This window comes from Seriola aureovittata, chromosome 3 (genome assembly GCF_021018895.1).
Source record: "Seriola aureovittata isolate HTS-2021-v1 ecotype China chromosome 3, ASM2101889v1, whole genome shotgun sequence".
Taxonomy (NCBI): Eukaryota; Metazoa; Chordata; class Actinopteri; order Carangiformes; family Carangidae; genus Seriola; species Seriola aureovittata.
This window is the reverse complement of record NC_079366.1, coordinates 11,359,084-11,420,031: the sequence shown is the minus strand read 5'-3', so window position 1 is coordinate 11,420,031 and position 60,948 is coordinate 11,359,084. Positions and strand designations below refer to the sequence as shown.

Genomic DNA, 60,948 nt, shown 5'->3' with positions numbered 1-60,948 from the left:
AGTAATTAGTAGTTTTTGGAAATCTCTTTTTTTCCAGTGAAGAAATTATTTCTGATCCTTACACTGTGTTGACTCTTACCACCAGGTCTGTGCTTGTCAATCTGAAAGTGCAAACCTGAAAAGGTCTGCGTTACGCACCAAAAACATCTCAGTCAAGTAGATGACGGGACCTGTCGTAAAATAGCCAATAACACGTGTTTCAAATTGGCCATTGGTTATAGATTGGTTTACAAGGCAGGCTGGTTATCGGCCCAGTGGCATTTCCCTGTGTTGATAAAGCACCAGGGAGTTGTGGGTCAATTACTTTGCCACAGCAGAAATTCCTGCAGACAGCCAATTAAAGCTCTTGGCCTGTAGTCATGAAGCGCGCTCTTCCTGTTGACGGCTCATGCAGTTATTCTGAGCCGCCGGCAGCTCCTCACTCTGCCGGTGTAAAACCTTATTCTAAGTCCTGTGTTATTATGAGAGCACTTTAGGAGGTCTCCATAGTTAGCTGAAATTACTTTGAAAAAAGTCAAAGCATGTGTATTTGTGAGCAGCTTGCACACGGGTTGTTCGGTGCAATGCAGTGATTGAGTTTCTTATTCTGAGCTTCTAAGTCATTGGAAAGCATATGCAAAAAGATAAACACAACATAAAGAGGAATAAACAAAATCAAAAAGGGTTAAAATGAGTTCATGTGTTCAAAGGAGCAGTCTGTGCAGGGATGATTGGGGTGTAGGCCAAAGTGGTGCCGAGTGTAGACAAAAGACGACAGGAGATGATTGCAGGGAATCAGTTTTCCATTCTGCTCTGCCTGCCTTGTCACAATGGCCTCCGAGAGCAGACCTATCTTCTGCAACGCGGAGGATAAACTTTTATCTTTTTCCCTGTGCTGTGAGTCAAAAAGGAAAAAAAAAAAAAAAAAGTGCATGCTGTCACAAGCTTTTAATATGAAGTCTTTTATTCACGTGCGGCTGCAAATTGTTGTTTTTGTGACGTGACGCAAACGGAGCATAACAGTAAACACTGGTCCATTGTGGGATGTCGACAGAGGTTTGGAGATCACCAGACTCTTTGTGAGGGGCAGGAGGAGCAGCAGCTGAGTCATAAGCTAACGAGTGTGTGTTTGTGCATGTGTGTATGTATGACAGTAAACTGTACAAGTAAGCACTAAGCTCTTGTTCTGTAATTTTTGCTTTAATCATAAAGCATACAAATAACCCTCACACTCATTTAACTGTGTATTTTTTAATGTGAGGTCAACATTTTGATCAAAAATACAATCACCACCGCGATCATCTCGATCATCTATTGTGCAGAAAGCGTAACATTTTGGCGATGAACCTGCACTTAGTCACAACCATATAATTTGATCAGATTCAGTCACACTCCTACGAGGGGCCTGTCTGTGTCTGTCTGTGCGCCAGGGGCCACAAATAAAAAGAGAGTTGGTTCCTGGGATCACTATCGTCCCCGCAGCTACGACTACATGCATAACCACTTATGATCACTTACAACAAGTCTAGAGACACTGCGGGCGTCAGCTGATCCATGCCGACAGGCACAAGAAGCAGCACCCCGGGAGAATCCCCCTTTAAAACCCAATTATCCCGTGGAGCCGGTGTCGTTTCAAAGGCCAACAGTAGAAGATGTTGGCCCCCGATAAGGGACACATGTGTTCCATCACAGTTAATTGAAGCAGGGTTTCCAGAAAAAAAAAAAAAGCACAACCCTGGAGCAATATGACAAAACAAACAGTTTTAGGGACATAACAACTGTATTTGTCATAGGAACGTTTTTCATGGTGCATGGAAATTGCTTTTTGTGGGGCATATTTCTTTTTAAAAAAAGAAGCTTTTCTCATAGAGTAGCACTGCGTGGTGAATGTGTGCGAGGCTATTTCTTCCTTTTTTTTTTTTTTTTTACTGGACATCATTCTATCTTGGAGAGCGCACCATGACGATAGGTTTCCAAACCTTCCCAAATTTGATTACAGGTCTGCAAAAACCTCAAACAATGCCGTGGCAAGCATGTCACTTACGGTCACAAGCCAAAGTCCGTCTGTGTGTGTGTGTGTGTGTGTGTGTGTTTTTTTTTTCCTTTTTCTCTCTTTCTTTTCATCCTTATGGTCTGAAGTTAAGAATAAAGACATAAGTCATGTGTTTTAAGAGGAAACACGCAGAACAAATTTACAGTAAAAAAAAAACAAAACAACTGAGCTGCATGGAGGAAAAACATTGATCCTGAATTGTGTAATGTAAACAAAAAAGCAGAATATAGGGGCTTTAATTTTGGGTAGCGTTAGTGAAATCCCTACTCAGCAATTACGTCATCTTTCATGTTTAGATACACATTTAAATGTTCAGATTTAGAAATCATTTGACGGAAAGAAAGTGAGAAAGGACTGAGAAATGTTGAGTCAATGCTGATTACAGTTAGCCTATTCTCTTAATTTTATGAAAAAAAATAACAGAAGCCTTCTGGATGTGGATTCAAAGAGCTGCTCCCAGTCTATTCCCATGATCTGAAGGATGTATTTAGCATTTACAATTTCTCATTTACGGGGATATTATTACCTCTCTGGCACCGAGCCCCGTTTTTGGAATCCCTCCCTTTAATGTTAAATCATGTGGACATTAAAGTCTTTCCTTGACTTACAAGACATGACATCTCTGGAAACATACAACCCAGGTCAAAGATGGAGCTCGTTAAAGGATTGCACACAACCACAAATTCACAGAGAGAAAAGGGGATAAAGAGAAAAAATGTTTAGTTAACTCAGACTTCAGTCGTCGCTTGGAAGCTCGGCTTTGTAACCGGCCGCTGGAGATGAGACACAAAGACAGTTTTGTGCAGACTGCTCAATAAGGCTCTCCTGTCTTACTCAGTTTATCGCAGGAAAATTGTGTTTGTTATCGACAATGGCTTTTAACAAGCACCACAAGCAACAAGGGGATATGACTGTAAGAAGATAAAACATCAGAATAACACACACTACTTTTCTCCCTCTGATGTTAAATTAAGACCACGTTTTTAAAAAGGTCAGATATGATTAAAAGCTGCTGCTGCTTTATGATCACAAACTGTTTTCCCCTGTTTTCAGTGGCACCAAACTGATGCAAGATTGGCTCTTCTCTCGTTTTTTAATCAAGCATATCATCTGTTTTTTTCCTCATCGCTTAGGTATTCATGGTCCACCTTCAATTATCATTAAACACAGTAATCTAAAACACACATAAAGCACATCAATCAGCCAGTGATTCTCACCTTCAGAGTACAAAGAAATTTCAAATTGAGTTGTTTAGTCTTCACAGCGTCCTCGGCCAACAGTCAGTCAGGCATAACTACAGCTAACTATTTGTCTCATTAACTGCAGTTTGTATCTCATTAAACCAAGCCAGGGAGATACTTAATGACCCCACAGACGAGCAAATTACAGAGTTAATACTGCAATCTTTAATTAGACTTTACTAGCTGCCTTCAGATTTGGAAGAGTTATTTTAAAGTCCTATTTTTCCAAAGAAATCCAATAGACCTGGATGTAGCTCCATGAGACAAGTTTACACATCCCATAACTGGTCAATAATCCCATTCGCTTCATTTGGAGCGCCTTTTTTTCTCTCTCTCTGCTAAATTGCCCAACATCATGATGCAATTTGGGTTTTTTAATCACCGTTTTAGCAGTTACAGTGCGGCTGTCCGATTTCCTGCAACAAAAGTGTGTAGCGCCATTAGTGCGAGTAATTCCACACAGCAGGCCTCCAGTTGTGCATGTGATCAGATGAGAAGAAAACAACAAGCTTCACAATGGAAAACCTGAGCTAATGTCCTTGATCGTCCCACCTTGTTGTGGTTGTTTTCTGGGGCAATTACATTCTTTCGACGTTATGGGAGAGAAATGCCCGCAGATGGGATAAAATCCCTCGGCTCTGCTGCCCTGTGGAGTGTGTGTGTGTTTATGCAGGCTCACACAGAATTTCAGGTGTGTTTAGCGTTATAGCAGCTCATATGGAATACTGAAACGTGTGACAGTCCCTTAAGATTTCCTAAATGGGTCTGGAGGAGTGCTGGAAAGTTACTGCAAGGTCAGCGTTGAGTCACGGAGCTGATGGCAGCCCGCTGGGGAGCAGTGCTGGGATAGTTTGCTACTGTGTCATCGTTACATTAAGAGATGTCAAGGTTGAGCTTTTTAAGTGCTTCCACAAAGAATCGCCTATTCTCTCTGTGCTGGTGTGCACAAGTCATTTTGTGGACAACCACGCACCTATAGTAAAGTGTATTTTTACATGTACCCAGTGCCATATGACTGACAACATGGAGGCTAACCTCACCGTTTTGGCCCGCTCCCCATTTCAGTCCAGTGCAGAAGTCAAACAAGCAAAGCCACACAGCGGGTCAGATATTGAAAATGGTGCACTTATAGAGTGAAAAGCAAAACAGAGAGAATTCTTGTCCTGTTTTAAACTTTGTCTTATATAAACGTAGCCAGGGCCGGGGTGATATCTGATAAAATAGATCAAAATTACATTATTGGCTTTTATAGCCCACTGAAAACATAGCCCAAAGGTATGCTATTTGGCAGAGAGCAGCTCGTAATATGTCTAAGAATTGTTACCATCTGGCTTGACTGCAGGGAATGCTACTCTCTTAAAAACCTCAAAGTCAAAATGATACAAGTAAAACGCAGCATTCATAAGCAGGTTGGCTTTTTATGGACGCCTGTCCACATCGATTTGGCTCCACAGTGTCTTGAAGATAACTTGGGCTCTTTAGAAGTAATCTTTTTTCCTTCTAAAAGGTAGGTTTCACTAACCCGCTCTGACACTACAGCGTCCAAACACAGTGTTATATGTGTTCTTTGTGAAATTTGTTATTTTTGCTCTAAAACAACAATCCTTTTAGTTACTGAATACCATAGAGATGAGGTAGGAAGCAGAACTCCGGTATCATTTGTCCAGTTGGTTTCATCAATGCAACCTCCCAAAAACACAAACACACAATATGCAATCCCCTCTGTCTGACATGAAAATGTTATCCCCTGACATTTTAACCCCTTTTTTCTGAGCTACACCCTTCTAATCGCACTCCTGTACACAGTTTCAGCCTCCATTACCTTATTATGAGATTACAATGCCAACGTGCTCAGAATTGTGACAATTACAGTAAGTGGTGGAGTGATTTTCAGCATTAAATGGGGTCTTTGTGTACAATGTTGCTGTATATTTCCATGGCCTGTCATAGGTTGAAAGAGGGAATTCTGGCAACAAGTCAAATACATTCTTGTGTGTACAATAAGATAAGCAGGTATACAGATACATGTGTATATAGTACACACATATACAGTGCTAACACACTGACAGAATGCCATGGAGCAGGGATCATCCCTGTGTGTGTGTGTATGTGTGTGTGTGTGGTGTGTGTGTGTGTGTGTGTGTGTGTGTGTGTGTGTGTGTGTGAGCACTGAGGCCTGTGGCATATGAAACATGAGTCCCTGTTTAGCAGTGTGAACCGTGGGGGAGAGGGAACGGGAGGGGGGGGGCTGTTTTCTCAATGCCTCCTTGACCTGTCACTATTGATGATGTGTGTGTGTGTGTGTGTGTGTGTGTGTGTGTGTTTGCATGTGCATGTGAGTGTGTGAGAATCCAGCAGACATCTACAGGGGGACAGCCACCCCCTCCACCCCTGCTGCCGATATCCTCTCATGCCACCACCACCACCCCCCTCCCTCCCCACCTCTCTGCCTCCTCTCCTCCCCTCTCCTGGCGCCCTGGTATGAGAGAGAAAGCTGTTGTTAATAAAAAGTTTTCAAAGAATGGGATGAAAAGGGAGGTGAAATTGAGCGGCCCTGGCCATATTATTTCTTCTCCGTATGGGAGCTGGCCTCTCGCGGTCTCTCCGACGCTCTCGGACCAGGAGGGGGTCGCTGGCTCGGTGACCATTACTGCCCCGGGGCCAAAGCAAATGATTTGCCTCTCTGAGGCTTCAAAGGGGAGCAATTACACTTAAGTAACCAAATGAATAGATAGCCCAGCTTGGCAGCAGTTTGGGGGAAACAGTGGAGGCCTTTGAGGGAAGAGGCACCACACCTCAGAAGTAATATGTAACAGCTCGCATCACAGAGAAAAAAAAGAGAAGAAGAAAATAAACAAGAGAGTATTCTGCCACTGAGTTCAGAAGAAAAAAGGTGCTGAAACATGCCCAAACCAAAACAACAACATCATTTAGAGTGGTTTACCAATCCAGCCGATAGCTTTTAAAGTAACTGTGGCCTTTATAGAAACACAGACTCAACCACTGGCTAGCGTATCATATAAACACATACTGTATACAACATTATATCGTGGCAATTTTGAAAGAAATTAGATAAGAAACTTGTGTTGTTGACTTGTGTTCTTCAAATGTGTTACACTGTATTTCAGCAGATTTGTTCTTGTTCATTGTTTATCTGCGATAAGCCTCAGAAAAGGTCCAATCTCTGCCACAACAACAACACGTCTGTTTCTGTGATGCTTGTGTTTGTTTGTGGATGTTGCAGTTACTGTAGACACACATAATTTGTCTTTCAAAAAGACAAATTATGTGAACATCTTGCATCCAAGCGAGCTGAAACAAGATATAAATCACCCTGATGTTGAATTCAACTGCATGTGTAACACAATGAATAACATTAATTGCAATCTTGAGGACCATGAATTGCACTTCTGTGAGTGGCACACATAAAGTCAGCCTCTCCCCACTGATAAAAGACTTGAGAAAGGCCCTATTGAGTGAAGTGGAGACTGGGAGTTTGGTAGGGGAGCTCACCTGTGGAGAGGAGTCTATAGCCGCATAGAAGGCCCAACAGCTGCCAGGGTTGTAAGTCTAGGCACCTAGCAGAGTCGCAGAATGGGAAATGCAAGGCGCTCTTTCAGTGCACTGCCACTTAGTAACAGAAGGCATGTGCCAAACTTGCAGAATGAGAATGAAAACTCCCCCTTCGGAGTTCACTAAATATCAGCAGCGACTCTCTTTTTATCCCCTCCCCTCTCCTGCCCCCTCCTCTCTTTCTCTTTTCTCCCTGTCCTTTAGTCTATTATAATTCCTCCATAAAAGAACAATGGTTGACTGAAAGACCCCCAAACCACAGAGATATACCAACAATCGGCAGGGAGAAGGAAAAAGGGGGGACTCGGCTGAAGTGTGGAAGCCATCAATTACTGAGGGCCTAAAGTTAACATCCCAGCAGGATATGTGCATTAGAATGCAGATATGGGCAGGCTATGGGCAGCAGATGCCTAGCGGAGCGGTCAAAAGAGCACCTCCAGCTCCTGAGAGGACATATGCAATGTGGGAGACTCTCGCCTCTGCTGCCTCGCCTTGGAACCAACAGAAGAATAGAAAATTAAATTGAATGATGATTGTAGTAGCGGCTCAAAAGAACCATTGTGTGGAACTGGCTGAAATTATGGGTTTGAAATGTGACAAACAACTGACATCTCACATAATGGATGCCAGAACTCATGGCTGTGGTGCAGTCTCAATAAATCTCACACATCAGCAGTGAGATTGCCATGGATGTGGGCTTCGCCGCTGCAACAAGTGTCCCTGTCGGCTCCAGTCGGGTCGAAAATGCACCGTGATTCCTCCGCATGCACTGCCCTAACAGGATTTTCCCCTCTCCCCACACCTCTCTATTCTGGCCGCTCAGCAAGACTCAACCCTCTGGGCTTCCTTGCGCTGCTAATTTACACTAGCCTGCAGGCTACCTTCACAGTCAGAACACTGCAATTGTATTTTCAGGCTCATTAAGCAATAGCACAAAAAAGGGGAGCTCTTACCCCCCATCTACTTTCCCGTCCACGCTCTGTTCAGCAGGAGAGAAAGGCGAGCACAGAAGAGATAAAAGCTAGGATAAAGAAATGGAGCAAAGTGCTAAATTACAGTTGTGAGGCTCTATCAGGTTGTCCGTGTTTACTACATCAGTTTGTTTGGGAACCGGTGGAGGAGGAGGAGGAGAGACTGCTCGCTCCCTGCTCTCGATCTTCTGAGAACCAATCCGGCTGCTCGGTAGCAGCCCTATTCAGGATCAACCCATGCTTGTTTATTTGAAAGAGACCCCGCTTTTTTAACTTCCCACCCTCTCTATTGTTCGACTTCTCATGGGGAGGACTTTGAAATTGTAATCTCAGGACATTCAAACACGCACATTTGTTCTGACCTTTGATGCATGCAATAACATTATTACTATCAGACAAGCATTGCCAATTTGGATCTGTGGTGCTTTCATCCACTTACAACAGATTTATATGATGAGTTCGATGAAGAAATGAGGGCTGCAACTAATAATTAGAGGAAGTTATGGTCTGAGTAAATTTAAAAAATGCAAGTCCTGCAACAAATAACATGATTTAAATTTTATGAAAGAGTTGGTATTCAGAGCTTCAGAACTGGAACCAATTCTCTAAAGAAAACAATACTTACTGTGCCACATTTAGGCATGTGATATCAAGACTTCTCCTTGTAAAAAATATATTAAGTGGAACTTGTGCTTGTCATTATTGTGATAATGATTCTTGTTTTCATTTATTTTCTGCAACAAAGGGTTACATCTGCAAATTATTAATTTTAAGGAATTTGACAATGTGAGTACTGTGAATTTCCCCGCATTCAACCATGAAGATCATCTCAGTTACAGTCTCATTAAATCTAATGATGAAATGAAACAAAATAAGAAAATTCCTTGCAACAAATTTTCTATTTTTCCTCACATAGTTTAAATACCAGCTAATATATTTTTATGACGTGAAAAAGACAAGATTTCATATAATGTGTACCAAATTGCTGTAATTTATACAATAGTTACTGGTTTTGGCGTCACTGCGATTTGAAGCCAGCAGTAAAAGAGAAAATTGATGCTGCTGCCTTGGGTTTTTTTTTTTCTTTTTTTTTTTTTTTTTCTCAAATACACTGCATCACAGTTTTGGCTGCTAAGAGCGTATGAGATTGTGGCGACATTCTTCGGTTTGTGAATGAGACCACAGAGTAGCCACACAGAGTTCCTCATCTCCAGTCCTCAACCTAACTCGCCCACTCGCATTGTCTCTAGACTTTCCTCAAGAATGTGGATTTCTATGGCCGACGGCAAGCCAGACGAAATTGCCAACTGCATTGTCACCTCTTGTGGTTTTTCTTCTGAACAATTTCTATTGGCAGCAGAGCTCAGGAGGAACCCTCTCAACGAAAACATCTGCTTTTGAAGACACCAGAAAGGGGAACAGCATTAAAGATGTTATTTAAAAATGTAGCCATCAGTAGCAAACATTAATTTCAGCTTGAGTTCAAAATGTAAATTCCACCACCACAGACAAATGAAATAAACCCTGTTGCGTTTAGGTTTGAGTCAAAAACAGCAGCTATGACGCCGCAGGACACTCCATCCTTTGATTGCTTTTTTACAGTCCAAAAGAAAAGCCATGATGAAGGCAATTTGCTTCATTCGCTTCAGCATGGCAAGAATATTTCCCTCATTACCCAACATTCAAACACAGAGCACTCTGATGCCACAAGAGGAAGTGGCTTTGGCAGAAAATGTCAAACCAGCGTTTAAGTGCAGGCTTGAAGCCAGTCTGATGTGGATTGGATCAACTTGTTAAGTCAAATGAAAGGTCAAAGATATTTTTCCACAGCACTGAGCAACCCAAAGAGCTGCTATTTAAACTGCTGTTAAATGAAGAGTGCCATGCTGGTCACCTTATGTGAGGGAAGCGAGCGAGTCAAGGTGTTGACAGAGACCAAATGAAAATAATACACAGTAAGATAGATCGTTAACTGCTTCTAAATTTTCCTGCAGATGTGTTAACGTCTTGAGCAACTCTTCCACAACGTTTGAGCCTCCTGCCGATTTCAGAAAAAAAAAAAAAGTGAGGGCAAAGTGATGCCGGGATGTTGCTGAGAACACTCACTTGTCCCTATCTTCCGTGCACTCATGTCGTGTCAGCAAAGTGTCCTTCTCGTTGAGGCCTGTAGCTACAGGTCTTTGTGCCGCTGTCGACACATCTCACAGGGATTGGGTTCCACAGCTCGCTCACTCCCCTAAATGATCTGTTTGTTTGTCAGTGGGCCTCACTACAGCGGAGAATTCACACATTGTTGATGGAGGATGGACACCAGCTCACCTGGACTCCCACAAAGTCTGAGTTCATCAACTGCTGCTCAGTCTCTACATCATTTAGAGATTGACTGGATCATCCTCAGGCCAGGGAAACAAATGTGTGACATGAGAATCAACTTAAAAGCATATTAAATTGTTTTCTCACGTAGCTTGTCGTGTCGCCACTTGGCCCGCGCACTTTATGAACTGCCTAAGTGGTTTCATCGATGCATGAGAGTATTGGCCCCCGCACATACATGTGAAAAAGTTTTCATTTCTGGTGCCAGCTGAGGGGAAAGTGCTTCCCATGGCGCTTGCACCGACCTTGAAAGGACAGATCTGCTTTCAAACTCAGTAACACCTTCTGACACAGTTCACTCGCCTGCATGCTGTTACAGAAATGTCTTTTGGGGTAGGGGAGAGGGGGCCCAAAGCTAAATACACTGGACCGAACACCAGGGGAGGAGAGGTAACTGTACTTCTTGTGTAGATCTATCTCTGGGTGTACCTGTATCGGATGAATGTCCGTATGAGTCTGTGCACTCCACAGGGCCGACTCTCATCCCTTTTTTGCACGACACTATGGAGATGAGATAGAGGGAAGGGGTACACCATCGCTGGGATTTAAACCCAAACCAGCTGGGTGACGAGAGGCCCCCGCTGTGTGAGGAGACAGAGGGCTGGCTTTGTCAGATAGGAAATGAAGGAACAGACCCAACATCAGGATTTACTCAAACTAAATTATCAGGCAAAAGTCGTGCCTCTCACTTGATGAGGGGTAAATTATTCTTTGCACCTGAGGGCTGTCAAGAGGCCAACCATCAGTGATCTCAAATGAGTATTTCATCAGTCAAACAATTGTGTTTTTTTTTTTGTCGTTTAACTATCTCAGTTGCGTGACTGTCATGTGCTGAGTGATGGGGCTGTAAAACATAACCAATTACTTGTGGTTACTGAGCAAGGCAAGTCTGATTAGGTTAATTATTCATTGTTTCATCCAATAAAGCAAATAAGCACGAAGGGGGCTAATAAAGTCATTTGGTGGCATAAAAGAAGGTGGAAAAGTGGTGATCTGGATAGAGTTGATGATTGTGGAGCTCTCAGTGGGGTCTTGCGTTGGGTTGGACTGATGAAGTCCAGGAGGCCGAACCTTGCTGCCCGAACATGTTGAAAGGGAAGAATTTAGATTATGAATCATGAAGTTTGGGGGAGTTTATGTCTCCCATTGCAAAGTGATAAGCCTCTCGGAGGGAAATAATTATTATGAGAAAAAGAAGTGGGCTACAGACAGTGGTGGAAAAGTGCAAATTTCATTTTCTCAGTACAGTACAATTTTTAGGGTATTTTTCTTTTCTTGTATATTTCATTTCTATGTAACATTATACTTCAACCTCACTGCACCTGACAGGTAAGTATTGTACTTATTACTCCATTACATGTGTCTTAGTTACTGGGTGCTTTGCAGATTAAGTGCAAAACAGATTATTTACAAAACATGATCAGCTGCTAAAATATGATTATAGACTTAACAGTATATAGAGTAGGTAACATTAGTTTGAGGGCTAGGGGCACAATAATTATGCATTAATGTAATAAATATGACAATGTAACACTGAATGTGGCCATTATGCATAAAGAGCACTTTTACCTTTGATACTTTGAGTACATGTTGCTGAGGGGCATAGGCCTACTCCTCTACCTACTACTATAGTGAAATTTTGAATGCAGGACTTTTCTCCGTAGGAGACTTTTACACTGTGGTTTTGATAAGTAATTATCATTGTAAGTAAGCTGTAGAAATTACGGCAGATGATATACTGTTAATGCTAATTGCTGAGCACAATAATAATAAAGAAAAAGAAATCCCACTATTAATTCAAACATATTCACATTTATCTCGACTGAATTGTTTCCGGACTTATTTTTCTCCTGTTGCCATGGGACCGTGATGATGTTAGAAATATTAAATTATTGATCATTTTAATAAAATATGTCAAAATTAAATTAAACGGGCTGTCACCGACCTCAGACTAGACATGAAACAGTTAACTGTCAGCGCCTGCTTCCTAGCAGCTCCATGCAGTGGACTATGAAATATTTGGAGGACAATTGGTTAAGTGGAGTTAACCGTTGCCTTTTCTCCCCGAGGTATCTTCCTTTTTGATCCTGCCGAGCCTGGCGCCTTGCAAAACACAACTTGTCTGGCTTATTAAATAGTATGACCTGGAGAAAGAAAACGCCTGTTGCTTCTCAACTGAGGCCATTGTGAAGCGAGAAGAGCTCATGACAGGCCTTAAATTGCAGTAATGCTGTGTGACCAACACTCACGGGCTACCTAACCAATTTCTACCCTGGCTGCGCGTTTCCTTATTTGCGGTCATTTTCATTATTTTACTCCTTTATTGGATGCACCCTGTTTATTTCCTAATGTAAATTCTAATGTTAGATTTTAATATGGGTTTGAAATATCTGAACGTTTTCACTGTATCTTTTCTGTCTGCTTTGATAAAGGTATCACTTTGATATTGACATGACTCCATAGTTCCTTCTCAGCTTTACAGTAGGAGAATAATTCTGCGGATAGTACCGATAGAGTGGCCGGTTATTGGATGTAAATGGTCAAGAGAGTCCTCCCCACTGGTTAATTGCGCTAAAATTGGTCTAAGCTACTTTGTGAGAGCCATCAATAGCCGCGCGCCGCATGGGGTCTGTATGATTAACTTCTCCTTCCTTTCAAAGGCCTCTTGATGTTCCCTTCAAAGGCAGCTGCCCAATCAAAACCGCACTCGCAGACGTCACGAGGCCAGCTTGACGAGCTGATTGGTGGGAGCGGGAAGGGGGGACAGCCCCTGTCCTTTTATAGACGACCCCGTCCAGCGCGTACAAGCTACTGGGCACCGCTGACACAGAGCACAGACGCATATTGGACACTGTACACCTCGGCAACTCCATTCCTCTGAACGGGCCACACAGAGGTGCATGGCCCCATCCCCTTGTATCGTGATGAATCCTGTGCAGGGGTCGCCGTCCCAAGACGCCAAACAGCTTCATCAAAAAGAGGAGACGGACACGGAGGGAGAGGAACTTCAGCCGAAAGACATGACCACTGAGAAAGGATACAAACTGCAGCGGAGCAGCCTCCCGTTTAGCGTTGAGTCGTTGATTTCCAAGAAGACCACCTGTCGGACTTCTTATTCCCCCTCAGATTTAGCTCTGGTGCTGCCCAAGCCCGTGGCGGGGCAGGGCGCGCAGTTCTCTCCAAGGACTTTTTACGCGGAGAGTAAGGTCCCCGCGGAGAGCTCGCAGGGTGTTTCCAGTAGTTCCAGCGAGGACAGTCCGCAGTTTTGTGAGAAAGATCAGAGCACTTGGTTCCAGACGTCCTCCTTTTCTACTCCTCCTCGTAAGTCCGTCCCTCCGCTGTTACCGGAGTTTTGTGAGCTCCCAAACAAGGACACACTGCATTTATTCATAATTTTTACTGTCAATAATAGGGGCTGTAAGAATAGGCTACCTATATGGCATTTGGCTATGGTTACACGAAACTGTAATGTCCCAGATGTGTCACAGTAATGTTAATGTTGTCCTATCGCTCCAGAGACTGTGCGTCAGTTTTCTGTCTTGTCTTTTGGCCTTTATGCCTAGCAAACTGCAGATACAGTATGAGAGACTGCTGTACCACTGTGCATGTGAAGCGCATATTTGGTTGCTGCATTGTTTCTTTGCCAGATTTTTTTTGTATTCTTAGCCTGTATAATTCTTGATATATTAAATATACAGTACCTACTTATGCGGGTAATATCCTATATGCAAGCAGATATTAAATCTGATGATGGTAATGTTTTTAAACCGTGAAACTCATGATGGCACGACTGAAAGTGATCAGTTTCTGGCACAGGTTGACAGAGCACCTTTTTAGACAACTACAAAATATAATAAAGCTTATTTACTGCCGTGGCATCATGTTTGTCTTTATTCTTAAATGTTCATCTGTTCGCCTGCTGTGATGATCAAGCTTCATTTTAATCTGACCTCATCTATTTTTCTTTGCAATTTTTTCTCTAACAGGCAGCTCCAGTCCAACTCAGTGTACTTTAAGGAAACACAAAAACAACAGGAAACCTCGCACACCCTTCACTACCTCTCAGCTGCTGGCACTGGAGCGCAAGTTTCGCCAGAAGCAGTACCTCTCCATCGCCGAGAGAGCCGAGTTCTCCAACTCTCTCAACCTGACGGAGACTCAGGTCAAAATCTGGTTCCAAAACAGGAGGGCCAAAGCCAAGAGACTGCAGGAGGCCGAGCTGGAAAAGTTTAAACTGGCCTCCAAGCCTGTCCTGCCCGCCTTCGCGCTGCCGTTCCCTATCGGGGCGCACATGGGCTCTCCAACATGGGGCCCGTCAAATGCCTTTCCGAGGCCCAGTCTGCCGGTCCCAGGACTGTTCAGTGGACCCGTTACTTATGGGATGTACTATTTGTCTTAGTATTCCTGTGTTTAAGTGTGTGTGCGCGTGCGTGCGTGTGTGTGTATGTGGGTGGGTGTGTGTGTGTGTGTGTGTGTGTGTGTGTGTGTGTGTGTGATTTTAAGAGAAAACAATGATGTCTTCTGGTTGCAATACGCGAATGAGGATGGTGCGTCTTTATTTACATCCTGAAGAACCATTTTATATATTTCCAATTTGGAGTTGAGATAAATTTTTTTTCTAACCTCCAGAATTTATGACAAATAAAATTTCGGACACATTTTTGATAAACAAGTGTGTGCGTATTCGGACTGAGTGCTTTCGCTTACTGTCCTCATTTTGAGATCGTGTCCAGTGCTGTGGCTTGTGGATTCGCAGGCCTTTTTAGGCAACACTCCAAATGTAAATGTCAGGTTTTTAAACGACATGCCTTAAATATCTCTTTGCAGTCCATCCACCGTGCTCCGCAGTAGTTTGTGAAACTGGACGTTTAAAGAGTGTCCAGACATGGAGACAATAATCTACTGAAGCGGAGGAAAAAATCCTTAAAAGCAACAGAAAAGTACTTAAACGGTGTCAGTGCCTTAAGACCAGTGTATCACTTGAAGTTTTTCTGCTCATTCAGCATTGACTGTTTTCTGTCATCATCGGGTAAAACTGCAGTTTTCCAGACTTGCTATTTGAATGTTTGTATTTCCTTACAGCGGTTCCTTTCACATTTTCTATATTTTGTAAACATGGAGCAAAATTATATTTTAGAAAACACATGTATTAGATATTATTTTACTCTCAACGTGGCCTTTGTGGGAGTGATAATAGATTTTCTTTGGGGAATTTTGCTGTAAATGTAAATAAAATGTGTAGTATTCATAAAGCCCTGCAGCCTCGCTTGAAGAGCAGCGGGAAAAGTGATATTTATTGAATATCTTTGTATCTGTACTGTGTACATACATCTCCCTTTCTAAATGTTCAGTTACTTGTAAAGACTGATTTTTAGTAAATAAACATTATACAACGTCTGGAAGTTTCACTGTTTTTCCTAGATAAATAATTTAGGTCTCATCAATGAGTGGTGCGGGAGTCTGGAGGTTTATATGGTGCTTCTCCAAGAAATATATAATACTTATATTGATATATTTAAAAAGGTACCATATATAGGCTATGTTAGGATAGATTATTGTAATCTACAGATAACTGTTCATTTACTTGTTGTTGTTTGTGTATTTTTTTAAAGAAATATTTCCTTGGTAAGCATATCAAAACTCAACCACTGTTGCCAAAAACCTCCTGGCATGCATTTACTTAGGCCTAATTATTATTATATTATTTGAAAATGTCCAAAGAATCATGGCATTTTTTTCCGATGCTCTGTCATTGTCTTCGCATAGGTTTAATTCAAAATAGCGTATGGAGTATAAGTTACTTAGGCAGTAAATTATTTGGTAGCTTTTAGTCAAAAAGTAATGAGATAATTTCGGTAAACCACAATTGTGTGACACATTCTTCAGGTCTTCCTTGGGACAGTACACGTTTCTTTTACGTTTCTACACAGCAGTTTGAGAATATTTTAATCCAACACACAGTAGGCTATCTTGCCATTTGACAGATGTGTTGAAAACCAACGCAAAGAAACGGACGCTTGAGCCTACACATACATACCTACTCTCTAGTTAAAAAATGAAAACACTTCAAAACAATCAGCCTATTTCAACTAAGTCAGATATAACGCAAATATGGGCACTTATGGAACCTACCATGCCAAAAACACATAACGTTTCAGAAATACCGTGAGATGAGTACACATTAACAGCTCAATAAACCCGGGGGAAATCATTTTTGATGGCCCTGACGATTTTAAAAGTAATGTATTTGATTGTGTCCGATTAATTGCCTACGCTTGACACGCACTGCTGTGGACTACACTTTCACTCCGTATGTTAGGCTGTTAGTTTTTTATAGTAATTATATAAGCCAGTATTGGACAACATTATTATTTAAAATTATTATTATTATTTTCCCATTTTTATTTCGTTGTCCTTATTCTGCCCCCACTTAGAGCAAACATGTGACTCCTTTCTAAATAAAATTCCACAAACGTAACTTGTAGTTAGTTTAAAGGGTATATTTGGTTCATTATTTCCCATTAAAGCACCCAGTGTCAGATATAAGCCTACAGTGAAGCACACAGTGCAGATATAAGGTTAAGAAAGCTGCAGATGTAGCCTGTTGTAGCGTCAGACCTCTCTGACGCTACCGATCACTGCAGGCGCTCTGTCAGTCCTGCAGAGGGCGCTCTCGGCCTCGCTGCGGCTCCAGGGCCTGAAGAAGAAAATTACTTCCGCTCATCCGTCCTGTCACAGAAAGCTCTTGGAACAGCGAGGTGAGTACATTAGCGGAGCGGGCTATTGATAGACACAACATATAATAATAAATAAACTTTGAGCGACTATTTGCTCAGCCTACACATTTATTATTGTGCATGCGATGAAAATGTGAACTCTACGTTCTCTCCGTGTTATAAAACCCTGGCGTTACAGAGAGATTTCTCTGACCTTGGCTAGCCAGCTAACATTGCTAGCTACCATTAGCTGGCTTTGCAGCGGTCCTGAATTGAACAAATTGTCAAGGACTTGCTGTCATTGGTTACTTTTAGCCAAATGTATGTTTTTACTCTCTATATTAGTTATTAAAACAGCTTTACCATATAGCTCCTGCGGTCGAATGGTGTTTATTGGCACTTATTTTAAAGTGACTGCGCTGCATTCATGTTTGGTTTAACAAAGATTTAATAGTGTCTCATCATGAGACAGAAATCCTGGAATCAATCATTAACGGTGAACTGAGTTAATGCGTTATAAAATTACATCTCAGAGTGCATTAAATAGGAGGTGAACACATCTTTGTCTGTCTAGGCTAACTCTACGCGTCATATTGTTTTAAAATCACGTCATGTATATGTAATCATTGTGTTAGCAACATGTAAATGTATTTACATGTATATCACTACATAGTATAAATAACATGATGTAAATGCAGAGGTGGATCTCCATTATGACATCACACACTCATATTGTCATTGAAATGCTGAAGCAACAGTGGTTACATATAACCTTGTTCACATACAGTCTGTTTGTGGTTTATTAGGTGTACCTAGTCAAAACTAATACAATTTGAATAATCTGTGCAATAAATCCTCCTTCATCAAGGTTATAATGTTCACTTTGTGATAAAACTTAGCTGTTGAGTCAATCTAAGGGTTTGATGCTGTCAAATTGCAGTGCATTATACTGAGAGGTGTTTATAATACAAAATAATAGAAAAAACAACAATACAATTCATCAACATCTACACCATCCAAAATCACTGTAAAGTTGAATTAAGATCTATTGATCACTACAACGTTAAGTGTGAAAGTTCATTCTTGACCTTTGAAACATTAGTTTGACAAGTGAACTCAAACAGCTAGTAAGTGGACCTTGAGTTTATTTCTTTCTTTTGGCAGATGTTCTTCCACAGTTTCAATCAAAACTGAACATTATTTAGACCATAAACCATGAAAAGAGTGTGTGTATAACCTGACAACATATTTATCCTTAGAAAAAAATCATTTTCAGCCAAATGTAAGCTGGATGATTGTGATGTTCTTCATTTTGGGTTTGTCTGGACTGAACAGAATTTTCCTCTGCCTCTCAGACAGTCAGGATGGCAGGTCGTCGTGTTGCCCTGAAGGCCATTGACTGGGTGGCTTTTGCCGAGCGGATTCCACCGAACCAGAAGGCCATGTTCAATGCACTGAAGACTCGCAGTGATGCCATCTCTGCCAAGTTAGTTATACACCATCTACAGGCTTTAGAAAGAAATGGTCAACATAAGTCAACTAATGTCTTTTAGCATGGGAATTTCACTTCTGCTTTCAGTAGTGCAATTAAATATCAGTAGTTTACTGATCATAAGTAAGACAACATTAATGTGAGGAAAGTGTCAAAGAGGTCTCATGTGAAATTATATTCCATGCAATGAGGATGGGACATATCAGAGCTATAGAGCATAAGTGTCCCTCATCTGGCTGAGAGGCTTTGCAAGAAGTTGAAAGATAAACATAAGGCCATTTGCACACTCGGATTTCTTTATTTGCAGTGTACAGTTCATTGTGTGTGGATGGTCTTTTTTCTTCTCATCAGGGCAATTGTCAGTGGTTAATTATGGATAGTTTGCTTGAACATTTTTAGGAAATAGTTTGACAGATTGATTAGGTGCGCTCGCCACAGTGGGGCATGCATGTGAGTCTGCCTGTTGGTTTATTCTTTGCTTCTTTCTTTACTGTATCTTATCAGGTTCTCACTATCAGTAAACTGAATGGGCTATTAAGTGGTCTCTTTGAAAGTTGATCATCTTTCTAGAGTATTAGGCTTGCACACACTTATTTTTTTATTTTTTTGGACAAATTGGCTCAGTCTTGTTAACTTTTTGTATTCCTTTGACTCTTTCGTGGTGTTCGTAGTTTTCTTACTACTCAAACTTCATCTTCTCTCCTAATACCAGACTAACCTCCCTGCCCGAAACTCCTGCAGCCATTGACTGGAGTTACTACAGGAGCGCAGTGGCCAAAGCCGGGATGGTTGATGAGTTTGAGAAGAAGGTGAGCTCAAACATTATGGGAGCATTATTTATGCACCCGGGCGAGGCATGGTTGGTATTATGATTTCATAGCAACGTCCAGTTGCTGTGAGACTTTTCCAAATAGTGTTAGAATCTTCCCAAATCCAAATAAATTGTAAATTCAGCGTGGGAAGAATCTTTTGGAGTCCATTGTCGAGGAAAGAATCTTACGAATCTAACAGACAAATCTTATCTGGTCATTTTTAGAAATGATGAAATTGCTTTTTGTTTGAACAACTTTGATGGTGTCAGTACTAGGGAATAAATGTATGCAGCTTGATTTCCTTTGTATCAATCGTCAAGACATAGGATGCCCTCTGCAACAATAATCTTATTTAATAGACATTTCATGAGATAGTTTCAACATCTGTTGGTCTGCTTTTAACTGGTAACTCATATGTTCCTCCTACACACAGTTCAAAGCCCTGCAGATCCCTGAGCCTGTGGACACACAGACAAACTCCATCAATGCACAGGAGGCTGAGGCTGTAAGTGACTACAACAAACAAATCCATTCATTGCATTAATTTCAGCTTTAACTTAAGAAAATGAAAATTGTTGTCTTGAATTCTGTGAATGTCAAAAAAACCTGGTCATATTATATGTATATATTTGTAACTACTGCAAATGTGCACAAATTGTCAAAAGATCACAAAATTCAATGCTAAAACAGATATTGTAAATACACAGAAGAAAGATCCCACTGCTGGAATGCTGTTGTTTTGATTTTCCAGACATAATTATTTCACTTTTCTCTTAACAGAACAAAAATGCATCAGCCTACATTGAAGGATCAAAGGCTCGCATTACTCAGTATGAGCAAGAGGTGAGACTGTAATTGCATTGGTTGCTAAATACCTCATGAACACCACAAGGGAATTTGCATTTAACGAACAGACTTTTCTTTCTTTCCCTAATTCTGTTCTGTTTTGTGTGTTTTTTAGTTGGATAAATTTAAGAACATGATCCCCTTCGATCAGATGACCATCGAGGACCTCAATGACACCTTCCCCGAGACAAAGTTGGACAAGGTCAAACATCCCTTCTGGCCCCACAAGCCCATTGCCGAACTGTAATCCTATTACTGGACTGTCACCTCACAATAAAAAATATGTATTTTAAAGTGAAATATTTGATGACTTCTTTATTTGATAAATACTTGTATCTGAGTAATAAAATTAGTGATATTGTAGGTAATGCCCACGAGGGGGCGGTGTTGCTGCAGTTTTGAATTGAAGGGTGCCCCCGGTAGTTGAAACTACTGTTTTCTTTAACATTTTGACATACATCATTGTTATTCTACTGTTTCTCAGGTGATATCTGTAACTACTGTAGAACGGAAGACAAGTGTTACCTGAGGCTAATGTGATTCTGTGGGCACTCAATCGGTCGTGGTGAGACTGATTCAATCAGCGACAGTTCTGAGATATCATTGAGCAGAGATGGGTTAAATGAAAGAGTTGACATTATCACCTTACTCACGGAGTTAATGATAAAGCCTGAATTACATACTAACATATTGTAGGTTGAATATTTACACATCTCAACAGAAATGCAGCATCATATGTAGAAGTGCTCAACTATTCGTCTGCATTTACCGGTTAACGTAAAATGTCAATAATTACTGTTATCCAATAATAAATCGTCTGGCTGCATCCTTCAATCCTCATTGGTCGCCGAATATATATTTACATTAAAGTGGGTGGGATATCAGACCCTCGACCCATAGTTGTGCTTTGATTGGCCCACCGTTACAGCGTTTCGGTTGCTGATTGGCCAGAGTTCTTGTAGAAGTAAAACAGGAGGGGCTTCATGAAAGATGATTTCCGTTGTATGTTATTTGACAGTCAGTGACGATTGACGGGAGACCATCAGCTCAGGTAAATGTCTCTTTTAAAAGCCTACGGATAATTTAGTGCCATGTTTCCGGTATGATTTGTTGTAGCTGACGGGCGTGTGGTTTACCGAGGGTTTTCCCGTAGCACTGGTGAGTAAACCGGTGTTGAAAACAGGAGCTATCCGCTGTAGTGTGTCAATAACCGTAGAGCTTAGTCAGATTACTCTTGTGGAGGTCAAAAGGAGAAAACAAGAAATCATCACAAACCATTTTCTCCTCAGCATTCGTGATGCTTTGGAGTTGTTTCACTTTCTGGACGTGATGATGACTACAGCAAACCGCCATCGGCCGACTCGACAGCTAGCTAACATTATCAGTGACAGCGTTAGCCAGCAGCAGAGATTACGTTATGGATGGGACAGTCAGCCTGGTGCCCTCTGCCCTGGATGGCGGAGAGCTGTTTCATGTTGTTGTTTTCAACTGCACGAATTTAACCAAAGTCAACTATTATTATGACTCTAAACGCGTGATGTTTCTCCGAGTAGAAGGTAGTCATTTCACCCTGGTCTGAGTATAAACAATAAGGCCTGACTAAATGTATTAGCCAGTCACCTATAGGCTTAATGTACCCGTTAGCTAACGGTACGCCTCTGCATCAAAACACCCTCTGCTGGTGTGAATTTGCTCAATTTTGTACCAGCTTGGGGTTAGTTGAAAGAAAACTCTACTCTTTAGTATTCTGGTCACGGCCCGGTGTGTTTACAACATAAGCGCTTCACGAGAGGTCAGTAAGGCAACACCTATGTGGGTGCAAAATATGCAAAACTATTTTGGCTGGAGGGAAATGTGAGCTGATGTCGCCCTCTGAGTTCACCTTGGTCAGTACTTTGCTGCCGTTTGTATTAGGGCTAATTTTATTTTCATTTCCTTTTTTAAACGTCTATTTTCCCAAACCATAAGAAGTGTTTCTGAATAGGTATAGTTTAAAGGGAAATTTAACAGTTTGGCTTGACTTCCAAAGTCAAAGGTGACAGGCCAGCTCCAAACTAGTTGGCTTACGTTTTTGTTGAAAGTTGCACATTCATAAACAAGGATATGTTTCTTTGTAGCAGTCATCTTTCACAATCATTAAAGATATGTGTAGGTTATGTTAATATGTGTACTGTCAAACAACTTCCAACTGCACATCATCTTAATGTTAATTGAAACCATAGTCCGTATATAAAAACTGTATCATTATATACAGCCTATACTTAAAACACATTTCATGGACTAGTATTGTTATTGTAAATCTCATGGCTTAGAGTGTGTATTGCATCGGGTGAAAACAGACATTGTTGTGTTCGTAATCAGCCCAGGTCTGTCCCTGGACAGTGGAGTCAACACTAGCTTCATTGTTCACAGAGAACAATGGGAGTAGGCCTGCACTGAGGGAGGCACTGCTAGGAGACTAGAGGTTGGCTACTGTCTCATCTCTGGGGGATAGCAGGCCTGTGCTTTTCTTACAGCATTGTTACCACACACAAGGCAATGTAGAGAAAGATAGATGATCTGAGGCAAAGCGTCTTGTGTAGCAACAACTTTTGGTCAACTTTCGTATCTGGAATGATGAAAGTTCTGTTACAGAGGCTGCTGCACAAGTTACAGGCTAAGAATTTTTTTTACAGCACTAGGGACAACAGTAACAGTCACATACCCAAATCCACAAGCCAGCCTCTGGACTTGCAAATTATGGCTGGCTAATTTGCTAATATTAACTTGACAGACATGTAGCAGGTTAGGTGAACACACATTTCCATTAGTTGACTCCCTTTGTGATTTGCGGCATTATGATATTATTTACAAATGTATTTCACCATTGGTAATATATATGAATAAATATAGATAAAGGGGAATCAAGTCACATGATGAAATTTTAATAGACACACGATTTAATGTTATAACTGGGTGTTGAACAGAGAATTATTAATGCTAAAGATTATATATTTTGGTTTTGAAACTGTGTGTCCCTTAGGGTTATTTCATGTAACATGACACCCCATCCTCAGCCTTTCACTGATTGCATTTCATCAATATAGCAGTTCAGCCACCCCCTCCCAGTCACTGATGTCATAGATTAAGAAGAAAATACATTAGACCCCAGATGCAGCTGATGCCAGTCTATGTGTTGTTAATTTATATGTAGCCAGGACAATATTAGCACTTTACTGCTATTACTGGCAGATATGTTGTGCAAATTGTAGAAGTCAACACAGTCAGCACAACACATAGTTGTTTTTATTTGTAACCAAACCTCAGATAGATTAGAGCCAAAATAATTAGCTGATTAATTGATTAGCCAACAGAAAAATAATGAAAGTGTTTTGACATTTGAAGAGGTCAGCTTCGACTATTTGAAGTTGTGATGGTCATTGTTTTTGACATATTTTGATCTTACATGACTAAATGATTAATTGATCTATATAAATTAAATGACAAAGAAAACAATGCATCAGTGCTGCCATGAATTTTAAAGAAGCCTATTTACAGTCTATCCTTTGTTTGTGGTAATGCCTTTTCTCTAATGGTTGTGAAGTTTTGTCTATTAGCCATTCAACGCTGGGTTGTTTATGTGCTTCTTCATGCTTGTGCTGTAGCCTACTTTGTATGCCCTCAGCAAACATAGAGTCTGTGTTGTTAGCCAGCTTGTTTTCCCTCCCTCCAGCTTGGCTTTTTGCTAGAGTCGTTAGATTTGGAGTTGGAAATCGGTGGACCTCAGCGAGCTAAGCTAGCATAGCTGTTTACTTGACCATAGACAGTGAGTGATGCTTGTTATCCCAGCTAGAGCACATACGCCTGTGTCAGCTGAATCAGACTGTACTGGCAGATGTGGGCAGGGAGGTGGTATGCTGCTGGCCTGGGTGAACTTTAGGAATTACTACTTCAGTGCAGTAGCTTAGTGTGCAGCATCAGAAGATTGTGGTTATACTCGACTGCCCCCAGTAAGTGTTTAGAGGAGTAGTTGAAGGGAAGGAAGTTAAAATCAAACAAAAATACTATATTTTGTTAATGCAGCAGTTTGTTCAAGAGACTGGCAGTTCAGGGACTCTCGAAAACAAAACGTTCTGATCTTCTACAGCTTTCCTTGTAAAGCCATCAAGTTGTATCCTGTTGAAAATAAACAAGTTCACACATAATAACAAACATACACACATTGAATTGACATGCTCACACATTAATAAGGTTGTGTGAAAAGTATTCCCACAAACCTTTTTTCCACTTTGGTTTCTTTTCATCATATTGTGTTGCCTTAAATGTTCTGTCTAAATCCCCAATACAAGTGGCTCCAATTTATTGGGACAATAAGAAGATCATCCCACAGGGAGGTGAACAGAGAGGGATGGATGGATAAAAGAGGGGAAGAGGTTACCATCTGGATAGGTTTTTATCTGTTATCCCGAGAGTCTGCTGTGTTTGTGTGTATGTGACAGAGACAACAGCCTGGCCCAGTCTCCTCGGCAGTGTGCTACTGTAGGATGCTATAATTTGATTCTTCTCTAATTTTAGTATTCAGGCAAGCATTTTTAAGGAGAGATTAAGTATGGTTCTTACAAGCAGATGAGCATACACACAGTTTACAAAGGGACCTCTCTGCCCTAAGGCAAGGCTGTGTGTTAACAACTTCATATAGTCTCCTTCTCGTTTAACCACATGTGCTGGTTTCTGTTCAATGGTTTTGCAGTAGCTTGGAGCAGTTTATTGTTTTTCTGCGTGTCCATAGTAACAATAAGACATTGTCTTAATAGTAAAAAGTTAGCTGAGGTAATTTTGTAGTTCACATGGAATGAGAAAGGCCTTGATAGCCAGATGTTGCGGAAAAGCCGCGCGCAAACTCCTGAGTCCTGAGGTGTGAGGGGATGTTTATTGATGTCAAGTTCATACAAGTAAGGTACGCATCTTTCCACAGATGCTGGTGAAAAGTCAGGAACAAGATTTTGATCTCTGTATGTGTTTGTGCACGTGTGAACGTAGGCATCCTTTCGCCTTAAGAGACTTTTTTCATAGCTGATATTTTGGGTTGTCATAGTAGAAAAAGAACAGGCATTGCTAATAACATTAACAATTGCCCTGCTCTATTTAAGTGTCCCAGTAAGCCATGACAGTGCGACAGTGAGCCAGCATGCACAATACCATAACCCTGAAAGTGAAGCACCTAATTGGAATAAAATGGAATACTATACAGTCATCATTATTTTATTAATTATACCCGTGCTTTTCCTGCTGTGAAATGTTAAAATATCTGTCCGTTGAACATGCATCGTCTTTGTTTCCAGTGGCCGTTGATGGACCATCCCTATGAAGAAACAGGGTTACAATGGGACAGAGTACCTCGGAACAAGAGGTCCAAGGAGACAACCCCGAGGTTAGTCTGTTGACTGTATTTATTTGCATTATGATAAAACACAAGGAGTCAATCAAAACCTGGGTATACAAGTATATGTAAATGTAGGTACATGAGTATACCATCAGGAGTTGGTAAGTGGACTTACACAGAACAAGGCACAGTGACTCGCCAGCAGCTTTTCATAGCCAGTAAGCCACTTCTCTTGGCTAATATGTTTAGTGATAATAACACTACATAAATTTCAGCCAAAGAGCAGCACACAGTAGAAGAGCAGCTCATAGTAACAAAGATGATAGTCGAACAGCCACAGTCATAGATCATGATATCCCAACAATGAAAAAGCCTTTTCTGAGTCATTTGGGATTTTGAGCTTCTCTTTGAAACAAAGTTATTAAATTATTATTTACATTATTTACTGCAGTAAACTTTCTCTTTGTTTCCAACCAAACATTGCTTCCCCTACTTTTAAAATAACAAAAATCAAACCAAAGCTTTAGATAACTAAACGTATGGAACAGAAAAACCAATACATTGTCTGGAACTGTCTGTGACAATATTGTAGGCATCGCCTTAAAGCTGTACACGACTGCACACATGAACACTTTCCCACTTACACTTCGATTTACAAACTCTGTTGCGTACCACTTGAAACCTTCAGCTTAAGTATATTTCTGTGTGCACATGCTGCCTATGCACTCACCACCTTACAGCCCCATTTTCAATATCCCTAGTGTCCATCTTAGACCTTTTACTGCCAAATAACCCTTGGCTCCTCACACACTAATCAATAACCACTGATAACAGACATGTAGTCCCAGTGGCTGTCAGCCAGAACACTAAAACCCTGTTACTCTTGCTCTTACAATACTGTATCTGATGGCTAGCTAGCGGAACACACACACACACACACACACACACACACACACACACACACACACACACACACACACACACACACACACACACACACACGCACACACACACGCACGCACACACACGCACGCACATGCACCCACGCAAGGTAACACAAACAACCTTATCTTGGCCACAGGATGTTTCCACTCCCTGCACGACAGTCTAGTTTTGATGAGTAAAGAAGTGCTTTGTTTGATGTTACTGAACTTGCGTGATAAAAGTCTCCTTAATCAAGCCAGAAGTAAAACTACTCTGCTAACTCTGAGTAGGTTCCTTTAATCTTCCTCTGTTTAGCTGCTTGTTTTTGTGTGTACTGTGCATGGGCCAACACTGTATCTGCCATTGCTCACTCTGTGACTGAGTGAGTGAGTTGTAGAGTTGAGTGAGCATAAACATTATGTGTAAAGTCCGCCATCTTGTACAGCTACTTTCAACCGTAGTTCGCTAGCCAGCAAATCATTGCATTATAAAGTGTAGCGAGTTTCATGTGAATAAGCAGATGCTGGAGTCTAGACAGTAAACCAATCTAGACACATTTAAAGATTTTATAGTGAATTATATGAAAGCACAGAACAGCTTCTCCCAGTCTGGAGTTCATGGATTTTTCACAGAGAAAGCACCATAAAAGTGCTCTCACTTCTATCACACTGTCGGTATGGTTGTTATTCAGCATCATCCGGTGATGACTGGGGTTTTATGATGTGTTAGCGTGTCAGGATTACTCCAGCAGGTGAGCTCTGAAACTAACTAGGTGGCTAACTGAGGCTAGCCTGAGGGGGGATTTAATTCTGGCATGTTAAATTAGCATTTAACCTTTTTTGTTTCACAAATAACACCATGCAAACACCCAAACACAGTCCAGCCATATACTAAGTTTATACCTAGTCTTGTGAAGACAATGCACCAGGGCATTTCCTTCCTGATCTTAAATATGTGTATCCTTTTTTCTTTTATTTCGTGGTGTCTTTCATGCTTAGTCACATACTCCATACTTCCAGCTCCACCAGTTTTCTTTATATCTTCTTCTCAGTCTATGAACCTTGTCTATAAGTAGAGAAGTTTCATCCCCCCACAGCAGCAAATCATATTGTTTCTAACATATGTCTGTGATTGAAATGAATATAGCCACCCTGCACAGTGGTGGAAGTCAATTTCGATCCGGTCACCCTCTATGTTTTTATGCCTGTTCAGAGCCTGACTGGACTGTTCCCATCACTAGAGTAAGTCAGGAGTTAGGGGAGCTCTTTGTCCTGATATTCAGCACAGTGTGAACTGGAGACTGTGGCCTTTCTGGTGGACTCCAGAAGAGACCAGCCTGATGGGATTTTTATGCCTCTGTGCCATCGTGCCATCTGTCCCATTCATGTGATCTCTTGTTGCTTTTACAGCTTTACACCTGGAATGCTGAATCTATAAATAGTTGTGTCCATGACAAGTTATTATAAATAGGGAACAGAGCAGCAAACTTCTGTGTGGTATACTGTTTATGACTGTGTGGAAAGTGGAAGTAAAGGCCTGGGAAACATAGTTGGAAGCCAAATGCATGAGCATGAACCTGGAGAAGGTCAGATAAGATGCTACATCTCCATTCTCTTCTCTTTTTGTTTCCCAAGCACTGATAGCCAGACATTCCTGCCCCCAGGGCAAAATCCCTTATTCCCACATTCCATTACACTTCAGTGGAATTGAAGCTTTCAGGCCCAACTTCACACAGCATTTTAGTCTGAAAATACCGAAGGAGGTATAGCAGCCATCGGACAAGTTTTTAAGCAGTTAGCATGCTTTTTTTTCTCTTTCAGATTAGTAATGTGTCTCTGTATCTCTCTCTTACATTAGGACGGGTTTAATAACATCAAGACATTTGTGGAGGAGGAACTACAGACGAGCATGGTGAGTGTGCGATGAGGTTTCATCGAGATATTTTGGCTTTTCTCATTGCTTTCATTTAGCTCCTGTTGAGTCACTCCAGCAGGGAATTGTATCACTACCATACATGTTTCACCTTTGCTTAAGTTAGAAAATATGAATTTTAGTTTTGTTCAATATTGTTCAGAGGGCACAAGCAAGCAGATGAAATAATGAATTATACTTAAAAACACATAATAAAACACATAATATATAATTTTTGTGCTGCAGCCAGCACAGGCAATTACATTTTGTTGTTATGCAATCTTTGATCCTGTATACGCATCAAGTCTCCTCCTCTTTTGTTCTTTTCTCTTCAGATGGTGGGGATGGTGATTGGTGCAGGCATCGCCATAGTTCTCATCGCCATCCTCATCTTCTTTATCTTGCGGAGGATCCAGCTTCGAAGTCAGTAAATGCATTTCTCACCTTGTGCTGTGAACTTAAAACGATAGTCATGAAAAATGAGGACTTACTAATTTGTCATTTCTTATATTTCACAGACCTAGAAGCTCAGGAGGCACCCAAGTACCGCTTCCGCAAGAGGGACAAAGTCATGTTCTATGGGCGAAAGATCATGCGTAAAGTGAGTGTGTTTGCTGACATGAAATGGAAACATTAATGATAGTTGTGGCTCTGACTCAAAGTGAATCATGTGTCATGTCTGCCTTTCCAGGATAATACGTAATGCAAGGATAATACCATGGGGATAATTTAAACCAATGTATTTCCCAACAGGTCTCCCAGTCTACCTCTTCCCTGGTGGGTACATCCTCTTCCTCTCGACCACGCCTCAAGAAGAAGCAGAAGATGCTTAACATTGCCAAAAAGTACATCTAAAAAAACTCACTCTCATCAATTTCAATTACTGTCATGTGCAGCTAGTAGTTAGCACACTATCCTATCTCCTTGTCTCATCCAACTATATCCATGTCTCTCACTTGTGTAGGATCCTGCGCTTTAAGAAGGAGGTGCCCACCCTTCAGGCTAAGGAGCCCCCTCCCTCAGTGCTGGAGGCGGACCTCACCGAATTTGATGTGGCCAACTCCCACCTCCCCTCTGAGGTGCTCTACATGCTCAAAAATGTTCGGTAAGTTCATCCTCTGTGTGATGTTTGTGTAATTGTGTTATTTGCACGAGTAATAAAACATGTGCTCCTACACACATGCGTGTTAGATGTGTGGTTCTGCTGTGAAGCGATTGCCTGGAAGTGCTTATAATCGGATCTTAAAAAAACCTACATTTTTCAGTATGTATGTACAATGCTCATTTGTACACCTGTTGGCTGGTGTGTGTTCACCTCCTAACCAGCTAACCTCTCCTTTGTCCTTGACTGCAGTGTACTGGGTCACTTTGAGAAGCCTCTCTTCCTTGAGCTGTGTAAACACATGGTGTTTCTGCAGTTCCAACAAGGGGAGTACGTCTTCAGGCCTGGCCAGCCTGACAGCAGCATCTACGTGGTTCAGGATGGAAAACTAGAATTGTGCCTTACTGGAATGGTATGCAATCTTGTTTGTGCATGCATACCCATTGATACTGTTTACCTGAGATTTTTAATGAATGTAACACTTGTTTTTATATTTTCGGATTATATGGTCTAAAATGTGTAATAGTGAATACTTGATACAAACTAATGCACGCAAGGAAGAAAATCTATCAAACGGCTTAACTGTGGGATTTCAGGCTCTAACAGATCATTAGTATCTATTAACATTTGACTCAGATAATCTCATTAGGGGGGCTGCCTGTTAGCAAAGGTTACTCTCATAATGACAAATAAGTATCTTAAAGCCTGTTTCAAGGGGCTTTTAACAAGTCTCAATGAGGATATCAGAGGACATGTGATTGGAACTCACTTCCCCGCTCTATATGCAAATAACCACGTATGCGTTGTTGTTTTTAGTCAAACCGACTGTGACAGACAAGTCCAGGATGTCAGTTGTGTAGGCGGTCCTTCAATGTTCTCTTCAATGTTCAGTTTTTGTTTGTAAATAATACAGTGTCTAATTTGAGTGGTGAAATGTTTCTTTCTGGTGGATTTTGTTCTGTTTTCACTCCTATTTTTGCTGACTATATATTGGTCTTTAGTGAGAGGGTTGCAGTTTTAATTTAACGTTATGTAGAGAGGGTAGGTGAAATAAGCTATAACTTCAGCCTACACCTTTTCGGCCAATATTAGTGTCTTTTTATTTCTCAAGTTCTCAAGAAAAACATTTAGTGATAAAACAATTTCTGTTGCTTGATATGTAAGCTGCTGCTTATTTCTGTCTTCTAGGATGGCAAAGAAAGTGTGGTGAAGGAGGTTTACCCTGGAGACAGCGTCCACAGCCTCCTCAGCATCCTGGATGTCATCACAGTAGGTCACACCCCTTGCCACACACACAAATCTGCACAGACGAGGTTGTCCACACAGGTTTCCCCAACAGACGGACATTCATATAATTCACACACCTTCAGGAATGAGGTGTGGATGTTGGGTCTATTCATTGCCTAACACGAATTCCTTGCTCCTCACATCATTCACATTCACCAGCTGACTCACCAAACCTTATCCACTGGCATACACATTACCCATACATTAATCTTTAGTTGTATTTCAATGAAAATCCTGCATAAATTGGATGGAATCAGTATAACATCAAAGTGTGTCTTAAATAAGGAAGGTTGAAATGACACTGAAGATTTCTGATTTTGTCCACGAATTTTGCCCACAAAAAAACACAAATTTACAGTCCATAAAAACTCACTTCATAAAGAATAAAAATTTTCTGAAGTATCTGTTGTATCCGTGTGTGCAGGGCCACCAGAAGCCTTACAGAACGGTGTCAGCACGGGCTGCAGAGGTTTCCACTGTTCTCCGATTACCTGTAGAGGCCTTCCTCTCTATATTTGAGAAGTACCCTGAGAGCCTGGTGCGAGTCGTACAGGTGAGTTACATACAGTATATTTAGTTTTCCTCTACTATAGGCTGCGTATGCACTCAAAAACCTGAAGTGGTTTCGATAAAGTCACCTGTCTGTTTGCGTGTGATATGTCAAATGACTCTCTTCCTATTCTCTTCCTGTTGTATCTGTTCAGATTATCATGGTTCGTCTCCAAAGAGTAACAGTCCTAGCCCTGCACAACTATCTGGGACTCACCAATGAGCTCTTCAGCCATGTAAGATCACATGCACATGCACATGCACATGCTCATATGCACACACACACACATACAAAGAGTCCCATGCAAACATCTGTGGGTAATGTGGTTTGGCATTTATGTGGAATTCTGCATCATTAGCCCAATACACACACTGTTTTTATTATGATTTATTTGAGTCACTAAATGCTAATGTTGTTTCTCTCTTTCCTCTCTCCCACCACACACACGAACATACTGTGTGCGACACACAAATCACACTACATACCATTCACATGTCTTCTATAGGAAATGCAGCCCTCGCGTCTGCCACCTCAGTCACCCCACCCAACTCGCACCAGTCCCATCCGCCATGGCAAGCGCTTTGGCAGCCTGACAGTGCCTGAGGAGCATCGGGAAGCTGCCATTAAGGGTGAAGCTACAGGTTGGCGAAAAATGATTAACTCCATTAAAGCTTATAAATATCTTGACTGTCCATTTCCCACAAGTGTTAGTTCTGTGTTTTGTTGCTGGCTTAATGCTATACATTTGATTTATTTACAGGAGGAGAACAAGGGAAGGAGGGAGCAACAGTGCCAACTCTGAGTAGGACTATCTCTATGCCTGTGGACATTGCTGGTGAGGGACTTCTCTCCTGTTCACAGACATAATGGTTTCTTAATGTTCTTTAGTTTTACCAATAAACAGGATACAGTACCATGTGGTGCTATTTTGAGAAAGTGGAAAAATGATTAGCTGAACCATGTGACTGTGACTCCACAGAAGGGTTCAGCACATGTGACCTAAAACCAAATGACTCAGCTCCTGTGATGTGATACCTGTCTACAATACACTGCACGTACCTAATCGTTGGACGTGTTCACACCAGTCATAATCAAAGCATTTTATTCAAGCTACGATGCGCTTTAGTTTGCATCTTTTCGGCAGGTTTGAACAGTTATTCACTTCAGTTTAGCTGCTTGAAAAGACAGGTCTCTGTTCTCTTCCCAGTGAAGCACAGTGCAGTTAGATAGGCAGACAAAGCTACTTCAACCATCTGCAGGTAACAACACGTTAACACAGAGAGATTCATGCTATGAAGATGCAAATGTTGTGAATGAAGTGTGGGCAAACTAAATCAAAGTTAGCTATCTTACTATCGTTGTTACTCTAAAAAGTGAATGCAGGTATGATCACGATAACAATTAAAATCATCAGATGATTTCTGACATTGTTGCTCTCAGAAATGCTTGAAGGATGATTGGCCTCTGACTTAAAGACGGATGTTTTAATCTTCACGGTATCATTGTTTTTAGATGGAAAATTTGATGACAGTTTTAAAACATGCTGCAGATTTTGCCTTTTTTATTGATCAGGCAAAAAGTTATTCATTTGTTCTGTTCAAACATGAAAACCACCCAAAGTTAAGATGTATGTATTTACCTAAACAAGGATAAATGTTTAAAGACTGAAGAGCGCTATCTAAATGTTGTCTGTGCAGGTATACAGAAAGGTCTGAGATCAGACTTTGACATGGCGTATGAAAGGGGGCGGATCTCTGTCTCTGCAGAAGATGGCAACACTCCTCCCAACTTTACTCGGGTGAGTACACTGCAAATCAGATAAGGTTGACTTTATTGATTCACTGACATAGATTTGGGTAATTGCAGCAGCAGCTAAAGTGGCATTTGAGAACACAGGGCACAGGGCATGAATATTAAAAGTTGTCCAGTTTATTAAACACTACGAATATCTAAAATTAAGTGTTTCTCCAGAGCTACTAAAATGTTTTTGTTCTTTTCAACTATCAGTGATTATCTGTTAATAATTTTATCCTTTGAACAAGAAAGAACATCCTCCAGCCTTGACTTTTTGTTTGTTGCTCCCCTCTGTTGAAAGCAAAAGTCTTTCCATGAAGTGTCATCATGACAATTCATGGATGCAGGGGCAGATGTCCTTTTTCAAAATAAGACTCATCAAATATTTTTTTACGTGTACATTATTACAGTCCGTGTCCCAGGACCAGCGGGAGAGGAGGGTGACAGTAGATGAGGTTCCCTCAGGGATCTACCTGTATCCAGAAGAAGAGGCGGGAGTGGACAATATTTTTACACCTATATCCAGTCGATCCAGTGCTGCGCTGTTCGAAGAAGCTCAGAAAGAGGTCCTCAAACTCATGAGGATTGAGGTTTGTTAAAAAAAAATGTCTTCACTAATAGTGTTTCAAACAAAGGAAAGCTTGTAGTTCAAACCTGTTTCCAAAATGCAAATATTTATAAATTTTTGCATATAGGCACCATGTGGAATTAAATCCAGAGAGGATTGTTGAGTAAAAGCTAGTCCTTGTCAAGCATATTTTTTTTCTAGTTTTCTAAAATTAAAGACATGCATTTTGTAGAACTTATTACCGTTTACATCAGAAAAAAGTACATAAATTAAAATGTGTAATGGAATAGTACAAACATAGATTTTCAGTAATTTACATTTTCTTATCATTCGCCATTTTAAAAAATACAGCTTAAGAAACATGTCAGCCTAAATCATTACCCGCTGGCTGTGACCATGGTACTAGATGCATTCTACTGTGATAAATGTTTTTATCAAATCAGTTTCCATATAATCATATTTCTCAGCAACTTCAGCTGAAACAAAGTGAAGCAGGGTTAAAACGTACAGTCAGTGCAGGGCTCTCCTAGTGTGGGACCAAATTGTCATGGATTAAGAAATGACAATAATAGACTCTTCACATTGTTATTATTTATTTGCATGAATGAACACATTGTCGTAGAGTTCCCTGGAGCATCTGTTGACTGATTATGATGTCAAAAGGAGGTCAGTCAGTGGGCTCACTCTAGAGGAGCTGGGCTCAGTCTGTAAATGAGGAGGGAGAGAGGGCTGCAGTGTCAAACCATGGTCTCTGAGGCTGAGACATGAGCTGCTGTTGTCTGTTTGGAAATATATAAGAAAAAGGAGATAACAAAATATGCAATAAGCTTACAAGCATACTTCAAAATTCAGAAAAAAAAACATAATGACAAACCAGCGTCCAGATGCAGTAGATAGCACTGTGGTGACAAAAATTAAACTCACCTTGTCAGTGCTACATCTGTTGTTGAAGTATCCAAATGTGTAGACATGTACTTGATGCAATATGTGGTAAACGCTCTCTGGGCTTCTCTTAGTAGGCATTGCAACATGTAATATTTCCAAACATCATGTTGGTGTAACTAGATCAAAGCATTATCAAGGAAATAAGTGTTGCAGAATTGGCTTTTTCTTTCATCCAACGGTGAACAAAGGAGAATGAAGACATTTCATCCATTTTGTTCCTCCACTTTGCCTGTACCATCTTACCTCTGCTGGACTTGTATCTGCTTCCTATCTCCTTAAACCCAGGACCCATCTTTGTTGAATGGGAGAGTGACTCTTCACCACGCCAAAGCTGGAGCTGTCTTAGCCAGACAGGGAGACCAGGTATTGTAAACAAGACATACAGGACCCCTTTGACCCTTTGATAAATGTCCCCCTTTAGCTATATACTGCCCTACAATGGCAGAGTGCAGTAACTACAGAAACAGTGAAGTTGAGAAAAAAGGGTTTAAAGTTTTCATACTGTATAACAGATAGATGGTTTTAATTAGGGTTTTATGGCTTTTTAGGCTCATTGTTTTACCCACAGACATCCGTGCTATAGAATCTATGTAGTTTACTTAAAGCAGATACTGCACTCTGCTTTTGAGAGTGTAATAATTGAGGTAAGATATTACCAAGCAGTGTATTTTCTGTGTATGCTTAGGTTTTTCTTAATAGTAAATTTTGTAATTCATTCACTTGAGCAAAATCTGAATGTGTCAGATAATACAACAAAGTTATTTTCCTCCTCTGTTTTTGCTTTCTCTATCTCTTCCCCTTTTCACCCCTCAAGGACGTGAGTCTGCACTTTGTCCTGTCTGGTTGTTTGCATGTCTACCAGCGGATGATCAACAAGCAGGAAGCTGTCTGCTTGTTTGTGACCCACCCAGGGGAGATGGTTGGCCAACTCGCTGTTCTTACTGGAGAACCCCTGATCTTCACTATCAAGGCCGTCCGAGACTGTACTTACCTCAAGATCTCAAAGTCGGATTTCTACGAGTAAGTCGATTGTCTTTAATGTGGACAAGCCAGACTGACAAGTATTTATATTTAAGCAGGTATACAACCGAGTCTAACATTACATATGAGCTCTCATCAAGAAAGCAACAAATATTCCGCTGCGTGTCCTACAGTGCAATTACACATTCAAGCAATCTTTGACATTTGAATTTCAAATTGATGCTTTCTGTACAGACTGATGGATCTTCCATTCAGTTTTGCAATAAAACATCTACTTATAAGTATTGCATATCCAGTATTTGTCATATCTGTGCTTGTGCTGTGTGTTGCCACCTGCAGGATCATGAGGGAACAGCCCAGTGTGGTGCTGAGTGCAGCCCACACAGTGGCCATCCGCATGTCCCCATTTGTCAGGCAGATGGATTTTGCTATTGACTGGATGGCTGTGGAGGCTGGCAGAGCCCTCTATAGGTACTCTACTTATGATTTTTTTTTTTTTATTGCTACTTTTTGCAAATTATACTTGCCATCACAATATTGTTCATTTACAGTTAATTTGTAACAGTAGCTGTGATGTTTTTCTCTTCATATCTATAGACAGGACGATCAGTCAGACTACACCTATATTGTTCTGAATGGACGTCTGCGTTCAGTCATCCGCAAGGCAAATGGCAAGAAAGAACTAGTTGGGGAATATGGCAGAGGAGACCTCATTGGTGTGGTGAGAACAGGGCCGTTTCCCTCTCTGTCCTAATCTCATTCTGACTGAGTGTAAAATAAACCTCAGCTATGAAAATGAAATGGAGATGAAAGTTATCGAGTTGCTATTGAGTGGCTTATAGTGTCAGAGCTTGATGAATTACTGTTGCAAGTAGTGCAGTCTTTGTTTCTAAATTGGTCATAATGCGATATGAGTGGGTTTTCTACATTTAGACAGTTTGGTTAAGGTGTAATTTCTTTAATACTAAATTAGTTGAAACAAATACATTTTGTCTTTCATTATCTTTTGATATAATTGTGCATAGTTGTGAATAAAATGACACACTCACTCATCCTGCTTTAAATATTGATCACTATTCATCTTTATTGCCATTTCACACAAGAAGTAACGATTTTGCTATCTTTACTTTTTTGAGTTCTACAAACCCCTATATGTTGTGTGTAGGTGGAGGCTTTGACCAGGCAGCCAAGAGCCACCACTGTCCATGCTGTGAGAGACACAGAGCTGGTCAAACTGCCAGAGGGAACACTCAACAACATCAAAAGACGATACCCACAGGTCAATGATTTCATCAGTGAAACCTTTTAGTCTGGTTGAGGTGTCATGTTCAAATGAAATAATACTGAGGCTTGTTTTCTTTGTTTAGGTGGTGACGAGGTTGATCCACTTGTTAGGCCAGAAGATCCTAGGCAACTTGCAGCAAGGTCGCGGACCATTCTCAGGTGAGGTGATGAGGAGGATCTCTTAATTTGCACACAAACATCCCCATGTCAGCCTAATGCCTTTCTCACTTACTCTATTTACACACTGTGTCCCTGTCTTCCAGGCTCAGCCCTGAGTCTGCCCAGTATGACAACTAGTGCTGATGTAACCAACCCTGCCAGCAACCTCTCCACTGTGGCTGTGCTGCCTGTATGTGATGAGGTGCCGATCAATGCGTTCAACTTGGAGCTCAGCCATGCCCTCAGTGCCATTGGTAGGCCCACAAATCTTTTATTTTGTCCAAAAAAGCCCTCAGCCCTGGTTATAACAGAAGTATAACATTACATCAAACCTGATCTGTACCCCTGTATTGCAGGTTAAATGAAATACTCCTAGTATGTTAAAGTAAAACGGACTGCAATACACAAGTGTAACTTTTACATTCTTAACAGTTTTTTTGTATTCATATATTTTACACTACCCCTGTTGGACACTTGCAGGGCCCACTCTGCTATTAACCAGTGACATAATCAGAGAGCGACTGGGTGCTTCTGCTTTGGACAGGTGAGTCTGACAATCAGAGAATCATCTCAGTTCTCATTCTTATCAAGCATCATCATAAAGGTTTCCCAGCTGTAACCATTATTTTTTTCCCTTTTCAGTTTGTTTCTATTCATCATTATCATTTCCACTCAATCTATCTCTACCTCATCAACTTCTCAGTCACTGTGTTTGTATGTTTTGGTGAGTTAAAAGGCTATTCAGAACCCTCATCTCTGCTGTCCTCTCTATCCATCAGTATCCATGAGTACCGTCTGTCCGGCTGGCTGGCACAGCAGGAGGACATCAATCGGATTGTCCTGTATCAGACTGACAACAGCATGACCCCGTGGACTCAGCGCTGCATCCGCCAGGCTGACTGCATCCTCATTGTTGGCCTAGGGGACCAAGAACCTACCCTGGGAGAGGTGTGTGTGTGTGTGTGTGTGTGTGTGTGTGTGTGTGTGTGTAAGGAATGTGAAAGGGAGGAACATGACAGTAACAACTGACCTTCAAGATACCAATACAGTACATTTACTGTCTTCGTCTCTCTTCTTATTCCTCTCTTGTCCTCTAGTTGGAGCAGATGCTGGAGAACACAGCAGTCCGGGCTCTGAAGCAGCTGGTCCTTCTGCACAGAGAGGATGGGCCAGGCCCCTCCAGGACGGTCGAGTGGCTCAACATGCGTAGTTGGTGCTCTGGGCATCTGCACCTCAAGTGTCCTCGCAGGGTCTTCTCTAGACGCAGTCCCAGCAAACTGGTATGAAGCAAACTGTACTGTCATTTGTAGCTGTTTTAAAACTAATAGTGCAGTCATGAAAGAATGGTCTGGTAAATCAATGGCACTTCAACTTAAAAACTGTGCAACAACACTAGTCTTCTTTTATTGTATTTTCATGTGTATTTTCTATGTTTCCACAGAGAGAGGTATATGAAAAGGTGTTTGAGAAAACAGCAGACAGGCACAGTGATTTCTCTCGGCTGGCCCGAGTCCTGACTGGAAACAGCATCGCCCTGGTGCTGGGAGGAGGTGGAGCTAGGTGAGAACAGTTCACTAGAACTAGCCGTACAGTCATTTAGAGAAAAGTTTGTGTTTAGGGTTTAGCATTTTAAAATGTAGCATTAGCAATGCTTGCTAAACACCCATCATGAATATTATATAATTCCTCAGCAGCCCTGAACTCCCCTTCAGTTACCATTATGAAAGATAATACAGGGGCAGATTTCCAATGTGTAAATACCCCCGTCTCTTTACCCAAATATACAAAGTGAAGCTGCAATAAAAAAGCATGCCCATTTCAGTAACATAATTCAACTATATATGAAAATGTAATCTTTCATACAAAAGGACCATCTTACATTATTCTTTTACCTCTCAGTACCACGTGCAGTTTGTGGCATATGAAGTCATCTATTGCACCTGCTTGGGAGTCTTAACATGTTTGTTTTCCCTTGTGCAGAGGCTGCTCTCATGTGGGTGTGATCAAAGCCATGGAGGAAGCGGGGATTCCTATTGACATAGTGGGTGGGACCTCAATTGGCTCATTCATTGGTGCACTGTACGCTGAGGAGAGGAGTGCTGTCAGAACCAAACAAAGAGCTAGAGAGTGGTCAAAGGTACAGCACACATCTCTAGCGATTGTTCATTGGTCATTTCAATCTTGCTCATATGTATAGGGTTCACTCCTAAAATGAAAACAGTAACAACAAAACTCTTATGGTATGATTCAAAAAAAGAATTAGTAATAGGACTCTTTCCCAATTTCTCTGTTTTTTTTATTATTAGGCCATGAACTCAGTTTTTAAAACAGTCCTGGACCTGACTTATCCCATCACCTCCATGTTCTCCGGCTCTGCCTTCAACACCAGCATCTATAAAGTGTTCCAGGACAAGCAAGCTGAGGTGAGAGGCTGTGCTACAAAATCCTGTTTCAAGGTCACAAAGAATTTATTTACCAAAGGAGTAGGGCCTGTCAGAAGTCATTGTAAAAATAATAATGAGGTATGACACTGACATCATTTTTGTCCTCAGGACCTGTGGCTGCCATACTTCAATGTCACTACTGACATCACAGCCTCAGCCATGCGTGTTCATCAGGATGGTGAGTGACAGCTGAGCTGACTGCAGGGGCCGACACCCGTCTCTATGATTATACTATTTTGATAAAAAGCTTTAAACAAGCTCAAGTCAGTACTTTAATAGTACTTTTAGTACAGTACATTTGCCAGGATTATTTGACAGCTATAGCACACATACATACACAATAAAGGGCATGAGTAATTGTTTAAGTCTTTCTCAACATTTAACACAACTCAATCTAATAATACTGCTCTGAATGACAGAGAACTAATGTGTGAAATTGGCATTATCATGAATACATGTTTCAAAGGTAATTAAACAGTGAGTAATGCTTGCAGCAGTCAGTCAGAAGTAAAATGGCACAGTGACTAAAACTGTTACCTATGTGAATATATCCGCGTGTTGTTGCATCAGCCCTCAGAAGTTTCTTGAGGCACTGTAATGTCTCTTATTCTTTATATAACAAGTCTATAAATATTGTATTGGTAGGCACTTGGGGCAATACACAAAAATGTAATTGGCTTTTGCATCGTCTAGAGTAGCTAGACTCCATGCCTTCAGATTTATGGTTTAATGCTAAATTGAATGTGTTCTCAAACTGATGTTGAATAGTTGAATAGTGTCCACACCAGCTGGAGAACCCTGTGAGTCGTGCTGGAAGTAAACAACTTGAAGTTCCACAAAAACAAGGAATAAAATTTAATGGATATACGCCTAAAACAAGAGGCCAATAATTGCAGCCATTCACGTGACATTACTGACGACTTGCAAACAAGAGTATGTCAGGGAACAGTCAAAAAGGACCAAAAAACATTTGAATGGCCTGCCTGCATACATCGCAGCCATCAAGGCCAAACGCATTGCTTGACTTTACTCACAGACCACTTATTTTAGCTTCACAAACATGCTTAGTATGCTGCAGCCTAGGGCTTAGAAGGACACTTCAATAGATAAGAAAACACTGTGTAGATGTTTCTATGCTTGTGTCTGTATTTGCTGATGGTTAAATGTGTTCTGTTTGACCTGCATAAAAAATGCACCATCACTAACATTAGCTAAAGTAGCTCTGTGTAGTCTGAAATGACCCCCCATGAACCCCACAAATCTAGCGTGCCATTTTAAAAGCAATTTAATTTTATACCGTACTCGGTGTAATGCAACCATGTAATTTACAATGTTGTGCATCAAATTAAGACATTGCTAGTTTCATTGTAAAGTTTTCAATTATTATAATTCAGGGTGATTACTGGATTTGAGGGGTTTGTGGGTTTGCAGGCTTGAGTCCTGAAGTTAAACACTGAATGCTTATGTTTGCATCTTGGCATGTGTATGAACTAACTGCAGGAGCAAAGCCTCTTTCTCTCTCAGTTTCATTGTTCCCATCATCTGCCTCTTTTACTTTTGCTGCACTTCTTTCTTTCTTTCTTTCTTGCAAAAGATCTTTCTGACTGTGTCTATATCTTAAACTTCTCTTCTTCTTCCATTTGACTTCTTCCTTTTCACATGCTTAATTAAGTTGAAGCTTATCCATTGTTTTGTTTTTTTTCATCACATTTTTGTCTAAAACTCTCCCTAGATATATCTGTTACATCAGGTCTTTCTTCACATGGAGAGACATAGCATAGACAAAATAACCCGTGTAGTCACTGACCCCAAAATGCTGACTCCCCTCCCATGTCCATGTCAACATGTAGGATCCAGAACACTCCACCCTGCTTTTCCCCTCCTTGCTCTTTAATGACATCCCACGTTGCTTCCCTCACTCCTTCACCTCCACTCTGTGCTTTCTGTAGTTTTTCTGGTGTGATTTTTATCAAACATCGTTAGCGTGGTGCTACTCTGAGTATGTCATTTTGACTACAGGTATTGAAAGAAAAGCGTAATTGTATGCCATTTTGATGAGTGTACAGGTACACAGTGTCACGGGTTTGAATTATATCCTTTGGTTTTATCCACTGGGAAACACTACCAAGAGTGAGATCTGAGAAAACTGGTAGGAAACTAAACAGTAAGCGAAACTCTTTCCTGTAAATCCTTGTCCAGTTTCCCTTGCAGAATTTACTCAAAGACCCCACAGCACTTCTTAAAGTGAAGGTCTCTATCTCTCTCTACCTCTCTCTTTCTTTTTCTTTATCTCTTCCTCTCTCTGTCTCTGCTTGTCTTCCTCCGACCTTGCTTGTTGAGCCAGTCATCTAACAGCGCTAATACTATTTTTAATATTCTTAATCAACACATCAAATGAACCTTGCATCATTGTTTTTAGGTTATAAAGCTAATTTACACACATCTGTTGTCATTCATTCAACATATTTGTTATTTATACCGTGGATTGTTTTACTTAGCTTGAATTGTTTTAACACAGTCAGAAGATTATACTGCGTTGACATTTTTGTATCTTGCCATTACTCTGAACAAAGTTGTTTATAATTTCTTAATTAGCCTTCAAACAGTTGAATTTAATTGGCTGTGGAGTTGTGCCAGTCCTTTTAGAGCAAATTGGCCTCATACTAGAATTTACTCCATTGGTTAGAAACCATAGGCACAAGTAAGTAATTCTGTTGACATTGTATTCCTCTTCCTCTGTCTTGCTCTTGGCAGCTTCCTGCACTCTTCTTCTCTTTGTTGCGGGCATTTCTTTTCTCTCCCTCCTTTTTCCTCTCTTTCTCTTCGTTCTTCTCCATCTCTCTCTCTGTCATTCTCTCTTTTTCCATCTGTGACGTGGAGTCCGGCCCATATTTGATGTGTTCCTCCTTCTCCATCTCCATTTCCCGACAGGTTGTGTCTGGCGCTATGTTAGAGCCAGCGCCTCCTACACCCCCTATTTACCTCCCCTGTGCGACCCCAAGGATGGCCACTTGCTTGTGGATGGTTGCTATGTTAACAATGTCCCAGGTCAGATTTTAAACACCGGCTCACCAGAACCTCCTCCCCCATCCCTAAGTCGACAGTCAACCTCTTGGCTTCCCTCCTCCTCTTTCTTGTCCTCTCCCTCCCAATTTCTCACTCGTAACTAACCCCACCCTGACCAGGTGGACATTGGGAGCCCATGGTTTGGAAGGAAAGACTAATTCCAACATATATCTTTGGGCTGATGCATTCAGTACCTCATATTTTACCAAATAATGACCAATAGCACATCTTATTCTCTCTCCCACTGGATTTGTAATTCACATACACAACACATTTTCCCCAACTGGCTTATCGCCACCTCTGAATATGACTGCTGATCTTCATTTTCTTATTGGGTGTGAGGTTTTGCCCATGCATGTCAGGACATCTATGGGTCATAGAGAGGTGCATGATGGTCTGGCTTTTTAAGGCCCTCTGTGTTTGCTAAAAATTTCCCTTCTTGTTTATAAAGTTCTGGATGTGGCTTGTAAACACTGATGTCTTCATGCACCACTGTACTTGCTTATTGTGATACTTCTTTATGAAAGGGCAGTTGGTTACTAACTTGCAGGTAGCTCAGCCAATCAGACTTAACCGGTTTGGATTTTCAGTGTGAGATCAGGTATAGATTTGATAAGGTGTATATACTGTAAGCTTTGGGTGATAGTTCTGCCTAACAGGAGAGAGTGAAGGGCTGCACCATGTCAACATCACATCACATCTGTCTTTTGTTGTTGTCGTGGATCATTGCGCGTTTCGGTGGGCCAAAATGTCTCTCTCCTTTGGACTGAACTGCAGCTTGTTTCCCATGTTCCCTTCTGTTTCATTTCAATCATCTCTACCTAAAGGAACATGTTCAGTCTCTCCTTTACAGCCCCTGTCCTCTTCCCTGGCTTTGCTTGCTTTTATGTGCATGCCAGTGTTAGACAGTGAGCCTATCTATATATTTCTCATAAATATATATTGATTGCATGTATTACCTTACTGATAACATTTTTTAAGTTATTTTTTGGGGGTATGTGTTCTGGATCCTGCCTGTTTTAGCCCCTTGCACAAACTGAAAGCCCTTAAGTTACATAAATATAAAGTACAGGAATGGAATGTGTAGGTGGTAGTAATTCCTCTAAAATCAGTAAGACGATTCTTCCTCAGCATTTACGTATACTCCACGCACAGTTGCACCCCTTGCTTTTCTCTGCGGTGCTCCTTATCCTTCCAACCCATGCAGTGCCCGGCCTGCTCCTGCCCCCTCCTGGCACTGAGCTTTACTGCAGGACTGAGCAGGCTTGGTGCTTCCCTGCCATGTTCACGGTGACATATCTCCAAACATTGTCACAACAAGCGCTGTTGAGCCTTCTCTTGACATATTGACATTATATTTTACAACTGAAGCTCTGTTTATAATGAGCAGTCTCAGCTTCAACATACAGTATCTGTGGATCTTGCAGAAACTTGAGAGAATTCTTTGGTTACGTGCTTCAAAATGCTATTGTTGGGACATAGTTTGGAGATTCAAACAGCCTTGGTGCTCTGTGATGGTTGCCATTTACTTTTTTACCTAATGCACAAGTCACACAGGGTCTCTGTGCGAGGTAATGAGGTTTGCAGTGGTGTACAACAGAGTCCAAAGGTGAGCAGAGCCACAGTCCTAGCCTTTGCAGGGATCAGCTACCTTCCTTCAGCCAGCGTCCCACTGGAGTTGGGATTGTGGTCTGTCAACACTAACTTGAAACGTTTAGCAAACAATATTGAGCTGTTATCCCCCTCCCCCCCTTCCTCCTCCCTCCTCCCTCCTTCCCTCCCTGGTGTGCCAGGCTCTCTGTGGCGCTATGTGCGGGCGAGCATGACCCTCTCAGGGTACCTGCCGCCACTCTGTGACCCCAAAGATGGCAACTTGCTAATGGACGGTGGCTACATCAACAACCTGCCAGGCAAGTAGAGGTGGTACCCTCCCCCCCTCCACCAATTTACTGTAGAGTCCTTAATGTCCAACAAACTCCTGTCCCCAAAAAAGGGGGGAGGTGAAGTGAGGGATGTGGATGATTTTTAGGAGGGGTTTTCATCAAGAAAGCAATTTCTATAGGCCGTGTAAGTATATAGTTGTGAGCTCGTCCTAATGCTGGTGGAGGGAAGTCTGGTGTTGCTGAGTTTTCCCCGTCTGAATTTGGAGCTGGTTCAGACCATTAATTAATTCATCTGGTCAGACAAATTAAATTACTTAACTTGAATGAAAAAAATAATGGTAAAAACTGAGTGAGCTCAGTGAAACCCTGAAATATTCTGTTTTACGAGATGGGGAAAAATCTGCATTCTGAACAAAGACAATATTGCAGTTTTGCAGGTGTATAAAAATGTTAAACATTAAAAGACGAAATACAACATTGAGTAGGGGAATGTGGTATTTGTCTGTCAAACAGCCTGGTGTCAGATAGGTATAGAATAAAAATTGGCAAGAGGACTCACATTTGAACTTTGACACTTCAACAATTTCATTTAATTTTTCAAGTCAAAAGTAGATTTTTAAGATCCCAAGAATTAAAAGCATTAAGTGTAATTCCTAAATTATTTTTGAGGCACAGGACACCAGTCTGCTTTGAGATTAAAGTCTGGTTCCCCTCATGTTGAAATTAGTACTTTTCTGTATGGCTGGGTGATGATTTGATTTTCAAGTTTCTGCTGTCCAAAGTCATTCAAAAGCAAATTATAATATATGTCTTACCAAAATTGGTTATTGAAGACAAGTTTCATTTACTTGATTTTTGCATACATTTTCCCTATTTTGATATATACTTGTGCATATTGGATAATATCCTAATTAATAGTGTGATAATGATTTCAGCCTTATCGCCCAGCCCTACATTTCTCTTTCTTGTGCTGAAATTTACTTTTGTAATCAGTATTTGCCTCCATTTCAACCAGAGGAAAAATTAGTGGAGAAAGAGGAGAGGGGAGCTGTTTTTTTTTGTCTGTGGACTATTAAGTACATCCTCATTAACTTGAAAGTATTTGAAATTGCACCAGACCAAATTCACACATTCCTGTAATGTTCATACAAAGTTGTATGATAATAAACAATTTTTGGCTTTCATTATGGTGTGCAGACAAAAACTCCCCTGAGTCTGACTGTTTGTAGATAAAGTATTCTGTACTGATGAAACACAGCCATATTTCACAAAGCTCTGGACTGAACTATTGTAATTCTCTCTTTGGGTTGGGAATCATGTCTCATTATCTACAGAGCGATACATGTTTCAGAAGTTTGTGAAATATGGAGCTTTCTGGGCCCAAAGATTGATCCAATCAAAGGGAGCCTTGTGAAATTAGCATCCTTCATTTCTGAAGTTTATTACTCTGCCTTCTCTTCGAAGAGTTTGTGCTCGATCAGCTGCATTTATGGTTGTTCTTGGCACGGTGGATCAGTGCTTTGGGCTTGTGGGATGTCGTCCCGTTTCTGTCTTTGAATAGGCTCAGCACCACAAAAATGTTCAATGCCCCAAGGCTCTTTTTAACACTTACCAAGTTCAGTGAGAAAGTTTATGACTTCAGGCCCTATGCTTGTTGGCAAAGTATACATCTTTCTTTTTTTTTTTTTAAATTGCAGTGCTCTCTGTCACTAATTTGCCATAAATGCTCTGGAATGTGTTTGACAAGTTAAAACACTGATATTTTTGTGGTGCAAGTCTGTTTGAACATTGTGGCTCCTTTTTTAAATGAAGGTTTAAAGAAACAGAGATTATCCTGAAACAAGGACTCATTGTCTTACCATCTCTGCTGCTGGATTTTTTTCGTGCTGTGTTTGTACGTCTGTGCATGTGTGTGAATGTTGGTGGATACGTTACGCGTCCAACAGCCGACATTGCGAGGAACATGGGTGCCAGAACTGTCATTGCCATCGACGTGGGAAGCCAAGATGAGACTGACCTCTGTAACTACGGCGACTGCCTGTCTGGCTGGTGGTTGCTGTGGAAACGGATCAATCCTTGGGCAGAGAAAGTAAAGGTACAGAGTGGGTTGGCAGCACAATGCACTTGTAACTCCTGATGACTCAGCAACTTACAAAGTATAGAGTGCTACATTTGAGTCTTTAATGCCTCTGACCAACATGTAGCAGTGATGGTTCTGCTGATCAGCAGATTGAGCAATATTTCGTATGGTGTCCATTTTGGTCAATTCTGGTATCCTGTGGCCAAAATGTGATTCTCACTCCGCCCACTTCTGCAGGTGCCAGACATGGCAGAGATCCAGTCTCGGCTGGCATACGTGTCTTGTGTGCGGCAGTTAGAGGTGGTGAAGAAGAGTGCCTACTGCGAGTACATCAGACCACCAATCGATCGCTTCAAGACAATGGACTTTGGGAAGTTTGACGAGATCTATGTGAGTGGCCTCCTCAATATTGCCTGATTTTAATTATTTAGGAAAGTGGCGCATTTGCTGTGTGTGAAATCACACCTCACATATATAGTGAATAGTTAATTGAGATTAAAGACACTTCGTAATCATCATTATCTATTGAGGGCACTACATACTGTATAAAATTCCACACATTGATACAATTGGGGCACACAATAAAAAGAGTCGGGGTAAATGAAGTGCACTATAATGCTCTGCAATTAAATAAAAAAGTATCAAAACTGACATTTAGAACCTCTCACAGACTTGGTAATATGGATAACATGAGCGTAAACACTGAGCATCAGGCTACATCCACACTTATAGTTTTTAGTTTTAAAAGGCGTCACTTTTGGCACGTTTTTTTGGGGTTGCGCTGTAGTCTGGACTTTTGGAAACTGACGCAGACACCTGCCTCGCCCCCGATTGGGTTTAATCATTCACGACTACCAGACAGTGGTGAATGCAACATGGATAGCAACCAAAAGTACCACCACCAATTTGTTTAATCCCTTGGAGCAAAATCACATTGCCGAATATGAAGAGTGCATGGCTCACAAAAAGAGAGACAGGTAAGCGCCAGAGTATTCGTTCATTAATCATAATCGAGGTAAAGATTTGAAATAGTTGTGATATTGATTGAAGTCATACCACCCAGCCCTAGTGCACTATATAATAAGTACCTGGTAAATATTTACTCAAAACATGTCTACCCACTTTATTTAAATACACTAATGTTTCTATTTAAACTACCTTGTATCTCAGGATGTGGGCTTCCAGCATGGCAAGTTGGTGTTCACTGGCTGGGCCCGAGGTGACATCATCGAGAACATGCTGAAGGACCACCGTTCAGCCGACTACAATGACAGCAAGAGAACTGACGTGAGAAGAGCACATATACAGACTTACACCATAAATGATGCGGTCGATGTATAACTACATAAATGTTCACCATTAAACTTAATAGTTCCATATATAATACTAATATCTTGCCTTACAGTCCTGCACGTGTCCAGGAGCTGATTTCACTGACCTCGCAGAGATTGTTTCCAGGATAGAGCCAGTCCAGACCTATGTAGCAGCAGATGGTGAGAGATCAGTTCTTTTTGTAGTAGTTAAAATGTTTCTTCTCATGATGTCAGACCGTACCATACCGTTGTTACAGCTCTCTCCTCCACTAGATGCACAGATGCCCTTCAAGATCATGTTGGATTTAATCAGAGTAATAAATGAGTCATAGTTTTCATCTGGTGTGTTTTATTATGCCTCCGCTCCGACGACAGCCGGGGCTGTAGGCATTATTTTTTCAAGTTGTCTGTCCGTCTTGTAACGCCTTAAGGAAATTTCTTCTAATTAGGCACAAACATTCACTTGGACCAAAGGATAAACTGATTAGATTTTGGTGGTCAAAGGTCAAATTCACAGTGACCTCACAAAACACAGTTTTGGCTCTGACACAATTTAACACAAATATCTAATAGGATGAAATGATGACAATTTATATTCAAATTGTCAAAGGTCAACTTCACTATGACATAATTATGTTCTGCTAAAACACTTCTGGCCATTATTCAACGCTGTAACTCAGGAAAGGAAGATTGAGACCATATTTCCTGCAACGTGGCTGGTTGGTGGAGGCCTACAACCACGAGGCAGTAATTCTAGTTGAAATACAGTAGCAGATGTCCCTGATATTTTATGGATGCTATAGAAACCTGGTGGGCCAGTCACTCTATAAATTTTCACTGTAATATCTCTTCTAAATCTTTCCACTCAGCAGAGGAGTCAGACTGTCTGACGGAGTATGAGGAAGATGGGATGGACACAGTGAGAGAGGAAGAGGGGGAGGAAGAGGAGGAAGAGGCCGAGGACCCTGACGACCACTCCCCTGGAGAGTGGGGGCAGAATGGAATCTTCCAGACTGTAAGCACTAACAATAACAAAACAAGAAAAACAAAAAACATAAATAATCAGGACCTGCCGAAGAATATGTCCTCTTTAAATTCATTCAAATGAAAACACATACTGTACATGCCTTACCTTTTAAGCTTAAGTCTGGTGATCCCATAGTTTTCTTATTGCCCACAAATCCCATGAAAAGGCCAACAATTAATGAATCCTACTAACAAGTATTGTACAGAGTAACTAAAGCCTGATATAAGCACTGAACGTACATATTAATGTGCTGTTGAAAATAGTCCCTAAAAAACACACTTTTTACTCCTGTTTGAGTAACATAAGTACAGTGGCAGCTGGAAATTCCTCAGCTTTTTAAAAATAAAAACTCTGTTTTGCTCTGCAGGATGAGGAGAAATCTGTGAGGCAACGGAGGAAACTCACGAGTGACTCCAACACCTCAGAAGTCTCCGACTGCTGACAGAGGGCCTCACTGAGAAGTAGAGGGAGTTTAAGCAAGAACAAGGGTCCAAAATTATTAGTCAAGGCTAGAGACTGAACGTCATACTAAGCTCCTGCAATGTCTGAAACTCTGAAATACTGTTTTTGTTTTTTTTCTGGAGGGGATTACGGTTCGTCCTCTAAACTGTTGAACCTTCTTTGCATCAAGTGGCTTCCTCCTCGCTCTCACACTGGCTTCATCTGTTGACATTCTGACATCACTGTCAAAAATGATTATGTGCGGCCCCAAATAATAATGGTCTTCGAAGGTTTACGCCACTCAATGTTTTTCTCATCACTTCTGCATCAGTCTGATTCGTTGCCAGAATACCTGCCTGCCAACTCCAAAACCTGCCAAAACCAGGTCTCCCCTAGCAACCAACACAAGAAAACATGTAAACTGTAAACTTCCAATTCACCAATTCAAATCACCTGCATCTCCAAATCTGCATGTACGTCTCTGTACGTACAGCTCTGTTGCACTCCGTCACAGACATTTTGACACATTGCAGTCCATTCATTTCTTGTGTGTGTGTGTGTGTGTGTGTGTGTGTGTGTGTGTGTGTGTGTGTGTGTGTGTGTGTGTGTGTGTGTGTGTGTATGTGTATGTGTTTGTATTGCCTGTGTGACTGCACAAACGTGCAAAGCTGTGACTTGTTGAAATAGTAGCAGTGCACTGAAAAGAAAAGTAAGAAATACAGACAGTAGAACTGTAGTTAGTAGGTTAGCTAAGTTTAAAGTAGATGTGAAGTAGGGAAGCTATAGAAGGAACAGATGTTCATGAAGGCACCAAAGTAGAGTTTATGTTGAATGAACAGAGGCTGGACCAATGTCAGGAATCAGGAATAAGGATGTATTAATATTGAAAGAGGAAGACGTATTAATGAATACTGTGGGAAGTTTTGAGAAGTGGATTTAAGAAAATAAAGAGACAAGTTGTGTAGACAAGAAAAGAGATGGACCCATCAGCCAAGTGTTATTTTAGTTTGTTTAAAATTCACACAAGGTACAGTAGAGTGAGCTTGATGCGCTGTAGACTAGACTAAACGGGGGATGGAGAGGATGTGTAATGGAAATGAGGGATGAATGAGATGATTTTCAGTGAGTGGATGACATGGTGTCTGCGTTCTTGAAATTTTGTGTTTCAGCTGTTTTTTTTGAGATGATGCCAGATAAAGACGATGCCTTTTTCAACCAGTTTTCGATCCACTCACAGTAAACGGTGACTGTGGGGAAGAGAGTGATCATTCGACTGACACTACACAACAAACCAGTGTGTGCCCGTCTTCGTTTGCACAAGGTCACACACAGTACTCAGGGTTCCTGCGTAAAACTCCACAAAAAAAGTTTTAAAAAGAAGTTGGTAGTAGACAATATTGTGTATATGACAGTGAGTCTCTGACTGAACAGTTATAGAAATCTCCAAAACCAATGGCAACAAATTGTCATTTTGACATTGATAATACGCAGAAACCCTGAGTAAACCGAAACTCCAAATGGACAGAAATTCACCTCATGTAACTATTAACACTTAATTAATATGGACCTAATGTAGAAATTGTAACAAGATTATATTATAATACACACATTGTTGATATTCATATATGTATATGAGGTGGAAATTTGTAAGTTAATGCTTAGCTGCAGAACAAGGGAACCAACACCTGAACAAAAAAGGGTTTCCTCTCTTAAAATCCATTCTGTTTTTATGGATGGTCACCAGATTTGCTTTTTTTTTTTTTTTATTTATACATGTTAACTACGGGCTTTTAAAAACTGATTTTTTTTTAATTTGGGGGTGGGGTCTGTCTTATTTTACTTAACTTGGCTTTAGCTGTTTTGCACTGAAAAATTTGAAGTATTCCTTGCTCAGAAGATGTTTGGTTTAATAATTGCCATCCACCTTGATATGCCAAGGGAATCTAAATGAAAAGAGATGCTAATTTAATATGCATATTGGGAAATAAATATAATTTGCATCATGTCATGTAGCATTTGAGTTTTTTTCTCTCCTAAACTGTTTAATGCATGAGCTTATGAGTGTCACAGATTGATCAAAGGACCTTAAACTTTTGTCCTGATGCACCAGTGGTTGGTTCGTAGCAGCAAAATCTATATTTGCTCAGCTGTTGCTTTTCCGTACAGACATGGGAAGGTCCCAGGTACAGGAATTCCATATTTGCCTCACTACCAGCCGCAAAAGTGGGGCTGGTACTATTTTCACCGTGGGTGTGTGTGTGTGTGTGTGTGTGTGTGTGTGTGTGTGTGTCTGTGTGTGTGTCTCTGTCTGTCATAACAGCAAAATGTGGTCCTTGAGTCAACTACTGTAGTGGAAACTAAAACAGATTGGAGTTGAGTACTTTGTCAGGTGTTTATCTGTCTGTCTGTGTACATGTTTTGTCACCGTCATTGCATCACAGCCGTGCAAGGTATAGTCATGAAACCATACAGGTTTGTACTGCACATGGAAATAAAGGCCGAGATGACGAAGATAGGTGTGGTGCGACTCGGTCCAAGTAGTGAGTAGTCCTCTAATGATGTAGTGATAACTCCTGCGTACTCATGGGTTGAAACGACAACATGTTAACAGGTGTCGTGGCTGATGTGATCACCGTCACATGATGGTCTCTTCTTTCATTTTGAATACTGAAGGCTGGTTTGAAATCCCTCTTAATGTGACACCACAAGTACGAATTCACATGCCATTAGTGTTTTTGGAAATATTAACCAGTATCAGATTACCACAAATTGTTCTAATTTTTATGGTGGCATTGGTTCCTGCTACAACCACATTTGGTAACATATAACACAGGTCACCGGTTTTCATTTGTCATAGAATATGGGCCTCACCTAATGGGCTTGCCAGGGATGCAAGAGGGGAAGAAGAAGAGGGGGAACTTTCAACAAAGAGAGGGAACTCTTCTTGGTCTGGTCTGTCGGTGTCTAGCAAACCTAGATGAAGTGAAACCAATCACTCAGTGCACAGTGGGGATGGACCAGAGCGGTTGACCAGACCACGCAGTTGAGTGAGACATGGCAGGGAGCTAGCTGAGCTCACCTGGGTTTCAGGTAAGACCTGAATGCTTTTTGTGCTGACAAGGCAATTAGTGTGTGTATGGCCTTTCAATAGCAGGTACAGCCTTAAAGGCTAGCTGTAATTTAATCTCCTCAACCTAAGACACACTGCCACACAGTTTAGTGCGTTAGCTTATTAACATATTAATTATCAATTAGCATTTAATTAGCAAAACTAATTGGAGTGAAGGGAATGCCATCATTTTACAGGTATTTAGTGAAACTAGTGAACAAATTTAAGTTTTGAACTTGACGCTGGCGCTAGATGAAATGTGAACATCTGAACCAAATTTCATGGCAATCCTTTAATGTGACATTTAAGTATGGACCAAAGTGGTAGACCAGCAGACTTACCATTGCCATAGAGCCGAGGTCACTAAGCCAAGGTCCATGAACGGACCCAGGCGCCGTTTTACCTGGACTTAACCAGTTTTCCTTTTCACTTGTTCAGATGTGTTGAGATTGTTTGTTATAAAAAATGGCTGAGACTGTTCGGATGCGAACAAAAAGGACGAAAAGCAGAAACTCAAGACACGCTTTTTATTACATTTTTCCAAAATTAACCACTTTATTTTAAGATGCACATTTTTCAAAAGCTCTCATATGTGTTCAATTATTACAGCTCTTATTTTCTTTGAAAACACAACATTGGTCCTGTTGGGCCCCATCGGACCAATGTTCTGGACCTTTTCTTGAGGAAATTTTTATCGAACTGGACCCCTTTGAATTTTAATTTAATACCCCTGCTGTAGAGTCGTGCCATAAAAAAAATATTTCTTTCATTGGATCAATAAAATCATCAATTCAAACCTCTTCAGAGCCTCTGATGTGTAACCTACTGTAGATGTGTTGTTTATAAACTGTTGTCACCTGTTCCAGAGCTCCATTTCACATCTTTAATCATGTATTTAAAAAGGAAAAGAGCTTAACAAACCAAAACTAAATTGGGACAATTGCTGAGATTCTTTCAAAAAAAGACACTAGAACAATTTGGGTTTTCAAATTTTATAAATTCTTTCTGGTGATTTCATACAGAGAGCAAGCTGTGACAGATCATCTCAGTTAGTCTCATTACATTTCATGTTAAAATGAACATCAAAGATTCCAACAAATAATACAGGACACAGTTTTAAGAAATTATTCAAATTTAATTAGAGACTCATGTAGCCGTATGAAGTTATGGTTTCCATTATTCATTAGTGCTGATTTTCATTAATATAATTTCCTTTATCACAGTTAATATTATTTTTGATGTCATTGTGATGACTTTGAGTTTGAGGTCCGCTGTATCTCAGTGACTTTCTGAACCTGCAGATAAGGATGGTGCACCTGACTATGACTCCATTTTTATTTTATAACATTTTAACACCTTTCACATGATCAGGGCCATTTATGACCTCAGCACACACCCCCCACACCAAATGAATTGAATAGAACAATTCTGCTTCACTCACTTAATACTGATGATCTAAGCTTTCAGCTCATATTAAAAAGACTTGATAACTTAATTCAACTGAACAACAAAGCAAACAAGGAAAGACCAAAGGGTCTGTTTCAGTAAGGAAGCATGCACTATAACATTCAGAGGTACTTCAGGTAAACACAGCCCTGCAGGCTGAGAAAAAAGCCAGTGGAATTCTTCTGTGCAACGTGGGATTATTTACACCTGCAGTCAAAACTGGAGCCGTCCAGTCCAAATGTCCAAATCCATTCTTGATATACAGCTAATTGTCCCTTTGAGCAAGGCACTGAATCTTACAGTTAGTGTGAATGACACATGCAAGGCAAATAAATTAAATGTTCAGAAATCCTAAAATAATATACAATTACTCTGAATTGTTGGGTCTCTGTAAATATTATTATAAAGAGAAGGTCTAGACCTGCCCTGTTTGGAAAGGGCCTTGAGATAACGTATGCTGTTAATTGGCTCTATACAAATAAAAAATGACTGGACTTGACATTTTTAATCATTTCATAAGCCAACCACGTGGGGTGAGCGTGGCCAACTGTGAGCAGGTATATATGGAGGTGTGTGTCATTCCCTCAAACCAGAGCACTCACGGGTTCTCCTCATTCGGCTTCTCAACATGAACTTCATCAGTGTGCTGTCCTGCCTCAGCCTGCTGTTGGCAGCTGCTGTCGCCCAGGCACCAAAACCATGCGGTGAGTGTTGATGTCATTGTATTGTGTGCATGAAACTGGATTTTAAGTGAATTTACACAAAGATTTTAAATGAAGAAAGTTTAGAGTGTTGCTGCAGATGAGATGCAATTTGTACATGATGCAGAAATAAAAAGAAAGTGGTTATAAGAGCATCAAAAGAAAGAATCTGATTGTAAAATTAATAAAGTACGTGGCACGTTTTAGATCACTAACAGAGCTAATTTCTTAAAAATTCCCTCTTCTTCAGTTTCTCCTGCACTGATGAATGGAGGCCTCACTGTGGTGAGTCACTGACCTGTTTTACAGATAAACCTTCCTCACTTATAATCTCTCCTGGATAGACCCATGTGAAGCGATCAGCATCTTTCTCTTCACTTTCTACTCCGTCTCTCTTTTTCAGATGGCTGGCAACGGACTCCTCATGTCGACAGGAACAATTACCTATGATGCTTTTGGACAGAGGATGCGGGTCAGAAACTATGGGTTTAGTGGCAATCAGACCTTTGGTGTGGACCAGTTGATGCTTTTCAATCAGGTATTTAACCATGATTTAATAGATTCTGAAAATACTTTACATGATATGTTTTAACCCAGATATTTACTTACTTAGTGGGTTTTGTCACAGATGTTTTTTCTACCTTTGCTGTGAGACTGTAACTGCTACTGTAGCCCATGAATTGGTGAACTAGAAATCTGTTCCCTATATTTCCCTGCATTCCCTCTTTCTCTCTTCAGTATGTAATCACTCTTCTGGCAATACAGTCAGTGTCCCTTGACCACCAATGACAGTCTCTAATCTCAGCTTCAACCAGGATTTACTCCTAACAATGAGGAGTATCAGATGTAGTGAAATGAACACAAACTGTTTTTACACAAACTTAAAAGCATTAAGCAGCATGTAGGTGTATGCAGAATGATGCAGATCTGGCATTTTGTGTAAAGTATGAAAATAATATTTGTGTATATGTATGAACAATAATGTTATCAATGAATCTGATTATCAGATTAACCAACATTGTTGTCAGTTTATTTTCTTCCTTGATTAATTAACCAGTTGTTTCAGAATTACACCAAAATATCACAAATAACATGTCCTTCCTTGCTCAAATGAAGTTAACATCCTCTCTCAATGCTGCTATGTCAGATATGTTTGGTCAGTTTATTATCATATTCCTTTAGTAAAACAGTAATTTTCTAACATGAGTCACAGTCACTTGCTCTCTTAAGGGCCGACTTTCATCATGGCCTCCTCCCGTACTTCTACTACAAGTTTCAAGTATGAGTTCCGTGCTGTCTGGCTAACATGCTAACATGACATATTCAAAAGACATAAAAAGCAACACAGTTAGCCTATAACACAATGAAACCAAATTACAGCAATGTATATCTAAGTATCCCTAGTTTACTTCCGAAGTATGAAAATAATACTTATATTAATAATAATATTCTCCACTGACACGTTTTTCCCTCCATGCATTCTGTCCACACAGTGATACTGCCACCTGCTGGTGATTTTCCTGTTACTACTTTCTGTAGTAATGACATTAACAATTAAAAAATAGTCCTTTAAAATAAAGTCTGAAAATAAATGATAACGAATGAATGAAAACCCCCTAAACCACAAACAGATACTTTCAGAAAGTTTTCTTCAGTGTTCAGCAAATTACCTAATAAAAAAAAAAGGGCAAAACATTCATAATGACAAAACAGTATATGTGGAAAACATATAAACGCAATACTACTCATTCACACTTTCAACATATTAAAAGACACAGACAATGATGTGAAAAGGGAGCATTCATTTTCTTTCTTCATCCTTTTAGAAAGTCTATTATGAGATCGACTGGAAAAAATTGTCTTGCAAGAAGAAGGCGCTCGACACCTCCTTCATTCCCATGCATGTGCCCTCTGATGCTAAACTGATGGGTCAGGTATTCATGGGCTCCTCCTCCTCCTTTGGAATGGGTGTGCTAGTCAACACCTGGTATGGAGACCTGCCACACAACGGTAAGTGGGAACATTGTGCCAGAGACAAAGAAACCTGGCTTTATCTTGACAAAACCTGTGGTGATGATGTTCTCTGCTACACTGAACTGTCCTGTTAGTCTGCTGCTGCAGTTTTGATGAAAGGCCAAAACTTGAACTATGAAAGGTTGTGACTGTCGCTGACAACAAATCCAGCCTTCCATATTACTGGCCTGATGAGGGCACTAATCTAAGCTCTGATCAAAGCTTTGGATTGGGACAAAATGTGAAAAAAAATGTTGTAATTAGTGGATAGTTGTAACTTACTTTTCATGTATGTTTCATGAAGCTTTTTTCGAACAGTACTTTTTCTTTGTGTAAAGCGCATACTTCCATTCAAAATAACCTTCGGCTGGATTCTGACGATTCTGTGCCGCTCAGTCAGTCTGTTTATGATTAGATAATCACATCATGTAACCTCTGCTCTATGTCTTCAGGCACATACATGACCGTCTTCTCTGAGATTGGCTGCATCCCGATGACTTACACCAGCTACACTCCAGAGTCTGGATGGATCACCATCAGGTGAGAACCTGGACTAACAAAACCACAGGAGAGCAGAAACACTATTTTTTTTTACAGATGCATCATTCCATCAGATGGAAATACAGTGGAAACTACTCATAGTGATCATTTGTATCCAGGTCAAATTGATTGACTGATTTAAAGATAAAATAACAAACTGCTCCGTGGCGCTCTCTTCCTTGAAGCCTAGACTGAATAGTCAAGGTGAAAGCATTTCACGCCACCCATCTAACATACATAACACACCTGCTGCGAGTGCGCAGAGATGATAATTACATACTGTAAGCATCCCAAAACAGAGCAAAGCTGGAACAGGCGGACAAATAACTTGCTGAGCCACAGTGTCGAAAATAGAAGAAGAAGGTACAAATATGACAGCTTGCAGTAGTAGGATACAACTGTTTAATTTTATTTTCCATATGTTGTCATGTATGAAAACACCCAAAATGAACATTGTAATCCGACTACTTGATTACAACAATCAATATATTTTTACAGCATTTGTATAGGAATGATTCTGTGTCAAGATTTTTGATCCACATAAGTGGTTGATCACTGTATTTGACATGCTGTGTGCAACAGTATACATGCATGACCCCAATATGAAGCCTGACATAAAAAAAAAAAAAAATTTGTTTACATTTCAGCACCTTCAACTGGGTCCTGGGCAACACAAACCCCATGGACTACAGCCCACCTTTCTTTTGTGCCAAGTCTAAACTGGAGGAGACAGAGAGACCAGATACCTTCTTCACTGCCTTGAAGTCTCTGGCTGAGAAGACCAAGAAAGAAGAGTAAACATGTGGAGTATCTCACTAAAATAATCACTATTGCTGCTCTTGTTAGGGCTGCTAAATTGAACCCAAATGATCCAGTAATCATGGATATCATGTGATATAAAGCCATTTAAATTAACATGATTTCCAAGGTTGTTTTAACCAGCTAAGCCACGATATAGCCCCCTGTTGAACAACAATCTCAGTGTTTGGTATTAAAGGTTAAAGGAAATAGTAAGAAAGTGAGATCAAATCTAGATTTTCAGAGGGAAATTAGAGGAACACAGTGAGAACCAAGTGAGGGAGACCTTTCAGTGACACCTAATGTAGCCTGGTCCTTGCTTTCTATTGTATCTCTGTCATCCTTTTCAATAAAATCAATTTTTGATTATACTGTACTTTGTTTGAGACAATGCTCAAATTGTTAAGTTGCTAAAGGTGAGAGAGAGTTTTGGAGGTCCTGCCAACTCTGCTTTTCCATCCGTCTGCAGGAGAAGAGGAAAAGTCTTCGGACCCACCACTGAGTAGTCCCACAGGTCATTTAAGGACATGCAGCCTGTAAGTTTTACTTTAGTTTTTCTTCTTCAAAAACGGTGGGCATGTGTACTGCTTGATATGCTTGATAACTATGTATGTAATTTAGGGCCAGGATATTTGAAAGAAAAAAATGACAAACTGTGAATGTGAAATGAAACCCATAAATGATCAAATTAAACTGTAAATGTAAAACCAAACCTGTGAGCGAGAGAACAAATGGTAAATGAGACAAAACACTTAAATGAGAAAACACCAATGTAAGAAAAAGCAAACAAAAAAAAACTGTATCACAAGAATAAAATCTAAAGTAGAAACAAGACGATTGAAATCAGTTGTCCTCTTTTGATTATTATCATTAGATCATTATTATTATTATTAAATATTATTAAAGTATCAAGGCAATGAGACAGGAAAGTATTGATAATATACACATACCCTGGTTTATTTCCTGTCCATATGAAGTTATGGTTTGTATGTATATGTAAATGCATCAAATGTATATTAATTAATGCTGATTATATCAGTAATATAATTTCCTTTATTGCTATTAACATTATTCTTGTTGTCATTGTAATGATTTTGTCCGTTGTATCTATTTCTTAACCTGCAGATAAGGATGGTGCACCTGACTATGACTCAGGGCCATTTGTGACATTTGCACACAACTCTTCACAGATTGTTCATTAAGACTCCAAATGAATGTAACAGGACAATTCTACTTCACTTATTTAATACTTTGTTAGTTCGATGATTTAAGCTTTCAGCTCATATCAACAACAAAGGAAACCAGGAAAGACCAAAACGTCTGTTTTAGAACCAGATGACATAACACAAAAATAAGGACACATACACTGTACATTCAGAGGTACTTCAGATAAACTCAGCCCTGCAGGCTGAGAAAGAAGCAGGTGGATTTATTCTGTGCTGCGTGGGATTATTTACACCTGTGGTCAAAATTGGAGCTGTTTAAATCCATGAACTGAAATATCTGATGAGCTGAAACATAAAAAGAAAAATGTGATATGGTCATAAATCACACCAACTTTCACAAAGGAGGGTTGTTAATTATTCCCAATTTATAATTTATGGCAGCAGTCAAAAAAAAAATGCAGCAGGGGCCAACCATTGAGGTGAGCGTGGCCAACTGTGAGCAGGTATATATGGAGGTGTGTGTCATTCCCTCAAACCAGAGCACTCACGGGTTCTCCTCATTCGGCTTCTCAACATGAACTTCATCAGTGTGCTGTCCTGCCTCGGCCTGCTGTTGGCAGCTGCTGTCGCCCAGGCACCAAAACCATGCGGTGAGTGTTGATGTCATTGTATTGTGTGCGTCAAACTGGATTTTAAGTGAATTTACACAAAGATTTTAAATGAAGAAAGTTTAGAGTGTTGCTGCAGATGAGATGCAAGTTGTACGTGATGCAGAAATAAAAAGAAAGTGGTTATAAGAGCATCAAAAGAAAAAATCTGATTGTAAAATTAATAAAGTACGTGGATGGTTTCACTTCCATGCTCTTGAATTCTCTTACAAGATACTGACATATATAAACAGCAGCTGGACATGAACTGTCAAGTGCTTTGTAATATTGTTATTGTACTGTTTATAGTTTTGTTTTGTTTGATTGCTGGTTTTTTTTCTGTAAATGAACTGATTTCAGTTTTTGGCAGGTTTGTGTTGACTTGAAATTAGAAGGAAAAAATCTATACTATACTATCATTTGTATACTTAGTCGTATTTATATCAGTTTATTTAGTTTGAAAAGACACTTTAATGCTGATGGCTGTGACTGTGTTAATGGAATTATTTTACATGTGTCCAAAGCTGGAATTTGGTGTAGCCTAATTTAAAATGTATGGCACATACACTTTTGGCACATATAATTGTATTTACCAGCAAATACAACTTAGGCAGATAAATTTCAGTTATTTTAGATCACTAACAAAACTGATATCTTAATAATTTAATAATAACTGTGGTGAGTCACTGACCTGTTTTACAGATAAACCTTCCTCACTTATAATCTCTCCTGGATAGACCCATGTGAAGCGATCAGCATCTTTCTCTTCACTTTCTACTCCGTCTCTCTTTTTCAGATGGCTGGCAATGGACTCCTCATGTCGACAGGAACAATTACCTATGATGCTTTTGGACAGAGGATGCGGGTCAGAAACTATGGGTTTAGTGGCAATCAGACCTTTGGTGTGGACCAGTTGATGCTTTTCAATCAGGTATTTAACCATGATTTAATAGATTCTGAAAATACTTTACATGATATGTTTTAACCCAGATATTTACTTACTTAGTGGGTTTTGTCACAGATGTTTTTTCTACCTTTGCTGTGAGACTGTAACTGCTACTGTAGCCCATGAATTGTCTCTGGCCGTGAAGACCAAGAAAGAGGCGTAAACATCTGGAGCCACGATATAGCCACCTATTCACTCATGTCACGTCAACAGTATTTATAGTGTTGTAATGGGGCAAAACTTGCACACCTCAATGGTATTACAGGTTAAAGGAAATAGTAAGATGGTGAGACAGTGAGATCAAATCTAGACTATCGGAGGGAAATCAGAGACAGTGAGAACTAAGTGAGGGAAACCTTTCAGTGACACCTAATGTAGCCTGGTCTCTGCTTTCTATTGTATCTC

The 60,948-nt window shown here is 40.6% G+C and overlaps 4 protein-coding genes across 8 annotated transcripts; all 4 read left to right on the top strand.

Moving 5' to 3' along the window:
- The first annotated feature begins 13,015 nt into the window (after nt 1–13,015).
- LOC130166474 (homeobox protein MSH-C-like) lies at nt 13,016–15,587 on the top strand. The gene is made up of 2 exons (XM_056372085.1): nt 13,016–13,511; nt 14,177–15,587. The coding sequence occupies exons 1-2, from the start codon at nt 13,091–13,093 to the stop codon at nt 14,587–14,589; spliced, it is 834 nt and encodes a 277-aa protein (XP_056228060.1). The 5' UTR covers nt 13,016–13,090; the 3' UTR covers nt 14,590–15,587.
- A 1,260-nt stretch (nt 15,588–16,847) lies between these two features.
- Nucleotides 16,848–20,356, top strand: LOC130163713 (ATP synthase subunit d, mitochondrial-like). Its single transcript, XM_056368064.1, has 6 exons — nt 16,848–16,948; nt 18,262–18,392; nt 19,111–19,207; nt 19,644–19,715; nt 19,991–20,053; nt 20,172–20,356. The coding sequence occupies exons 2-6, from the start codon at nt 18,271–18,273 to the stop codon at nt 20,301–20,303; spliced, it is 486 nt and encodes a 161-aa protein (XP_056224039.1). The 5' UTR covers nt 16,848–16,948; nt 18,262–18,270; the 3' UTR covers nt 20,304–20,356.
- A 647-nt stretch (nt 20,357–21,003) lies between these two features.
- pnpla6 (patatin-like phospholipase domain containing 6) lies at nt 21,004–51,182 on the top strand. 5 transcript variants are annotated; one of them, XM_056371708.1, is made up of 37 exons: nt 21,004–21,107; nt 25,378–25,466; nt 28,200–28,253; nt 28,589–28,676; nt 28,772–28,854; nt 29,007–29,098; nt 29,218–29,358; nt 29,608–29,767; nt 30,544–30,624; nt 31,067–31,195; nt 31,347–31,427; nt 31,698–31,833; nt 31,953–32,027; nt 32,890–32,990; nt 33,397–33,576; nt 34,785–34,862; nt 35,314–35,519; nt 35,820–35,951; nt 36,078–36,201; nt 36,646–36,759; nt 36,848–36,923; nt 37,028–37,177; nt 37,404–37,467; nt 37,703–37,871; nt 38,021–38,203; nt 38,365–38,483; nt 38,904–39,060; nt 39,230–39,346; nt 39,476–39,545; nt 42,299–42,415; nt 44,227–44,343; nt 46,263–46,411; nt 46,634–46,786; nt 47,567–47,683; nt 47,802–47,889; nt 48,582–48,724; nt 49,104–51,182. In XM_056371708.1, the coding sequence occupies exons 2-37, from the start codon at nt 25,419–25,421 to the stop codon at nt 49,176–49,178; spliced, it is 4,167 nt and encodes a 1,388-aa protein (XP_056227683.1). In that variant the 5' UTR covers nt 21,004–21,107; nt 25,378–25,418; the 3' UTR covers nt 49,179–51,182. The 5 variants fall into 5 exon arrangements, with proteins under 5 accessions (XP_056227683.1, XP_056227682.1, XP_056227686.1 ...); XM_056371707.1 differs by having other exon boundaries at nt 48,579–48,724; XM_056371711.1 differs by lacking the exon at nt 42,299–42,415.
- Nucleotides 51,183–54,182: 3,000 nt separating this feature from the next.
- Nucleotides 54,183–58,684, top strand: LOC130166581 (ependymin-like). Its single transcript, XM_056372267.1, has 6 exons — nt 54,183–54,436; nt 54,684–54,718; nt 54,837–54,971; nt 56,260–56,443; nt 56,899–56,986; nt 57,634–58,684. The coding sequence occupies exons 1-6, from the start codon at nt 54,361–54,363 to the stop codon at nt 57,782–57,784; spliced, it is 669 nt and encodes a 222-aa protein (XP_056228242.1). The 5' UTR covers nt 54,183–54,360; the 3' UTR covers nt 57,785–58,684.
- The last annotated feature ends 2,264 nt before the right edge of the window (nt 58,685–60,948 follow it).

Bases quoted from the DNA above. Each gene is read 5' to 3' on its own strand.
- LOC130166474 (XM_056372085.1), top strand. From the start codon at position 13,091: ATGGCCCCATCCCCTTGTATCGTGATGAATCCTGTGCAGGGGTCGCCG. The intron at 13,512-14,176 runs GTAAGTCCGTCC...TTTCTCTAACAG, and splicing joins CTCCTTTTCTACTCCTCCTC to GCAGCTCCAGTCCAACTCAG.
- LOC130163713 (XM_056368064.1), top strand. From the start codon at position 18,271: ATGGCAGGTCGTCGTGTTGCCCTGAAGGCCATTGACTGGGTGGCTTTT. The intron at 19,208-19,643 runs GTGAGCTCAAAC...TCCTACACACAG, and splicing joins TTGATGAGTTTGAGAAGAAG to TTCAAAGCCCTGCAGATCCC. The intron at 20,054-20,171 runs GTGAGACTGTAA...TGTGTTTTTTAG, and splicing joins TTACTCAGTATGAGCAAGAG to TTGGATAAATTTAAGAACAT.
- pnpla6 (XM_056371707.1), top strand. From the start codon at position 25,419: ATGGGACAGAGTACCTCGGAACAAGAGGTCCAAGGAGACAACCCCGAG. The intron at 31,428-31,697 runs GTAAGATCACAT...TGTCTTCTATAG, and splicing joins CCAATGAGCTCTTCAGCCAT to GAAATGCAGCCCTCGCGTCT. The intron at 37,178-37,403 runs GTAGGCCCACAA...GGACACTTGCAG, and splicing joins CCATGCCCTCAGTGCCATTG to GGCCCACTCTGCTATTAACC.
- LOC130166581 (XM_056372267.1), top strand. From the start codon at position 54,361: ATGAACTTCATCAGTGTGCTGTCCTGCCTCAGCCTGCTGTTGGCAGCT. The intron at 54,719-54,836 runs GTGAGTCACTGA...TCTCTTTTTCAG, and splicing joins TGAATGGAGGCCTCACTGTG to ATGGCTGGCAACGGACTCCT. The intron at 54,972-56,259 runs GTATTTAACCAT...TCATCCTTTTAG, and splicing joins AGTTGATGCTTTTCAATCAG to AAAGTCTATTATGAGATCGA.